Below are 60,948 nucleotides of genomic sequence, written 5' to 3' on the forward strand. Positions count from 1 at the left end.
ACCACCACAGGCACCTCAGCAGCCAGTCTGCACCCAGCATTGAAAATGTTTCTGTGGCATGGGTGGAAGCTTAATTTGTATAAAACTGATACTTTCTGTTGAAAGTTACATTTGTGTGATAAGGTTTGTAGCTCCACCCTCCTACTTTCATTAGAGCAAAATTTGAAAAGATATTTGCATTTGGCATAATGGTTCATCTGTTTGAACAAGCCACAGTAACGTCTTACTTTAAGTCATCTCTGTGTGCTGGGATGTCGGCACGACATGCAAGGTTAACAAGCACAGCAGTGATAACAGTCCCTTCAGATCTGCTATTAATTCTGCTGCAGATGCCTATTTACTTGAGGCATTTTTCTCAGGAAAAGCAGCCAGGTTGCACCAGTCAGGCACAAGTGGGGAGACTAATCAATATTACTTACCACTTAGAAAGCACCACAAAAATAAACGTTACTTTACAGAGTATGAACTCAAAAGTGTTGAACAGATGTGCAGGACAGACCCAGCTCCAAGCAACTCAAGTTTAAAAAAAAAAAAAAAAAAAAAAGGCATTCTATTGAAAAAGATGTCAATGTTCTCTATTGAATATATTTAATTGCTTAAGTTTTGCTTTGGCTTACTCCATCCTTTCAGAGCTCTCACTGTGCTTTATTCTTAAACATCTTTCTCAAATTAATTTAATTACTTTTTGAAACCATAGGAGCTTATAGTATCCACAGTACCCAGTGCCAATGAATTCTGTTTTAACATGTTGCTTGAAGTATCATCTCTGTTTATTTCCATGATCTTCCCCCTGAATTATTTCATTTGATGTCCCCTAATTCAAGTACTGCAAGAAACAATAATCAACTCATCCCCACATACCTTCTCCCTTCCATTGCCTTTATTCATTTCCATTTTTTTTCTCCCTCAGGTGTCTGTCCCAAGGCTCAGGGATCTTGGTCTATCTAAGAACTCCTGATACAAAATCTATTCCTTATCTTTGTGTGATATTTGTGGACCTTCGCTATACCTTGCATAATGTTACCATATCCTTTCTCAGAACAGCACACTGCATTCAGAATGTGGGTGTATTGTGGATTTATACAGTGGGATAGTTTTACTGTTACAGGCAATTTAGTATCTTCAATTGCTATTTCAATTAAATTTTAAAAACATGCAAAATAATGACAAAAATTAAATGTAAAGCTCTTTGTAACTTCAGTGATCTCACACGGATTCTGTGACTTTATATTCAAGCTTAAGTTTCTGAAGTTAATTTACTGATTTGAGGAATCTAATTGCATTACTTTGGCATATAACTCTATACACAATTCTGTATATAATTATGATGCTGTAAACTTAGATTTCTACATTCATCTTGCTAACTCCTCTCTGCTTGGAAAAAAATAAAAATAAAAATTTTCTTCTCCAGATTCCTGTGGGGGAATGGAGTGGGAATTTAAAACCTCTCATCTTAAAAGTTAAAACACTACAAATCACAAATCTCCTCCTCACCTCTCTTTCCCTACTGGTATTTCTCTGTTTGCTCCTAGAAGCTAAAGATATGACCTGTTGCTGTTATTTGCCAGACACAGAATCTTAAAAAACTATATTAAACAAATATATGTATATAATCTGAATGGTCATACAGTAAGAAAAGCTTTTTGCTCTATAAAACTGATTATAACATATTATAGCCTATATAAAAGTGTATATTGCATAGCTACTGCACTCCTTATCACAGAGCATTCAGGTACTTTGAACTAGATCTAAATCCACACAGGCTCCCTGAAGCTAGTGGAGACATACTGATCTAAATGAGTTGAAATACAGTGAAGCAACTGCCTGGCCACGGCTGAATCGCGAGAGCTCTTCTGTCGTTTTCCAAAGGACTTCCATGGGCCCAAACAGCATGATTTACCTCAGTAGAGGAGGTCCAGGCAAGCCTTAACGGTGCATTTGCAAAGGTTTTTTGGTTGCAGCCATATTGCTGACAAATGCGTTATTTACACAGGCTGGTGTGATAAGAGAGTGTAAACACCTTAAAAGTGCCATTCCTCTTGCACAATTAGCTCCTGGGTGCTGACTCAGCTCGCTGGGGACAGCGCTTCCCGCCCACCCCAGGCCTTGCTCACCGGCACCTGTCTGCATTGCCATCACACCACTGCTCTTCGGGGGGCTCCGCACCGGCCCCCCAGGCCTGCCAAAGCCTTCTACTGGTCAGCGCAAAATTGCCACACTCCTTTCCTAATCCTAGTGCTTCATAATCTAACAAATCACAAGATTAGCCACTTCTGACAGCGCTCCGTTTTATTAGGGCAGGAATAACTTGTGAGAATCCCTACAGTGCATGCAGGCTTTGTTCAGGTCATGTATAGTGTTCTTGAGATACCAAACCAACCCCCCGAGATGAAAAATATGAATACCAGTAAAAACCACTGACAGTTTAAAAATATTTTTTGCTTAAATTTACAGCTGCTTGCAAAAGCCCAAAGGCTCCAAGCACTAAAAAACTGTACTATTTGGATAGGGGCAGATATACTGTGTTTGCAAATCACATGGCACCTTCTGAAATCCTTCATCCATACTGGGTAAAAATCAATGGATTTGAACCATGGATAAAGGTTTACCTTTGATCATCTTGTAAGAGATAACAGCAGGGGTGATGATATGACCAGACAAGTGTTTGTGATCATATTATTGCATTTCATAAACTGCTGTTCCACACTGTCAGCACATCTCTGAACCACAGCTACTGTGCAGGCTGCAATGCAGTAACCTACAATATGTATGCTGTTTGCTTAATAAAAATAGGTACATCTAAATATAACCATGCATAAAAATATAAATGCATAATAAATAAAAAGTTATAGCTTGTATATCTACATATAACTTTAAACATATAAATATAAACATAAATGTCTTATATAATATATAAATATATTATATATAATATAAATATAAACATAAACGTAAATAATACATAAACACATCTAGTAGATGCATCACATGGTAAGTGCTCACTGCAATTATGTCATGGTGTCATGGGAAGGGACAGAGACAGGACAAGAAGCAACAGGCACCAGCTGGAACATGGAAAATTTCAACTGGATTCAAGGAAAACATTTTTGCTATGTGGGTGACCAAGCACCGAAGGATGTTGCCCAGAGAGGCTGTGGAGTCTCCACTCCAGCCTTGCAGATATTTGACACCCGACAGTTCGCAGCCTTAGCGAGCTGCTCCAGCTGACCTACTCGGAGCAGGGGCTTTGGACCACACGGTCTCCAGAGGCCCAACACAAATTATTCTGTGATCCTGTGAGTTCACGGCCATTTGTCATACTTCAGTTGAGGGATCAGCAGTTAACATGTGATGGGGACTTCCATATTGTTATAACTCTCAAGGGAAAGTTGCAATAAAGAATTAAAGAAAATTCTGAGAAAATAAAGCAACTATTATCAACAGAAAAAAAAAAAAAAAAAAAAAAAAAAAAAAAAACAACAGAAATTGAGAGGTTGGTGTGGTATCACCCAGCCAAATCATCAGCTGGAAGCACAGCTCCTCAGGAAATGGAGGTTGTTTAGGCCACAGGAAATTCCAACACTCCGGAGTCAGTTTTCAACCCAATTTGAGATGAAAAATGTAGATAATACATTTTGCAGAAGATATCCAAAGTATCTAGATTAATAAAAAAGTGTTAATACTGGTAAAAGATTATGACATTGATATACATGTGCACATACATACACACACAAATTAAAAAAGCTAACTGGACAAAGAATACCATTCAGGAAAAGTGATAGAGAAGAATCAAAAGTAAACAAGATGAGATTATTAAAATGGAATCTCCCATTTCAATTTTGAATTTCTTTGAAACATTCCCATTAAAAAGCCAGTTGTTTTCAGCATTCAAATTCATGAAATACATTTTGCACCCAGTGGAGTATCATTTTCCAGAGGGAAATTTCCATTTCAAAGTTTTGTATCAGTTCCCTCATCATTAGCTCAGCTATTATTCCAAGAATTGTTATCTTTGAGAAATATGTTTTTTCTTCATTGATACGCCTTCATTTTTCCTAAGCCAAGTTTTTCCTTTCCTTACAATAAAGGGAATTCTTCATTTTTTTACACATTCCTTTAGTTGTTTTTTTTTTTTTTTTATAAAAAGAGAACCACAAATTTTATTGCCCTGTTTCTTTCCAGACAACCCTTACAAACAACTTCTGCTTTATTTTTAGAGTTAGCCCTTCTTGATGGCTTTTATTTTCCTGTGCAGCTCTAAGATGATTTACTGTAATTCAAATTTAACTATCAGTTTGCTGCACCGTACACCTGACAACATGGCACAAATAATACCTACTTATACTCTCTAGCAAGGTACTTCATGTCCTTCCTCACTAGATTATGTGAGTACCCCAAATACTGATGAACAGAAAAACATAAATAAGTTTCTTACTTTAATGTGCAAAGAAGAAGTAATAAGATTAGTTTTCCAGCAATGCCAGCAATCAGTCCTCAATGACTATGAAAAACTGTGACACTATGCATTATGTTCTTGGGTGCAAGCATATAAAATTTATGGAGGTTAAGTTATGACCAAGGAAGGATGTTTGTACTTCTAGTGGTATAATACCTCTGAATGTCCTATTAGAAGAACCAAACAAAACTGTATTATAAATTTGTAAAGAACTTTGATGTTTCAAACTGATGGCAGTGAAATATTAGACCCTTTGGGGCCACCACATAGTTACTGCATGAGGCAGCTGCAGCCCTACACAGTCGGTCATGAAAAGGTTAAGATTTTCTGGAAGTGGTGTCTCCACAGATGGCAAATTCCTCTTTCTCTTCAAATGAGACTGTCAAAATCAAAACAACCTCTTTCCCAGAGAAAGAAAACTAATTTTCCACGAATTCAACCCTTCCTTCTTCCACCATTTCCTCAGCTGTTGGTCCACTGCCAGTTCAGTGCATCCTTCAGTTCCCTTTGGTTCTCAGAAAAGATTATGTTGGCTGTTTGCTGTTGTTTCCTAGCCCTAGTTACCGTACTCTTACAGCATATGTTACATCCCTCTTTCTCTGATATCATTCCTTCTTTTCTCTTTTGCCTTTACGACCCCATCCCAAGTTTGCAATATCACACACTGTTCGGAAGACACTACCTCTCCCTATAAAACCTGACTCATTCACACCTCTGAACTCTTAAAGCTAATTGCCTGAAGGGTTTTTTCATCTTGATGGCTTCAAGCTAAGCCTGGTGATTCAGTGTCAGATCTATGTACTACCACCTACTTTTTCAGATCTTCTCTTGTTTTTCTGTGATAATCTTCATTTGCTTTACTGGGATCTTCTTTAAATGTCTTTAACCTCAACAGATTTCAGGAACTGCAGCTGGTAGGTTTTTTGTTGTTTTTGTTTTCCCCCTTCAGCCTGTCTCCAAGACTGAAGGTTTCTTTTATACTCTCCCTATTTATTTTTTTTAATCATGTAAGAAGAATTAACCATATATCACAACTAGTAGGAGATCAACCATCATTGTCAAATGTCTTAACTAACCCCTGTATCCTTCTCTGAATACTTGTCCATGAGAACATGGATGTACAAATTTGCCATTTACATGTACTAGAAATCTTCTCATTATCAGGACTATTTCTCCATAAATATTCTAATCCAGTTCATAGTCTTCAGCTCTGTGACATCAAGATAGTCAAAAACTTATACATTACTGCACTTCTGGTCAAAGTTTCATATTTTCACATGGTTATAGGATTTTTTTACATATATTCTGATTTATATCAAAACCTACCTAAGAATATAAATAAGCTCTATTAGGAGAGCAAGCTATCAGGTAAACAAAATTTTGTTCACTGCAACTTGATGCAGAATAACACATTCATATAAGCAGGTCAAATTTTCGAGGAATTTCCATGAAATTCCTGAATCTCTGACTTTAGGTCTTGGTTGCATGTGCATGCAGATGGGCATTTAGCTTATATCTATACACATGAAACTGGGGCTGTAAGCTGTTATGGCAAAGGAGGGTATGCTATAGCATTTTCATCTTTTTTAAAGAAATACAACCTCATATAATTGCTTTGTTTTGAACACATAAAAAAAAAAAAAAATGAGGCAAAGCAGAGGAACATAATCCCCAGGCTCTGAACAGCCAAACTATTTGTGCAGCTGGATCACTCCTACTCCTGCAAAGGAGGCGTAGCAGACAGCCACCCACACAGCTTTTCAAACCACCTAATTTCAGTGCTGTGTTTATCCATTGGATATGCCACTTTCAAGCATTTATTCTGTCCATTCTCCCATGCACAACACACACAGGAACTCCTTTTCTAGTCTGTCTCTCTCTGCAGCTTAGTGCAGTCCAATACTAAAGTCAAGGCAAGTCTGTTATGTGAACTACACAATGGCAACAGATACGGTAACAGGACTTCCCAACAAATGAGCAACACTCTTAAATAGCAAATGCTTTTGGATTTGGGGAGAAGTACTGCTGAGAGAGATTTTCGTGTCTGTAGGTAAGTTGGATGTGCACACATGAAAGAGGGCCTTTGTTGTCTAGTGAGGTTAATGAAAAGTTCACCTTAAAGAAGAATTCAAATGCCAAAAAATAAAATAAAATACCCACAACATGAGTGTTACTAAGCACCGTTAGAAACAGAATAAAAGCAACAACAGCAAAAACACAAAGGTGATTGCAGGACTATGTATGTCATGATTTCAGGAAGAAACCCTAAGCTGCATGAGAGGAGTTCTAATCAGCCAAAGTAACCTCCCAGAGTGGCAAGGTGGCAGAGATGCAGGAAAATGCACAAAAACACTTCTCATTTGGTTTAGCTCCACATTGTACTTGCAGTAGTTCAGCTGATGAGGACCTGGGGAGGACATTTAGAGGTGAATTGAATAGGAGTCCATACTGTGAAGCATATTGTGCTTACAGTACTGGGAGGACCAGGGCCAGCTTTCGTCTTAGAGCACTTAAGGCATTTGTAACCAAAAGTGCCACTGCTGTGAAAAGATCCTGCACAAGATACCTACATCCAGGAAAAGACAGGTCTTTTCCATAGGAAAACTGTGAACCTCTTTAATGGTGAAATATCATCACATATGTTCTAAATATGTGGCAAATTAAAATGATTACTTCATCATCTTTTGCTGCTGTCTCTCAACGCTTTTAATTTCACTTTCACTTCCCTCCTAATTTTAAGCCTCCCTAATCAGCACTTCTCCCAAAATTGGTGATTTCTGTCACTACCTGACCACCAAAAGCTCTTTGCGTAATGTGCCTTAACCAACTGCCTCACGGGTATCTGTGGTGACTGCTCCTGATGAGGGAGGGCTTAGTGGGCAAAAGGAATGGAAAGTGATCTCATTTTCTTGATTATAAATCCAATTATGCAAACAGACCCACCATCATTTCTCTTATTCCTGTTTTCATGGTAGCAGACATAAATTTTCACAAAGTCTTTGAGAAAGCTGTGCTGGCTGGCTAAGTTCTTTCATGATAAATAATATTGTCTGTATCTTGGCTTTCTCTGCCAAATCAAGAGTGAAATCTAGCATGCTTAGTTTTAGCTAAGGAGCAACCTGTTTCCCTAACACTCAAACGAAGTCAAGCTAGTCAAGTTTTACATCAGGAAATCCTTACAAAACAGGACTTTAGTCATTCCAAGGAGTTTCTTGATTGTTAAATTGAACTGTGCCATGATAAATTGGCACTTTTAAACAAAATGCAGCCTCATAATTCTCACATTTCTTTAAATAAATGTCAAATGAGAACAGGGTGGCTAAATTCCAGGTAGCTTTCTGGAAAGCAGAAAGGTTAATTAATCCACTGTGTAGTTTCAATCTTCAAATACATATATATATGTATATATAAAGAGCTCCAGGATTTTGATTTCAGCAGAGGCTGCTATGCATGCAGCAAGACTACAACGTTCTTCATCAGTGTCTGGTGCTCCCCAGAGATTTTTCTGGATAAGGTCAAAAATTTAGGATTTGATTTTTGTTCACATAGTGGAGCTCAGGCTTAAGGATGTCTGGACATCCTTCTAGCTTCAGCTGTTCATTTTTTCCCTCTTTCCATGACCCTAGCCTGGCATATCTTCCCACCAGAGACCAAACTATGTGCTCCATGGTAGATATTTGCCTATTAAACATTGTTTTCAAAAGATATCTGTGACATGAAAAAGCCTTATGCACTTTTCTGTCGTGTTTTCCCATTCTAGGCACCATATTTTCCCCGAAGTATGACTTGTTCATTTATAGAGAAATGGAGCATTTTGCTCCTTATTGTAATTGGGTAATCATTTAGTGAGCAACTCTTCTAAGGAGACCACTGTAATTATAGTTAGGGTCTGATCTTTGGAGATCTCCAGAAGCCGCCTGGACGTGGTGCTGGGCACCCTGTTGTGGGTGTCCCTGCTGGAGCAGGGGCTGGAGCAGGTGCCTCCAGAGGGCCCTGCCAATTCAGCCATGCCATGATTCTGTGATTCAGTGATTCTGATCCTACATAAACTAGAGGTGCTTTTTCCCTTGACTTCGATGGGAATCAAACCAGATCCTAAATCACTTGGAAGATGCGTACAGAAAAATCCGTATCTAATGCTGTCTGTTCAGGAGTGAGGCACATGAAAAAGTCAGACCTGAAGCTGTGGTACCAAGGAGTTTTACACTGAGTATGCAATCCGATTACTTGTGCAGTGCGCATGACAAGCACGGTGACTTATATAACAATGCAGCCCGCCTAGTATCAATGTTTAAAGAGCAACGCTGCAGAAAACTGAAACCTAATCTGATACTTTTGCAGTATACTGGCAGAAGGACAGAGAGGTGAAGCATTATTAATATGTATTAGAAAGGAATAAAAATTCAAACTGTGAAACATTCATTCCTTCCAGGATAAAACTGTGAAACAGGCCACAGCCAAAACAGTAAGTCTGAGTTTCATATTTCTCTGCTGTGGGGATCTATAATTTCTGATACTACTGCACTTATATCCAGGGATTAGGACTTTGGATATGGATCCAATGTTCCCATCTTTTCAAAACAGTGTTCAGATTTGATTATAAATTCAGACCTCGAGCCAAAATCTCAGTTCCAGCTCAACTCCATTGAAAATGAGTTATCGAATTCACAACATTCAGATCCCAACTTGTCCAGCTTCTGAGGAGGTTCAACCTCAGCCAAGATGGTTCTGAAGTTCTATGGTGATATTGAGATCCAGATGCCTGCAAAGTCTGGGGAAATAGGTTACCTAGAGTAAGAGGAAAACACAAGGGTGGAAATCAGAAGCAAAATAGTGGGAGGACCAGCTGACTGACAAGAGAGGAAAGAAACACTTAGAAAAGGGAAAGATGCTGACATTGTTGCATAGCTCTTTTCGACACTTCTAGCAGGTAGGAGATAAAAAGCCAGTTCTAGTGTGGAAGCCATGGAGATATGTCAGTGTGTAATGCATCTATCCTAATAAATCTTGCTTTTCAGGTAGACTTACTGGAATGGGAACACTCCCATCCTAATCAGCTATGCAGCTCTGGGAATGGAGCTGACTTGCACTTCTTTCTGAAACAGCAGCATGACTGCTTCCACCTGTGAGCAGGTATCTGGTATTTCAGCTGGCTGACGCATTGACATGTCTGTGTGTACATGACACAAGCCTGGGGTAACAGGCCCGAGTGGAACTGACTTAAACCAGTACCCATGATATCTCCTAATCTTTTAAAGACCCTCCTATAAATATATATATATATATAGGTGTAAATGCTGTACTCCTTCCAAACCAAAACTGTAGCATCCTTACTCCAGCCCTCCATAAATGGAGCTGCATGTGGAATATTACTCTTCCAATTTTGCTATTCTTGATAAAGAAGGAAACCACACATCCTTGCTTGTTCTATACTACAGAAAGACGGAAAGAAAAACAAGTGGCAATGCTAAGTGACCACCTGCTGTGTAAGCAGTGCCTGAGAAGAATGTAAAAGCTGGTAAGAAACAAACCTGAAACAATTCTGTTCATTCTTAGTGAGACCAGACTCACAAACCTCTTCATGCACAGTGTCTCCTTGATGAGCAAGATCCACATGGGCTGTTAACACAAACTACTCCCTGTTACCCCTCTCTCTCTAATTTCTCATGTACTTACCACTTAAAGTAACTCCTTTAGGTGATGCACAGACCCATAAAGATATTCAAAAAATGAAGGTGCACTGAAAAAAAACATGCAAAAAACACCTTGACACTGCCCTTCTAAGGACATGGCAGAAATTCTGCAAAATTATCATGCCTAAACCAGTGGGGTTCTGTATTTTTTTTCTACTATCTATATATTTATTAACCTACTTATCATGTGTATGTGTGAAAACTGCACACAGAGCCACAGGTGCAATGGTTGCTAAATTGTGTTGCACACAACTCTGTGCATGTGATAACAGAAGCCAGAATGAGCATTTTACTCCTGTGGCTGGGTAAGAAAGGTCAGGTCTTAGAAATGCCACCACAAAAGAATCAGCAAAGCTTTAACACACGTGTGCCAAGGACAGATTCCAGTGAGGTCCACACAGAGAGCTGATGGTCACATTGCAGAAACAGTCTGGGGCAAGAGCAGGGCCATGAGAGGAAAGGGAACCCAGGCTATGTGTCAGAGATGCCTGACAGAGTAAGGAGTTTGAAAACTGCAGGTTGGATCTGAAATTCTTTGGAGATTTGCACAGAGCTGCAGTGAGCAAAAAACTGGACCAAATGTGTTCTCTTACATTCCTCTTTCCACGTAGAAGAAATCCTAGTGGTGTTTAAAATTTTTACATTTGCTGAGCTTAGAGATGAAAAAGGAGAAGCGGGAGTGGTATTTACAAAAGTGATTGAGATTGAAGGTGGAGATTTTTTTTAAGGTGGGAGAAACTAAAGCTTGCTTGTATTGTGGGGTAAAAAACGGCAGAGAAAAAGGAAATTAAAGAGGAAAGTAGAGAAGAGTAGACACAGGAGGGATTCAGCCAGAGATCAGACTCAAGTGGGGCTACATTCCCTGCTGCTCGCTTCATGCACCCCTACTACCAGCCTGCAGCTTGTACAGCACAAGCATGCTGTCTTGATAGCAGCTTGACTGCTACTTGACCACATTAACTATTAGTTAATATCTCATTAATTATTAGTTAATATCTCATTAACTATTCTGGGATGTGCTTTTGGGACCTGTTGACCTACCTCCATGACCTCGCTGCAGCAGGCTAAGGAGATGTAATGACAAACCTGAGCGTTGGCACAGATGGACCTCAGGCATGAGAGCAGGCCCAGGCCTGTGCTCCAAACACACTTTGATTTTTTCAAGCATTTATTCCGAAGTCACATAGGAAACTGATGGCATAGCCCAGGGAGTGAAAGTTGGTCTCCAAGGCATTACACTGGCATCTACAGCACATTTTGTCTTCCATGTTCCAGACATGGTCATTTGCGGATACATGTGCGATTGCTTATATGTTGAACTGCACGGTGACTTGACATTACACACACCACAAACACTGGGAAGCGTCTTCTCAGTTAAAACATTAACCAAATTCTTCAACAAGCTTGGAAAAAAATAAGTTAAGGTGAAGCTCTTTTTTATTTTTCAGTGAAACATTCAGCACTTGGCTCAGGTCCAATATTATGTTATAGGTACTTGGAGATCTTTTGGGTATAGAGAGCTTGAGATTACTGAGCATCCCTGAGGACTGGGGAACTCAGGTCTAAGGACTGACTTTTCTAGGGAATCATTTCAGGTTACCTTTAAAATTATAGGACAAATGGCAACAATAAAACAGGTAATAAATTACTATCACAATCAGAGCCCTATATCTCCTTGAAAGCAAACATCTGAACGAGACCAAACTACCGGCAGCGCAATAAAACACAAAGGGTGTGGAGTTTGTGCAATATGTAGACATAATTTCTGCTTCATGAATCTACTTATAGAAAGAGGAAAGATTTCTGGGAAGTAAGCAAGTGTGTTTAAACAGAAAATAAACTTCAAAGAATATCATAAAAAGAGGAGGGTAAATGCAGAGATGACTTTGTTTTGAACTCAATAAAATTGCTCAATAAAAATGTCTAACATGCAAATTTCATTTTTGTTTTAAACATTATAGTTTCTTTTGCTACTTTGGGCAACATGCTGTCCTTATCCTGGAGGCACTTCCCTTGCCGCTCTTTTCCTTAGACTCTGACCTTGAGGCTCTACAAGGACACCAGAGTTCATCCATATGGATTAGTTTGCAGGACTGGGGATTGCTTATTGCTTATCTGAGGGTGTGGAGTGATGGTTTTCAGATACGGTCTCCGAAGCTTTTCTGCTGAAGCAGTACAGGTTAGCTTAAGGTAGGAGAAACTGGATGTGCCACTACTGTAGTAAAAAAAGAAAAACCTTTCTCATGATTTCTTTTCAAACTACAGTATAATTTTCAACTATAAGGATCCTATTTCTGATTTTTAATTTAAAACTGCACACTTTTAGAGCAGTGGTGTGTGAGTTGGCATGTCAAGCCAGCCTCTGCTTTACTCTGCCTCCTGATCCCATTTCCTCTTTTAAAAAACTTCATAATCCTCTTCAGCATCACACATCAGATACTCACCAACCAAAAAGACTTAGAGGCAAGAGATACAGTTTCTATTAACTCACATGTTGCCTTTGAGAAGGAGAAGATAAGAATTTCTGGAAGGAAATATACTTCAGCTATATGTACTCATAAGTCCTCCTTCTTAACCTGATAGGATTTCAACTTTTATCAAATGACATAATCATATTTTACCCACAGTTTCCTTATTCTCCTGTGAGCTGAACCAGCTGACATTTATGACTTTAACTGTTAGCATGCTACACGTGATATATCTTAATTTATATACGCGCTCTGCTCACAGCGACAAGGATTGCCAGAAAAAAAAAAAAAAAAAAAGAAAAGAAAAAAAAGGCAAAAAAAAAGCTACTATTCTTCTGGCTTTTAGTGGACACAGCTCCTTGTGGACGGCTACCTCCCTTCCCTGCCTTTGAAAATCCAAACCATTATTATTGTCATTTAACAGTTTTTATAGCAACCTCTGTATCAGACATTTAATGTTTTGTAACCAGATTCAGAAATCAAACTTTCTAGTTTTGCATATAACAGATCCCAAGATCCCAAGAAGATAAAAATACCAGCTGAAGCCCACTGTAATCAGAAGACATATGGTGACACCAGGGACTTCAGGACCAAGGCTTCAGTCATTGTCTTCACTTGTCATTCCCCACACTGAGAGCTGGAAAAAAAAAAAAAAAGTTCCCTGTTTACTCACACCCTGTCCTTCCCTTGCAAAAATCAAACTCACTAGGAGCATGAAATGTTTCTGGAGACCGTGGCATTGTTTTGATCTGGTTAACATTTCATGCTGTCAATTTTTATGATGTTTTCCAAACAGTGTTAGAACCAAAATGACCTGCTACCTTTTATTTTTAAAGAAGTACGATTGGTCAGATTCCTAGGAATAGTTTTTAAAGCCAGATGGCATGTGGTACCAAAGATCAGCTACGCTTACAAAAAAGTACTTCTATAACATTTTGCTTCAAGCAGAGAAAATACAACAGATAAGGCACTGCTGAATCACATTACATTTTCCTCAAAGTAGTAAAAACAATTTTGAAGTTCCCAAAGGCGCCATCTCTGTAGGCCTGTAATAGAGGAAAAAGACAGAGGGGAAAAAAAAAAAAAGTAAGCATTGTTTTCCATTTCTTGAGAACTGCCAGGAACAGAAAGACAATGAATAAGCCTTTCTTGCATTATATATGATTTTTTTGCATCTTCATGAATGTTATACATACAAAGTACACATGCACACAAATACACACAGATGTCTAGAAAAAAAAAAAATGTCATTAATGCAACCACAGAGATGAGAAATCCAGCATTTCAAAGACAGAAAATGCAGCCCTAAAGTAAAATGTTCTCGCTGAACTTTGCCCTCCTGTATTTATTCTCAGATAGGGGTTTTGTCATAGAAAAGAATAGGAGAAATGGTAGTGATTCCAACAGCACAAACAACATAAAACCACTTTTTGCACAGCTCAGCACAATATCCTTTACTAAAAGCAATGTTTGGCCCTTCCAGATCTACAGGCTGGAGAACTTCAGCCAATTTTCTGCAACTTTGTTGTACTTGAATTGTGAAGGTCTATTAATTAATCTAGCTTTGCTTAAACTGCCCTATTGCAGATTTCCTATCTGGGAAAAAGTTATTTAATGCATTCAGAATGAAAATGCAGTTAATGCATTCTCCTTGCTGCAATGAGACAATGAAGTCCAATTAAATTTAACAAAGTTTTGCACAACTGAGACAAGGATTTAGAAATCCAAACTAAAGATCTCCCTTAAGTAAACAACATCATTAGTAATATTTTTTTACCCACCTGAATGCTAATGCTCTCATAAATTAGGCATCATAAATTCTGCTACATCCAATTTTCTCTTTGTTTTATGTGAAATAATAATAATGAATTAATTAATTCTTTGCATTGATATCAAGCACAGACATTTCCTGAAATGCTTTACAAATTCACCTATGAACAAAGTGTCACTGTAGGTTAAAAATTACATGAAATGAAATAACATTTAGTCCTGCATCTAGGGACTGGCAACAAGAATTTCTGTAGTGTGGCAGAAGTTATCAACTGGAAACACAGAAGAGAAAACTGAGGATACCAGGATCATAGGTTGCCTTTTAGATGCAAATGTAATTATGAGTTAAATAATGTGGTCCTGAGATATTTCAGCCAAAATGTTTCCATTAGAAATAGAATAATATTCACAGCAATGTACAAAGCACTGCTGCACCTTCATCTGAAATATTTTATATACAATTCTGATCGCCCATTGTTCAATGGTCCCGGTTGACTGGCGGCTAGCCAATGTGACGCCCATCTATAAGAAGGGCCGGAGGGCAGACCCGGGGAACTATAGGCCTGTCAGTTTGACCTCAGTGCCGGGGAAGCTCATGGAGCAGATTATCTTGAGGGTCATCACGCGGCACTTGCAGGGCAAGCAGGCGATCAGGCCCAGTCAGCATGGGTTTATGAAGGGCAGGTCCTGCTTGACGAACCTGATCTCCTTCTATGACCAAGTGACGCGCTTGGTGGATGAGGGAAAGGCTGTGGACGTGGTCTACCTTGACCTCAGTAAGGCTTTTGACACCGTTCCCCACAACATTCTCCTCAAGAAACTGGCTGCTCGGGGCTTGGACTGGCGTACGCTTCGCTGGGTTAGAAACTGGCTGGATGGCCGGGCCCAGAGAGTTGTGGTGAATGGAGTCAAATCTGGTTGGAGGCCGGTCACTAGTGGAGTCCCCCAGGGCTCGGTACTGGGGCCGGTCCTCTTTAATATCTTTATTGATGATCTGGATGAGGGCGTCCAGTGCACCCTCAGTAAGTTTGCAGATGACACCAAGCTAAGTGCGTGTGTCGATCTGCTCGAGGGCAGGAAGGCTCTGCAGGAGGATCTGGATAGGCTGGAGCGATGGGCTGAGGTCAACTGCATGAAGTTCAACAAGGCCAAGTGCCGGGTCCTGCACCTGGGGCGCAACAACCCCAAGCAGCGCTACAGGCTGGGAGATGAGTGGCTGGAAAGCTGCCTGGCCGAGAAGGACCTGGGAGTATTGGTGGATAGTCGGCTGAATATGAGCCAGCAGTGTGCTCAGGTGGCCAAGAAGGCCAACGGCATCCTGGCCTGTATAAGAAGCAGTGTGGCCAGCAGGTCGAGGGAAGTGATTGTGCCCCTGTACTCGGCTCTGGTGAGGCCGCACCTTGAGTACTGTGTTCAGTTTTGGGCCCCTCGCTACAGGAAGGACATGGACGTGCTTGAGCGAGTCCAGAGAAGGGCGACCAAGCTTGTGAGGGGTCTGGAGAACAAGTCTTACGAGGAGCGGCTGAGGGAGCTGGGCTTGTTCAGCCTGGAGAAGAGGAGGCTCAGGGGCGACCTCATCGCTCTCTACAGTTACCTGAAAGGAGGCTGTAGAGAGGTGGGGGTTGGTCTATTCTCCCACGTGCCTGGTGACAGGACGAGGGGGAATGGGCTAAAGTTGCGACAGGGGAGTTTTAGGTTGGATGTTAGGAAGTACTTCTTTACCGAAAGGGTTATTAAGCATTGGAACGGGCTGCCCAGGGAGGTGGTGGAGTCACCATCCCTGGAGGTCTTTAAAAGACGTTTAGATGTAGAGCTTAGGGATATGGTTTAGTGGAGTACTTAGTGTTAGGTCGGAGGTTGGACTCGATGATCTTGAGGTCTCTTCCAACCTAGAGAAATCTGTGAATCTGTGAAAGAGGGATGAATTCAGGTTGCAAAGATGGTGCTGATGACTCAGATCATCCAAAGAATGGACAGGCTACCATACATAAGAGTACAAAAGCCTTATTTTTTTAACCTAGTGAAATGAAGGTCAAATAGGGATAGAGTATAAACACCAGAAACCTAAAAAATCTTTTTCAGCTACACTGAAAATGCTAGCATTTGATAGACATTGGAATGAATAAATTTATGCCATAATTTATACTTTTAATCAGCAAAGAAATAGGGTTCTGAAACAGGCAATAGGATAAGTTGGAATAGAAACCTAACTGGTTTTACAGTGGAACTCAATTAACTTGTGGAAGGGACTGTATGACACAACTGTCTGCAACAGGAGAGACACAGACTTGGTGATCCAGAAGGTCCATTTGAGCTGTATCATCCTACCTGACAGATTTTCATCCTCCATGGATGGTATATACCCCATAGGTTTTCTGCGGATCAGCCACCCACAGAAGACCAGGCATAACCAATGTTTCAAGGATTGCAACAGACGATGGGAAGTAGCACCCCAACATCACACTTTGATTTAAATCAGGAGCTCTGAGGCAGTGCCTACTCAGGTTTACTTTTTTTCCAAAAAAAATAACACTCTGGGCCTCTATGGCTACATATGCATGGCCAATGCTAGTCGCTGCCAAAAGCACCTGGGGTCAAAAAGCACAGGGGAGCTCCTGTGGTTTCATCCTCGTCCCCAGGCAGTGCTCGGGGCTGCAGCCCTGCTGCAAGCTGCCACGCGCCCAGCACAAGCGCTCGGAGAGCTGCAAGCTCAGAGGACAGCCTTCAAGCAGCCAGGATTTGGAAATCCTGGCTCCCAGCAAGAGGACAGTTTGTTAACATGAGCTGTGGATCCTGCAGCTTTCCAAGCCCGACTCTTTGACTTCGGCCTGTTTTTGTCAAAGACCATCTTCTCTGATGATCCCACCCAGTGCCTGCTTTCTGGTCCATCTGCATCCTCGTGAGCACACATGATCTGGAAAACTGTGGCTATTGCACACGGAAAAAAAACCTTGCCCACCTGCAGCTTGCCAACGTTGCTTGCCGTTCCTTCTGCAATCTCGTTAAGCTTTGTTTTGCTTTGCTGACACCAATGCTGCCAAAGAGATCAGCTGGCGAAGGAGACTGCATTAGTAATGTGGCTGGCATTTTGCCTCCTGCAGTTGAGATCACTTCTGAGCACTGACTCTCTACTGGTCCACTTGGACAGACAGCCTAAAACTCTCTCCCTCGGTTCAACTTCCCAGTCACATAGTGTATTTGCCATCGAGCTATTGCACTGGCCTTGCTCCATACCAATGATAATATCTATAATTATTATTTTTCTTGCCTTGTATCTTCTCTTCTCTAGCCAGCCACCTGAGTTGTTGAAATACTTGGTGAGCCTGTGTTCTGTTCCTAAAGCTCCAAGTAGCCCTGTAGCCCTTTCATTGTAACTCACGGTGATGTCTCCACTTTGCTGGAAGATTTTACTTAAATCATTTATAATTTGGGCTAGAATCTTGCTTTTCCAGGTGTTCCCTTGGAAATACTCATCCCTCTCATTCATGCAAATCTTTTCATTTCAGAGATCAGAGATGTGAAGCACAAACTCTGTCTTCTTCGCACATAGTATAAACAGCCCTAAATGTAGCAACCAGGGTGGCATTCATCTCACTTCACCTTAGCCATCTGAAAGTCAGCCTAACTGAATCATCCAGATTCCCTCTATAATGATTGGAAAGGGGAAATTCTTTCCAGAAGGAAAATTTTTCTCCTTCTAATGCAGGGAGAGGTCTCACCATCTGGAGATGTCTCTCCACTGAACACAGAGCACTTCTAGGAAACCACCTAAGACTAACATTCAGAAAACTAAAGGTAGATGAGACATTTATGTTTTAATGTCTTGACAGTATGTTGAGAATAGCAAGTAATTATTTCTGGCTCTTATAAGCTAAGTAAAACTGTTTCTAGCCCATTTCAGAGAAGGCAAATAGAAGCCCATAAATAATATATCTATGGCCTGACAAAGGACGTACTGGCCATCACCGTCAAAGGCACAGGAAGAACGTGGGGGATCCTCAGTCCCAGTCCTGTGCTGAGACCATTAAACTATGCCTGTTTCAACAAATGTCCTCCTACTTGTTGCCAGCAAACATCTCAATAATAGTTTTACACAGGTTGTTAATTGTTTGCTGGGCCTTGCCTTTGACTAACAATAAAAAGTGGTCACACAGAAAGAATTCTCCAGAACTGGGCTGCCTGTTTGTTTCCCCTACCACCTTCAAGAAGAAATGGGCCAAGTGCAGCATCCAGAGTGGTTGAGAGTGATCATTCACTGCTCTGCAGGCAGTAAAACTCCAGTGGACACAGCTGTACCAGGAAAGGATGTTTTGTTGTTGTTGTTATTTGGTTCATCAGTTGTTTTTGTGTTGTTTGTTTGTTTGTTTGTTTTCCCCCAGGAAAGAAGGGATATGAACAAAAGCAATCTTTTCTCTGGTCACAGTTGTGGAAGGCTTGCCAGCTCCAAAAGCATTTTATAGTGTAGAGCAGACTTACAGCCTTCACAGGTATCATCTCCCACCCATAGAAGTCAGGCCAATGACCCTTCAAGTTCATAGGTTGCCCAGGCCACTGTGAACATGTATCTGTGTGTATATATTTATACACACACGTATGTATCTGTGAGTGTTTGCACATTCACTCACACAATTTTATAATTTCTGGAAACTAATTCTTGATAATTAAGCATTTGGTGTTACTAATAACGTATATGGCTCACCAGAAATTTGTGTGCACATCGAGCAGAGCCCTGGAGGGGTTTCATTTATTTATTTATTTCCCATTTTATGGAGCCTGATCCATCCTTCACGGCACAGAAGAGACCCACAAGACCAGGAAGGGAGAGGTATGGCTATAAAACCAGAGTAAATAATTAGTGGTGCAATGCAGCTGTAAAATCGCTGGACAAATACCTGCCGCGTCTCCAGTCCATCGAGCTGCTGAACTCCCTGGCCGCCGGGGGGGCATGCCGCCGAGCAGCTCAGCTGTGTCGGACCAGAGGCCGCATGGGAGTCTGAATTCCTGCTGCCAGCTTATCAGAAACAGTCGTAAGACAAAGGGAAAGCTTTGCTCGTTTTCAAACAATTCTGTAACTAAGAGCAGAAAATAGTGGGTTTGTTTGTGGTGGAGGTGGCAGTATATCCTGCGCTCTGCTACTGTGCAGAAAAAGAACGCATTCGAATGCAAAGCGATTGCATTTTAAGCTCAGATTGTAAAGGTTATACCCCGCTCTTCATGTCCTGTGCTTCACGCTGTGGAAAAGCTACAACATGCCAGAAAGGAGCTCTTTTTCAATATACAGAAACAAAACTGAGGAAACTGTAAACCTACGTTATTTACTGCATCTAAATCTCTTTCTTATGGTAAGCAACAGCTCTGGCCAACAAGCCACAAACCAAAAGACACCTTAGTGGTCCAGGAAGTTCAGAGTTCTTTGAGTTAAATATTGAGCAATGCAGGTGCAGGCTGCAGATGGGAGGCTTGGGTGCGAAAGCATGCCAAGTGCATAACAAAACTCGATTGAAGGAAGCCAATTTTAAGATCTCCATCTGAATTAGCTGCACATAGATGGCAGGAATTCCACACATACCCTGTTTGAGAAACAAGAGTTTTCAAGGTTCTTCAGTGTGCGAATCACTGGCATGAAAAGGGAACTTCTTTGCTTTGCTTTCTCACAATTAAAGTTACCACCAGGCACGCCCAAGTATATGTGGGGGCAAATAACTTCTTGCTGCAATTTAACTGAAGTTTGCAGGGCATTTTGTCTGTATTCACCAAATCAATGCTTTTTCAAGATTTGTGTCTAATTATTTTAGAATTAAGAACTGACGATTTTGCTGAAAGCAAGGAGGCAGACTATCAATATTTCCATTCTTTTCACTTTCCACTTTTCTTTCACTAATCTTTTGTGTATTTTGTGTTACCCTACCCACTGGGATATGTGAAGCATTTTTAAAACTGAGAGAAATTTTGTTTTGGTGTAGTTTTCTTACCTACCTATAGAGCTCTAGTCTGTAAAACTGATATAAGTTCAAGCAATAAATCAAATTATAAAGAAACAACAACAGCAAAGATATGCCAGGGTGGGAGGTACTTGCAAAGAAATCAGCTCAGCCTGAAAAATCTGAGTGCTGATGGGGTGGACAGACTTTACCACACTTTCAAATCTTGAATTCTCCCCATTTCTGCAAAGCAGCCCAATTAATAGTCCACTGTTTAGGGGGAGAAGATATCACGAAGAATATACAAAGGTGATGTAGCATCTTCTTAAAGCGAATGATCCTTGCTTGGCTACAGGGCAATGTTCAAGCAATGCCTACCACAAAGCTTAAAACAATGGCAGCCACCCAAGAGAGATCCACTCTGCATAACGCATTCCACTGGAGGCTCAATAGCCTTCTGGTGAACCTACTGGCTCATGGTTTCCTTTAATGGGACCTTTAAAGAACAAAAGGAGATCTGATAGGCATTTCGCTCTTTATTAGGCTCCCCAGCTGCATACTATATCCCTGTTTAGCATGAATTTTTAAGTGAGAAAGCTGTAACACCAGCTTACCTTACTAATACCTGGCTACATAGCTACACAATAAAGACTTGTTTGACTGCTTAAAGTGTTTTCTCTTAGCTTTGTTAAAATGTTTACTAACATTAAAAAAGCAAGTATCTGGCTCTTACCCCATCATTCTATTTCATCTGTAAAACTAAAGGGGATAATAACAGAAGTGACTGTGAGATGTGAAATTTGGTGAGTGGAATCTGTTCTGCAGCCCTACCATAGCAGCCCCTTGCATTTCCTTGGAACTATTGACATGAATATTGGCTTCTTGCATCTGGATCATTGCTCATACAGTGCTTTTAATATATAAAGCACTATGTGTATGCTAACTACTTCATTACTGTTGATGCATACTTGGAAAATAGATCTTATGATTTATTCTTCATGTCCTACATTACTTTGCTTAGGTCCCAACTTTACCTAATGTTTACAGCAAGCATTTCAAGTTTACACATTATCAGTCATAAACAGCAGAGAATCTGCAGTATATTAAGTTAGGTGCATACATAAGTCTTGGCAGAATGCAAGATACTTATTAATTAACAAAGAATGATATTCTTCTTTCTGCAGTATGCCTTCAAAATAACTCCTAAACATTAGTCCAACTTAGGGTGTAAGTGGGATTTATGTGGGAAATGGACTTTTGTTGGCTGTTTACACATGGGTGAATTTTGTCCAGTGGGTGTGTATGTTTACTTTCCACTCTAGAATTTTGGATCCTCCCAATTCTTTATTACTACCTGCCAAAAACACTGTTGTTAGTTTTGGGTTTTTGTACATTTGAAGCCAGATTTATGACCTTTGTGCTTGAAATATTCCACAATTGATCCTTTTTCTGTTCACCTCTTACTCTTGTCCCCAGGCCTGATCATGACTTCTAAAAGAGTTTAAACTGATCACTGACCACTTTATTAATTGCTCTTGTAACTAAACACTAGTTTGTGAACAAAGTTTTAGTTTCTGGAGTACTGTGGAAAAAAGTGTGTCACTGAGGACTTCTCTATGTTGATGGAGTCTGCATAAATATAAGAAACTAACTTTCTAAAGTGTTTTTTTTCTGAGAACTTCCAACTCCAAAGGACTGCTGTTTGCAACAAGTTTCTTCAGGAGAAAATTGAGAGTTTAAAGACTTGAGGTTTAGTGGCAGATTTTGCAGGAAGCATATAGCCCTTTTTGAGAGAAAATGTTCATTAGCATTCTTTATTATAAAATTATTTTTCCCAAAGCAAGAAAATTCAACTGCTTTTGAATTTGAATGCTATTTTACCTGTCATAACTTAAAAATATTTCCCTAAGCATCTTTTCTATTTTCATTTTATAACTGACACTTTTTATTATCATCTGTGAAACCCAAAAAGTAAAAAAATCTGATTTGAGATTTCCATCTTCTGAATTTATACTTCTTACCTGCAATAAGCACATTCCAAAAAGAGATGTAATTTTACACCAGAATATAATCCTACAATTATACATTTCATTTTCAAAAATCAAGCATTCAGATATGGCAGAATAAAACAAAATGTTGCAAATGGCATTATAAGTGAAAACCATTGGGGTTATCCAACGACAATATGTATTTTCTATGAAATATCAGAGGGTCCACAAGCCCAAAACTCTCCATTTCCAACTATTCATGGAATACATGGCTGACCAGCAGCAGTTTGTTCTGGCCTTTTATTAGAAGGATGCACAATGTGATATCCTCTCCTGATGTTCTCTGCAAATGCTTAAAAAACAAGAGAGATGGCAACAGACACAAGGGACTTTAAATCGAGCTTCAGACAGCTACAGTTGTTCTGTGGTGCTATGTCTCACTGAACTTCTGTGATGGTATCTCTAAATAACTGTTCACCAAATTCATGAACCAACTGTTCAGGAATTTCTCTACTGACTTGAATCTACTTTGACCATGTCTCAATAAAAGTTTAGCTGAGGGAGCTCTTTTGAGAACTGATCGCAATAGGAGTAGCTTTGCTGTTCGTAAAGGGATCCAAAGGAGCCTGAAGAGAGCATACCTTCAGTGTGGACAGACTGTAAAGCAACCTTCACGTTCTCCTAATCTTGGTCTTCTCAGTCCTATGTAATCCAGATATTGCAGACTCTCCACCTGGCACATGAGGAGCAGTGCCTCCAGCACCAATGTACTTTAAATTGCAGTCATTAACATGCCCATGGCTCTTTCTACTCCCATCCCTAGTAAAACCCTCTTACCAATTTTGTGAAAGCATCTTTGGAAAGCAGCCACTCTGCTGTCCTCCCCAGCTCCTGTTCCAACTCAGTTCGCTCCTCTCTGAAGACCTTTTCCTCTTTTCCATCTCTCTTCCATGCTGTGAAAGGAGACAAGAGGGGTAAAGATCTCATCTACAGTTTATATGGATACAGAAACCCCTTTTTTGTGCCGTATGTGTGACCCAGGAGAGGTAAGATCTCATTTCTGGACAATTTTCAGTAACTTTTTCCTGTTTTGGTAACTGTTTTATTTCTGTTTAAACGTTACTATAGATACTGGAATTCAGCCTCATGAAGTTATATAACTGAGCTTTGCAGAGGCGAGGGCAAGGATGTCAGGAGGGACAGTCACATTCTCCTCTGTGGACCATAGGCAGAAGAGAGCATGCAGTGAGAGCACTCAGAGAGAAGGGCACCCTCCGTACCTCCCTCCAGATCTGGGAGTCTGTGTGGCTTCCTCAGACCCATAAGGACTGAACGTGTCTGAGGCATGTGGGAATGATTGTGTGAAACTAGTCATCAGACACTCGTTAAAAAGTATTGAAAGGATAACAGCACATTTTGTTCAGATGTCGGGAGGTGGCAATGCATTCAAGCAGGCATTCCACAGTTTTGGGAAGGCCAGTGGTTATTCTGAGATAGCACGAATAGAAGCAGAAATGGGGTTTTAAAAACTGCTGAAGTAACTTAGGCACTTGTGTCCCACTGGCTTTCATGATTTTAGTCCTTATTTTTCTGTACTGTTCAGGATAAGGATGTGCAGAGAAACCAACCCAGCTTGGAAGAAGCTAACTCCAGGCCCAGAATGTGGTGGGTTGATCCAGCTGGGCAGCTGAACTCCACCACGACTTCTCTCTCACTCCCCCTCCTCAGAAGAAGAAAAGGGGAAGAAGAAAGTATGATGGAAGGAATAAAAGGCTCATGGGTTGAGTTAAGGATAATTTAATTGAAGGGAAGGGGAAGAGGGAAAAACAAGCAAAGGCCATGCAGAAGCACAGAGGTAGGAAATAAAATTATTGTCTACTTCCTGTCAACGAGCGATGTTTGGCTGTGTCCCAGGAAGCAGGGCCTCAATACGCGTAGCAGTTGTTTGGGAGGACAGATGTCTTCCTAATGAGAGCCACTCCTCTCCTTCCCCTCTCCCACCTTTTATTGCCTTTTATGTGACACCACATGGTGTGGAATATCCCTTTGGTCGGTTTAGGTCGGCTGCCCTGCTGGTGTCCCCTCCCCACCTCATGCCCACCCCCAGCCTACTGGCTCTGGGGGGTTTGGAGGGAGTTTGGTGCTGTGCCAGCACTGCTCAGCAATAGGCAAAACATTGGTGTGATACCAGCGCTGGTCTAACTACAAGGGCAGAGCACAGCACTGTATGGGCCACTGCAGGGAAAGTTAACTCCACCCCAGCCGGACCCAGCACACAGAAGCAGAGTGATGGTGTGCTCAGGTACCCCGGGTACCAGCCCCAAAGCAGAGCTAGTCAGCGTTTGTGGCAGCAGTCTGCTGGTACAGCTCCCCGTGCCTGAGACCTGAGGTTCAAAAGTCACCAGCTCGCTCAGAGCAAACTCTGAGCAAAATTACCTAACCATGGTGGTATGCTCTGTGTCCTCAGGCATTTTTCTATTACTCATGAATATTTCTCTATCACATGGCAGGGAAAAAGAAGTTTCTAAACCAACTTGTCAACACCAAAATACATTTGTTTCGCCACCACCACGTTCATAATTCTGGAAATGACTTACAAAAAGTTGATTGCCTCAAAACCTAACAATTCCCTATTGCTTCAGCAAATATAACTGGATTCGAATAAACACCTTCATGTAAGAAGGGGAAGGATGGTTCACTGATTTATGTGCAGTTTCCCAGTACTTCAAGAAAGCCGACTTCAACTCTTGACCCACTGAAACATAAAAGTCCAAGTCCGTATTTCAAAACCGAGATAGGCATTTGGAAGTCCACAGAGAACTTTCTGATGTAGACACTATAGTTTTCACCCTCTCTTGCTAATACTGCCTCAGTTTTCCATGAGTTAAATGGTGATGATGTTTCCCTATTTCACAAAAGTGCAGTGAAGAAAAATTCCCTTAGCATGTATGCAATGGTTTTCATCACAGTTTGAAGGAAAAGACAGAAGAATTAGAGATTAACTGCTTTGCAGGTATATAAAATGCCCACCTGTTTTTTATTTAAACTAGTGTCAGCAGTAATCTCATCTTTTTTGATGACTACTATAAATGCTCCTTTTGCAAGTAGCATAGCTGCTGCTGCTGCTTTGGTGAAGCAAGGAGAGTGCTCAACACGAGAGACATAGGGTACAGTCATTTAGGACTGGAAGTGTCTAAGAATTAATTAACATAACATGGCAATATAGGTAGGCAGATTTTGTGAACAGAAGACCTGTTTCACCATTCCTGTTTTTTTGCTCATGCCTGCCACCCCAGTTTTGTGTCTCAAAGCTCCTTGCATACCAAGTATACTGATATTGGAGCTTTAAACATGTGCAATTTTTAATCAAAAAAAGGCCATTTAGATATTCTTTAATGATTGAAATATTTGCAAGCTATGTGTGCAGTACTGTAGTTGAAATAGAGTCTCTAATATTATTTAGTACATTTGAAGTTAGTGTACTGTTAGTCCACTTTGGTTAGTAGTTTTCCCAAATTATGTAAATCAGGTCAGAGAAATTGAATTTGCATATTAAAAACACAGGTTTTGTGTAAATATAATGAGGGATATTACATGATCCAGTGCTGATAAGGCAAGTACGTGGCCATGACTCCACTGCTCGCAGTGGGTAGATAAATACACAGACATTTCATTTCTATTTCCTCCTTCAGTCATCAGCAGCAAAATTAAAATCAAAAAGGCCAGTTCACCCCATCTGAGAAATACCAACAGTCTGAGAAAACATTATCTAGACTGTACTGACTCCTCCCTTTTTGACAATCTGATTCCTTCAAAAGTGTCTCAAGATGCACATTGAAAAGCTGAGGATTTAAAAAGGACCTGGTCGTTTTTGAAAATATAACACTGACATTAACTGTTACAGGTAGATAGGGAGGCACAAGAAGGAACACAAACGTTTAGTCTTCCCTTAAAGCTTAGGCTGGGAAAGGTTTACCTGCTAGTAATCATGCTGGTTTTCAGGATTTCATTGAGGAATGCTGAGTGATATTAAAATGCTTGTGTTATCTGATTCATGAAAAATGATGAAGTTGTTTGGCGAAACACACTGTACAAATGCTTTTCTTATTGTATTGAAAAAACTATGAGCACAACTGGAAGACTTGCACATATTGTGAAATAGTTTCTTTGCTTTCACGTCATTTTAATATCACTCAATATTTCCCAATGAAATCCTGTACAATAAAATCAACTGCAGGCAAGATACTGATACAGTACCCCATGCCTTGTGATGTTCTGAATGCCATGTCCCTTGCTATCTCACTACCTTTTCTTTAACAGTCCCACAGACTGGGCTTGAATTCTAACTACTATCAGAGTATTTCAAAGAAATTCAGTCTACTTTAACCAACTAGTTGTCTCTAGTGTGGTTCCTAGCTCAGAAATGCCAGGGTGACCTTACCATTTGCTGAATCTGTAAATAAGTAATTATTTGGCTTACTTATTAAGGTAACACACCCTAGACAGGATGAAAAACCAGACCTACAAGATAATCCTCATCTCAAGTTTCTGCTGGCTGTACTGTCTCAAAGTATTTGCCCGTATTATAATAGTGAAATTTCATCTATGCTTCGTACTGCAGAATGAAATGTAAGGCACTTGTGGTCAAAGCAGTAGTCATACATGAGTATTCTCTCATATATATCTGAGCTTAGAATTTTGCTCTGCAGATAGAAAAATACATATTCCTCACTACAGAAACTGTATTGTTGAGTATGGAATTCAAATTTTCTGTCAAATCACTTTTCATTAAAGTAATTTTTCATTAAAGTAAGTAGATCAATAATGATATTACTAGGTGTCTGTGTAGTAGGCAAACGATTAGTGTATTTCACACTATAGCTGATTTCACCCTGAACATTACTTTTTGTTTATACAATGAAATTCTAAATAACATTGCTTACAAAGGTAACTTGGAAGTAGGAAAGGAAAATAGCAATGATGTTCAAAACTTTAGACATGTTAAGATGAGAAGAAATATTTTTGAAAGGTTGTGCTGCTGTACTTTCCCTAATGCTTTTTTGCTTTTCATACATACCATTTTCAACATACCATTCTTGCTGGAGTATATATTATGTGTATGGAGTACACAGGTATGAAATATGGTAGCCACTGGCTATTTCTTTACTTTGTTCTTAATGTCTGCAGTACAGTAATTTTAACTTGCAATTCATTTTCATTCAGCTTTAACAAGTACAATATTTTAAAGTTACCGGCTGCCATGTACAGCCTGATTTTGAAGAACCCAACGATCCTTATCTTCCCCTATAAGTGTTACTCAGTGTAGAATCACAGAATCACAGTGTCAGTCAGGTTGGAAGGGACCTCAGGAGGTTTTTTAGTCTGGTCTCCTGCACAGAGCAGGTTCAGCTCTGAATACGGAACAGATTTGTCTAGGGTTTGTCCAGTCGTGCCCTAAAAATCTCTTGAAAAGATTCAAGAGACTCTCTGGACAACCTGTTCCAAAGCTTCACAGTGAATGGCTTTTTTCTTATTTCAGCTGGAAACATTCAGTGTTCTTATGACTACTCTCTCATTCTCACACTGTGCTCCTCAGATTCGGTTTCAGCTTCTCAGTAACCTCAGTAACCTCCTCAGAGTAGCTGGGGGGCTGCTGTTAGGTCTCCCTGAAGCCATCTCCTCTCCAGGTGGAACAAGTTTCATTCCGTCAACCTTTCCTCACAGGTACTTGAGTGAGGCAGATTGCTTTGCCTCTATATATTCATAAGTCACAGCCTTTACTGATTCTTTTTTTTTTTTTTTAATATACCAACATATAAGGCATACAAAAATTAGTTGAAGCTAGAGCATTCCAGGGGTAAACTAGTCCAAACTGGACACATTCTGCAAAGTTTTTTCAAACAGCAAGGGAACAAACCAATATCATGCTAACTTTAGTACATTTCTTCTGACAAAGGAATTAAATTCCATGCTGTGTCTAGTAAGTCACTTCAGAACCTCACAGGTCTGCAGACAAACGTGCTAACTTTTCAGTAAGTATTTAAAAATACTAGAGTAAAAGAGAGACAACATTTTTAGTCCTACATTAACTTTTCAAATTCTGCCAGCATATAGTTTTCACGCAACAGCAGCTTTTGAAGAAAAAAAAAAAAATTGTTTCCCAAAATTGCATGCTTTTGGAGGCTGTTTTTGAATATTGGGCATTATGAGTCATTCATGACTGTGGAAATTCCAGTAAGTCGATGGAGTTATGTGAGACCTGAATTTGACTCTTAATTTCTGACTGTACGTCCTAAACGACACAAATAAACAAACTCCCCAAATGTGAAAGGAGAGAAAAAATGCAAAAATGGATGTTAGCTTCTTCCTTTTTTTTTTTTTTTTTTTTTTTTAACACATTTCGGTCACCCAAATTAGACCCAATTCCTTCAGTCTGGCAGAAGGACACCTAAAAACTATGATCTCTGGATATGAGACCTCCAAAGGTCAACTTGTGTCTTACTCGAGTTATGTAAAGCTGAAGCCATACATAATAAAAAATGACAAAATAGGAAAAGAAATGCTTTAGTCAAACCAAAAAATTAACAGAATATCTTAAAATTTATCTACTTTCACATCAGTCAGGCAAATAGATAATAACTGGTGACTGTAGGTATTGCAGCCTTAACTATAGGCTACTACAGTTTAAGTATACAGTTTATTATTTAATTTTATTAAATTTTTATATTATATATATTATATTATATATAAAATTTATATATTATATAATATGTATTTTTATATATATTATATTATATTATATTATATTATATATATAATTATATATATTATATAAATTATATATATATATAAATTAAATTAAAAAATAAAAATAAAATTAATAGTTAAGTATACAGTTTAAGTATACAGCTACTTAACTCTTTTTGTCCTGGAAGAACCAAGATATATTTTTCTGTTAGGAGGAATCACAGAATCATAGAATGGTTTGGGTTGGAAGGGACCTATAAAGAACATCTCGTCCAATCCCCCTGCTATGGGCAGGGACATCTCATTTGATCAGGTTACCCCGATCTGGCATTGCATCCTGAGTTGCTTGACTGAGCAAAGTCACAATGACTTTTACATGTTAAGGACCTTCAGCAGACATAAACTGGTAGGTCTGAATTACTTTTTGTCCAAGCACAGCCAACATTCATCAATAATTCGACTTTCTGTCTAACTGGAACACAAAAAGATTTTTTGAGAGTAGCAACAAGGAGCATTACTTCTCTGGACTTCCCATTGATTCAAGACTTTCACAGCATATTACAGAATGCAGAGCAGGTCTTTCTACAATGAAAGTCAACAGCTACACGCACAGACTGGTTTACATTATATGTACAGTGAATTAAGCTGAACAGAGTAACTCACTTCTGTCCACGTGTTTTCCATTGCTTTCTGTTGAGAAAGAATAGTGGACAGAGTCTGATAAGCAACAGAACAGAACTTTTATAACCAAACCTCTGACTGCATATATTTTTTGTGAGCAAATCACATCATCTCTCCGTTTCCTGTTTTACACACTGAGGAGAAATTCCAGACACAGTCTTCAGGACAATGTAATTGCTATAAATGCACAGAAGTAAAGCTCAAGACAAGTAAGAAGTAAGAGACAGAGGATCTACACAGACGGTAAGACTGTGATCTCAATTACATCACTATCCACACTCCTCTGAGCTCACATTAGGAATAAATTTGATGAGAATTTGGTCTCCAGACCCAACCGTTTTTACACATATATATCTACTATTACTAATATAATTGTTGCTATTCTTTCTGCTATGGAAATCTCAAGTCTCCCTCATCTACATCTTGGACATCAATACTTGCTACAACAGTCTTTCTACACATCAAATAATGAAATTGAACCCCAGCAGCCTTCAGTAAAAGTTACAACTGCAACAAAACCATGCTTGTTCTCAAAAATATCAACATGTATAAAGAAATTAAATCCCCCTTCTCTCCCCACCCCCAAACCTCATCTCTGTAATTTTGATTGCTGCCTGGACTTGAGGGCTGACCCTTACAGGGCAGTTTTTTTATTAAAGGCAGTCATGTGTGACTGGGTGGTTTTAACAAGAAGGAGCAGCCGTCCATCCCTTCCTTGTGTGAGGCAGCGAACACAAAAGAACCCTGTGTTGTGGTGGCTAAAATTTGTTTCTGCACAAGGTGAGAATTCATTTTAGGGGTGAGCAACAATGGCAATTGCCTTGGTCCTCAGGCGATGGGAAGGGGCAGGCAGGGAGGAGGAACCTCGGATGGGTCAGGCGGCAGCACCAGCCATGCCGGAGGAGGGAGGCCGGGAGGGGCTCAGGCGTCTGCCTCCACCCTAGGCCCCATCCACCTTACCACCAGCTCTGACCAAGCTCCTCGGGTGGTTTCCTCCCTCACGCACCTGCACGACAGACCCGGGGAGCCTGGCTGCTCGCCACCATCTTGCCCTTCCTTTAAGCAAACAGTAAGGTCCCAATTATGCAAACGCACGGGTTGACTCACATGCTACTCACGTGGCCAAGTGGCTACAAGATGAGGGGCTACCACGTCAACATGAGAAGCTTCCACACAGTGAAAGTGTGCCTTGCATTGTACTGTGAAGTTTTGAGTATCTACAAAAGCCTTTCATGGGGACCAGCGGGTTGACACTACCCACACAGCTCCCAGAACTGCACGAGCATCGTCAGCCAAGAGACAGGGCTGAGTCACACAATTCACAGGAGGGTATGTCTATTCTGCAGTCACAACTGATGTGACGGCAGTATGGTATAAACACAGCCGGGCAAGCTCTAAATTAGCCAGCTTGGGCACCGGTAGTAGTCTAGCCATGGAGCTCAGGCCAGCCTAACCACTCAGGTATTTACCCAGCTTTTTGGGCACGTTTTCCAGCCAGCTCTGAGTTCCACGCTGCCGCAGCTGGATTGCGCCCAGCTCCCAAGCTGAGTTGTTTAAAACCAGCTCAGGTATGTCTGTGACTGCAGTGTAGACATACCTAAGCTTCTAAATCATTTAAACTCATACTGTCTCAATTTCCACATTTCTGAAAACTTGGAATTACAACACTGAGCCGTATCATTACTGTGCTGCTGAGGTTAAACATTCGGTGTACAAGAAATATTAGTATACCGTTTTAAGTGTGAAATTTATGGTTCTTCCAAGAAGTGAACTGCATTTAAGAAAAATAATGAATTTTGCTGGATATATGATGACCTCTCTCTCATTCCATCCAGAGCTAGTTTAGTGAGTACCAGATGTAGAGGTGAATATCTGACTTGAAACTCTGCAGAACACGGTAGGTTTATACAAATGTACCTGAATACATCAAACATGTATAGATCTTATCCTGTATCTGTGGACTAAGGACTATTTATCTGTATAAATACCACTCATTGACTAGATAGTGCATTTTGTAACACAGACCGACTCAGAATAAATGCCAGAGTAACACTTGCATTGCTTGGGACTAGCAATCCACCCCAAGTTCATCCCATAACCCAAAGATGAATTAAGGATTGAAAAAGTACACAAAAAGTACAACAAATAAAAGTACACTTCTTTTATTTTAAACTGATTCAGGGGAAGCAGAATAAAAAGTTTTACCCTTAAAAGATGTAAATTTGTGTACAGTTTAAGTCACATTTATCACAGAGGTAATTTAGCTGATAGTAGCAAGGGTTCATTTCAGCATGGCAGGATTTGGTCCTCTTATAGACATCTGAACATCTTATACTTTTTAATTTAACATTTTATTACTGATTTCTTCATGTCAATGATGCACACCTTCACCTCCGCCCACTCTAAGTACCACCTCCTGTCTGCTTATACCAGAAACCTGAATGTGCCATGCTCTCCACCACGCTTCCGAATGTGAATCTTCCATCTCGTGACAAGGGTTCATGCCATGTGCTACAAAGCAAAGCAAAGGAGACCCGAGCAATATCCTTTATTCCTGTTGTACGAGGGACTTGCATGCCACTGGTCTTCCTCCTGAGAGAGAAGTCATTCAGCACGGCAACATCTGAAATGCTGCTGGGATGATGGGCAAAGCAGAGATGGAGGAGGTGTTGTGCTGGAAGATGTTAAGGGCTGCCATCAGCCAGTCCTTTGATCCAGAAACACTTCCAGACCTGGTTAAAACTGCTGGGTCTGCTAAACAGATGGCAAGGACTCTCCGCACACCCAGCTTCCCCCTCCTGGCTTTTCAATTCCTATTAAAATCAGTGAGATTCTGCTCCCTTTGGAATTGGAACATCTCTTCAAATTTTTGAATTGCTTAAGTACAAAAACCAAACACAGGAAGATAACGAAATGCTGACAGGTGCACAGTCCTGTTTTGCACCACAAAAGCATCACTCACAACCCCCTCTCTCTTGTTTGTTAATACAAATCCAGAGTGACTTCACAGAACACAGTAAAATTGCACTGGATTAAACTTGGTTCATCTGAGGCCAGAACAAGGTAATAGTTAACAGGAAAATCCAGTGATTTTACCAGGAGGAGCATGCTTGCTACTACTAAATATTTTCGCCTGTCTCACAATTGGACACCAAAACAACTCTGCCCCCTGACTTCAGAGTTCTAGCTAGCTGTGTAACCTGTGCTAGCTCCCAGAATAAAAGAGTGCAAATCTGGGACATAACTACTTTATCTTGAGCATGTTCATGCAAGAAAATTACAGCAGCTCCTTTTCACAGCCCTAACAAAATGTTTTGTGTCTGTGTGTATGTTCTAACACAACAATTCTGTTTATTTTATAGGCTTATAATAAAAAAAAAATCACACTTTATGAGCTACATGATAATATTTCAACAATACCTTGTTGTGACATGATACAGTGTAATTATCCAGGAGATACTACAATTTATTGTTATGTCATTGAGTCATACCCTTCGGGGTTTCAGACTGGTGTCTTAGTGTGCTTTTTAAAGCCATACGGACTATCAAGCTATGTCAGGGGACACATTAAAACATACTAGAACCAAAGATGTAAGCTGAACACGTGGCTGTGCACAGCGAAGCATGCATCTTGAAAACATTTCTCCCGATCCTTCTCCTTTCCTTCTGTTTTGCTTTTACAGCTTTATTGACTCGGTAATAACCAAAGAGAACAGAAATAACAACAACCCAAGCATCCAGAGGTGAGTTTCACGGGGGTCCCAGTCAGGGAGTTGAATACACAGGTTGATCCCAGGGAGCTGGACATGCCCAGCACCCACCACTGACATTACCCACAGGACCAAGCGTGTAATGAAGAGTCCCACAGGGCAACTTCTCCATCCTCTAAACGCTTTTCATCTGTCCACAGTTCACACTGCAGGACAGAGCCTTGCCAAGCGCAGCAGTTGCCTTTTCGTTGACGTGTTAGGTACCATTCATCAATCAGAAGAAGACAGGATGGTACACGGCACAACGAACATATAACACCTTATATACAATATATAGCTTGTTAGGGGCAGAACCTTTGCCTAAGCAACAGAGCTGAGACGGCAGGCCAGGATTTTATTTTACTTCATTAAAGCAAACACCGCTCCAAGTGAAATCCCTCGGTCCGCAGGCGGGCACGGAGACAAGCGGCTCCTGTTTCACGGACCGTACGTGCAAAACCCCAGCCTCCAGCAGCAAGCGCCGTCCCGGGCCGAGTCCTGCCTTCAGCCCAGCGGAGCCCCGAGGAGGGCCGAGCCGGGGCCGCCTCAGGCCGGTGCCCCCCGGCGGGCCTCGGCCCCCTCGGCGCGGAGCGTGAGGCGCCTCTCCCCGCCCGCTGCGCCCCGCGGGAGGTGGGAGCGCGGCCATAAAGCACACCCCGGCACGGGCCTCAGGCGGCCGGCAGCGGGCGAGCCGCCAAGCCGGGGCGGAGGCGGCCCCACACCTCTGCCCCACGCCGGCCGCCCGGCCTCGCCTCGCCTCGCCCCGCTCCCCTCTCCCAGCCCCCGCCGGCGAAGCCAACTCGGCGGCGGCAGCGCCCCAGAGCGAGCACCTCCCTCCTTCCCTCCCTCCTCCCTTCCTTCCCCCCGGGCCGTGACGGCTGCTGTGCCGCCGCAGGTCGGCCGGGGTGGGCAGGGAGGGAGGGGAAGGGGCGCGCTGCGGGGCCGGCCGCCAGGCAGGCGGGGAGGGGAGGGGAGGAGCGGCCGGCCGGGCAGGTTTGTCGGCGGTGGTTGTCCCGCTCCCCGCCCCTCCCGGGGCCGCTGGCGGATAATTAGTGTCTGCGCGAGGCCGGCTGCCCCCGGGAGGCAGGGCGGGCGGCGGGGAGTCACGGCGTGCCCGCCTGTTTGTGCGCCGCGACTCGCCCCGGCCCCTCGGCGGAGCCTCCACCCCGCGGGCGGGCGGGCGGGCGGGGAGCCGCCCTCCTGCCTCCTGCCTCCCTCCCTGCCTCCCTCCCCGCCCGGCCGCGCTCCCCTCCGTGACCCTCCCGGGGAGCCGGGCAGGGCGAGAGAGGCGGCGGCGTCATGTGACAGCGCGGCCCGGTGCCAGCAGCCCGGGGGGAAGGCGGGAGGCAGGCAGGCAGGGCGGGAGGGAGCGGGGCCGGCCCCTCCTCACACACACACGACACACACACACACACAGAGCCGGAGCCACGGCGCCTCCAGCCTCCAGCCTCGCCGCCCAGCGCCCCCGCGGCGCCCTCCGCACCTCCCGCCCAGCGTAAGTGTGTGTGTGTGTGTGTGTGTGCGCGGCAGCCTCCCCCGGAAAGTTTCCCGGAGCTGCCGGAGGGACGGGGTCGTGGGGACGGGTGGGCTCCGGGGGGGGCTCCGCGCACCTGCCCGGCCTCTGGGGGGGTCCCCGGCCTCCGCCCGCCCCCCCCGCTGGGACGCCCCCGGGGCCGCCCTCCCGGCTGCGGGCTGCGGGGGCTTTTTGGGGACGGGGGGACGCGGCAGCGGCCCGGGGAGATGTTCCCGGGGGGCCTCGGGTTTTGGGAAGGGGCCGGCCGAGCTCCCGGTTAAGCCAGGGGATGGTCGTGCCCCTCAAAACCATGTCACCCCCCCTCCCCGAGCTGGCAGGGGTCGAGGTGAAGTTCAACCACGCCGCGCCGCGGTTGGGCACGGCGGTAGGAATAACGACCGCAATTTGCTTCCCTTTTTCTGGATGCCGTTCATTTATTATTATTATTATTAATTTTTTTAAGCCTAAACGGGGACGGGAGCGTTTACTTTGGACTTTTGTCAGATGCGCGTCCCGCACGGCTCGGGGCAACCCTGGCACGGGACAGCCTGGTCCGGGGGGCGCAGGCGGAGAGAGGGGCTGGGAGCTGCTCAGGAGGGGCATGGAGGGGGCGAAATAAATAGGGACTTGCCTCGTGTCCTCCCCTGATAATTCACTTACTGTACCTGTATTGTCCGCTGTGTTTTATTTGCTTCCTAGCCTTTGAAAACGCAGGAAGTGCCACTGTTTGTAGAGCTGAACTCTGAAGGTTTTATTGTTATGAAAAGCTGAATTTGGGTGCCGGATACAAGAGCTTTGAAGGCTTGACTTTATTTAAACTAATATCCATAAATGCTCATTACCTGTATTGAAAACAAAGGCTCACATGGCTGCTCAGTAACGATTTTTTCCCATAGAATACTTTTAAGATGCACACTTCTGGTAATTGCATGAGGAACTTCTTGTGTGAGAGGAACTACATCTGGATTTGATAATCCTGCCTGACCCAGGAGAGATTTACTTCAAACTAACTTTCCTCTTGTATTTTTAAGAGCTTTTTGTCTAGTATAAATACAAAAACCTGAAGCTGGTGTGAGTGGCCTTTTTTTATTTCTGTCCAAGCAGGCAAAATACCTTTTTTCCCCTGCATGCGGTGTGGTGCAGACCACAAGGGGGACGGGGGCAAGGGCGGGGTGTGTGTGAGGAGGGAGAAGATATGAAGGGGTCTTTGCCTTCCATGGGAAACTGAACAAAATTTCCTCTCAGTAACAGAGCCGTGAGACAGCCCCGATGTGCTGCGAGGATTTGAGCCATGCAGTCGATACCTGGTCAGCCAAAAGCAAAAGCCTTCAGATAAAAAATGATGTAAACGTGAGTGAGATCAGTCAAAGGCTCTAAGGTACTAGAGACAGGAGTTGTACAGCCACCAAAGTTGCTTAGTTCCAGATACTCAGTATGAGGAAAGTAAGGAGCTGATATCATCAGCATAAAGCCTGCACCCACACATCGCTGTGCAGATGCTCTGCTGGCCAGCGCGCTCTTAAACACCAGCCATGGAAAGCCTGCAGCAGTTGTTAGTGCTGCTGTAGTGCCAGTCCACATAATTTGCTGTAACACGTTCTCACATTGGATAGCATTAGATGTCCCACCCCTGGTGTATAAATAACCGATGCAAAGCATGTAAGGGAAAAGAGTGCAATGAAACCACAGCTTTGAAGGAAAGCAAGTGTTGAAGTTACTCTAGTATATGACATCTCGACAAAATGCACCTTTCCTCTGCCTCCACCTTGAGGAAGGAGTTCATTTATCTGGCTGGGTATTAGGGTGTTTCGAAAATAAAAGCGCTTTATCCACAGAAAGTCAGGTCCTGAGGCAAAGTCTCTGCATATGGCAGAGGGATGCCAAAAGCCAAGCGTGCGGTGCTTTGGACAGATGCGCTAGGTGCGCTGAGCTGTGCAGGTCCTCAACCACTGAGCAGTGCTGGCCCAAAGAAGCGAGATGCTGCCTGCAGCAGCCCCTTCCTCTACAGCTGCTCCTGTGGCGGGCTGATTCCCTTGGTCCTGCTCGTGTAGGTCCTCGCTTCTGGGCTAGGAGCTGACTGCTTGGAGAAACGAAGCTCTGCTTCTGTTTAGCTACTGGCGTTCTGTCAGTCCTGTAATAAATCAATCAATCCCAGGGAAAGGCTTCGGTTAATCATCATGACCCGTGGTGTCTAAAAAATCTCGTGCTCCCTCGTGTTGTTAAGGGTGCCTGTTTGTAAATAGGGCAGGTCCCCAGCATAAAGACAGTGTTTTTCTTCACACCCAATGAACAAACACCTCCACCCACTGTTGTTGTTTTAAAAGACTCCAGCTGCTCATGAATATAGGGTCAGGGAGGGCCGCCTAAATGTTTCTCTGTGCTTTCTCCCCAGCGCAGCCAGCAGAGCTGTTTCCTGTTCTTTGTTTCAAGGCTGGGGTTTGCGTCACACATTCCAAGTGGCATATGTGGTGCTCTTTCCTGTTTCAGGCTGTTTTCTGGTAGATCGGTAGCCTCGTCCAGGCCCCTTGTCACTGCCCCTCGACTCCCAATCCCCACCCAGTGAGTTATCATGTCCCTACACACTCACGATTGCTTAAGATGCCTGTGTTATGTCATCATGAGATTTCCGAGTTAACCTTTAACGCGCACCCGCGACTCCCAATGTGCTTATGGGGGTGACCTGGAGAGCTTCGCTCCCTTTGCCGAGAACGGGTACTCAAGGCTCCAGAGAACTGGGATCCAGTTTTCTCCTCTGGCTTGCAACACCAGCCAGGCTGGAATAGCTCCATTAAAGCTGCGGAGTTACGCTGGTGTAAAAAGAGTGCGAGAAGAGAGCCCACACCTTGCAGATGCACCTTTCTAAGGGAGCTTTGGCTTCTGCCCGTACCCAACCTGGATGGCCCAACGCGAGCACTTCGTAGTTCCAGTTCATGAAAGGAATAAACATTTTCTCGTCATCCAAACTAGAAGATTCTCTGTCTCATGGATGTAATACAGAAAATGAGACTGCTGGCTAATTTTTCTTTGGAATCAATAGGCATAGCTGTCCTGTGTTTTGCGTTTCTGAAGGTGCAAAAGTAGTCTTTTTAGTCCTGTTCTTAGATTTGTCTTCTCCCCACAGCCTGTTACAGGCAAACATGGAGAAACATCAAGAGGAAATCCAAAAAGAGACACAAATCTTGCTGTTGCTTTGGGTCTGACTGATGAAGAGCTAAAGGACCCAAGCCAAAGCTCATTGAAATCAAGAGAAAGACTTGCATTAACTTCACTGGGCTTTTGAATCAGGCCCCTGGATGAAAATGCAAGATGGACTGTTTATTCCTCTCTGTCATTTCTGTGCTGGAATATGCATGTTTCCTGTACACACTGAAATACTTCAACTCTTCTATTTTGCTACTTTTTTTATTTAATTTTTTTAAGTAGCCTTTTAATCTCTGCAGTTGCTCTTTAGGATGCTAAGGATCACTTGTTTGTGATCATTGCGGACGTTTTAAATGCTATTGTGTCTTTTAAGAAGTATCTGAAATACATGCTATGAACTTCCTCTTTCAGGGCTTAATTGTATGTGAAAAAAATACTTACTAAATAACATGCACATCCTTACGTAAACTTGTTTCTTGTCTATTCAGAAATCCAGATAACAAGAAGTATTTGGCCGCACAGTTTTGGTAAGTCGTTTACTGATTATTTTCACATTGGTTACTGCCACTTATTTCTACATAACTATTTTTACTTAATTTACTCAATTTGCACAGGATTTCAAACATTTCATCTTTTTTTTTCCCTGTGACAAAGGAAAACTGTTGTATTTAACTGCAGTTTGATATTGGAAACTAGCGTATAATAAACACAGTACATTTTGTGGTTCACACCTTTTTGTATTCAGAAGTCTTACAAAATCCAAGACTGAGATTAAAATTATAATAGTTTTGTAAACCAACTTTTTAATATTAATTAGCACTGCTAACCGGAGGTCTTTTAAAGTTCCTTTATGCTGTCAGCATTGAAGCTTTGTGTTTTCATTCCAAGGCTAGTTGCTTCCAATCCAGAATATGAAGTTTGGCAGAGCTGGTTTTAGGAGAGATTTAACCCTTCCCTATTAAGTGTTGACTTGATGCCGAGCTTTCCTTTGAGGGCTTTGTAGCCACAATAGATGCCTCCCAGGGGAAAGAAGTGCAAGTGTACATCAGCCAAACTGAACGATAAAGCTCTAGTAGGTTTTTAGTAGTAAACTAAGTCAGAATGGAAAAAAAAAAAAAACAAGTGTGTTGTCAAGTCTGCCTATCATGGAGTCAGTACGTTACCAGCAAACTTGATCCATGAAGGCACGACAGAATTTCCGCTTTTAAAGAGTCTGAACTTCTTTGAGCACTGTCTCAATTGTACACCCTACGCTATCCAGCTCTTCTCCCTCTTGTTTTTTTCACTGCTGTAGATACACAGAAGTTCATCAGCATTTGCCCTGTATTCAAATCCTCACTCAAATTAGTCATTTAAACTATTATTTATAAATGTATACTTTCTTTCCTTAGGATTAGAATTCCTTTCTTCTCTCCCATACTATCAAGAATTTCTAATCTCTCTCAAGGTTCATGAAATAATAGAATCCTTTATGTTAGAAAGCAGTATCTTCTGTCATTCTTCCCTAGTAATATAAAAAGATAGGATTAATATTTGTCCTTTAAAATTATCTTCAAAATTAAGAAAAACACAATAAAGAAAACAAAGTTCAGTTTGGAAGGGAAAGATTATCATACCATTCCACATACTTCACTTGTTTTCAAAAGTCTGATCTTTTATCCTTACTAGACTGTTTCTCCTTGTAAGCAGTAGCTTGAGACAGGAAACCAGACAGTAGTCTGCCCTGATAAGGGAGAATATTGTCTAATGGAGGTGCCTCAAGAGCTTTTCTTTCTCTTTCCCTTGGGTTCAGTAGATGTAGAACCAAAGGTTGAACTGGACTCCATTTTTCTTTGGCAGAAAAGACACTTTTTAGTGAGCAGTGCAAAAACTTTTTTTGCCCGAAATTTTTACGTTCAAGAAATCCATTTTCTGACATGTGGCTTCAAACAGCCTGTAACAGTAATTATCAAATCTAATTGAAATACTGATTAGTCTGCTACACAGCTGATAAATGATTATGACAAAACAGTTCTAGGTCAAAGTTAGGATGTACAAGCTGCACAAAATACCAGATTTTTCAGCCTGCTTGCACTTCTGAATTAACGTAAGAGATATTCATGTCAATAAAAAGTCAAAATAGTTCGAAATTCTTTGCTATGCGAAAGGAAATAATAAAATGTGCTGTTACATAAAAATCAGAATATTTGATTGTAGTGGATTTTAAAAAACTAGTTGTTTTGATTGAAATCATTCAAGCATCTAGTTGAAGAGGCATATTAATCTTAGAATAATGAAGGCTGGAGGAGAGCTCTTGAGGCCATTTGGTCCAGCCCGTGCACTAGGGTGCATGGCATTTTTGGAGAGCTTTTTATTGTTAAGTGACACAACTTAATGAAATCTAAACAAAATATTGCCATTTATCTTAATATTCTTTTTATGCCTAACAAGTAAAGCATTCAGCTGAAAATTTTTGTCCAGGTACCGCTTTCTTTTTAAACAGTATCCTACATTTTTGAACACTTACTGCCATTTCCCAGAGGAAATCCAGTGAATAAGCAAATGCAGGGGGCTGCTGACCAACAACAGGTTTTCTTGGTGTGCTGCTTCTTCATGATTTTCCCCCTGCTGTCCTTCGTGGGGTGGCTGCTCTGTTCCCTTCCCCCAGCTCCATCTCGAGGCCTTTGCTCCTTCCTCTGCTCATGCTGTCTGGGGCTGAATCTGAGTGCTGTGCTCTGCTGAGCTGGGGAGTTTCTTTGCCTGCTGCTATTTTGGGGCCCGGCGCAGTTCAGCGCTCGCTTACTTCCCATTAAAGTTAATGGAACTTCAGAAATACTTTTTTTTTTGCTGACACAGGTCTTGATGAGCAGCCAGTACTGTCAGTGCAAACACATCTTGCTAGGAGCTCTGGAAAACCCTTTTTCAGCCCTTTCCAGGGACTCCTGCTGTCAGATGCTGTTTTTTTCTGTCAGACTATCTTCCAGGCTTCCACTGAAGGAGGCTTCTCAGCCCAGCCCAGGAAGCCTCCCCTCCCTTTGGATTTCATCAGTGGAGAGTCTTCTGATATTATCACTTCTCCTTAATAACAGGGGAAGTTTGACTTGAGGCTCACAGAAGAAGTACCACTTTCAGGGCAACAGCGTAAGTCCCAAAGGGCTTGGGCCGAAGAGCTGCGGCCACAAGACGTGCGGTGGCGGCCAGATACCAGCAGTGCTGCAAAAGCTGCCCTGTCTTTGGGGAGGCCGCTCAGGCAGTGCTAATTTAGCAGATACCATTACATTATTCTGTAATTATACCAACAGTAACAATAATACCTTGATGCTTCTAGACAAAGCCTCACTGTACCACAGGGCAGCATTCCTTGCTTCCCCAGGCAGAAAGATTGAGAAAGCAAACACTCGCGCATAGTTTTATGCAGAGTGAAGAGAGGCAGGATTTATGGCCCCCACCCTGCTCTCCGCAGCTGTGCTATCTTTCAGGTCACTGCCTGCGCTCCCAGGTCTGGAGCAAGGGCTCTGCGCTGCAGAGAGGATCTGTAGTTGCTGGATGTGCAGAGTCAGAACTGGACATCCCACCCCACCCTTTCCTAGCAGGTCTGTGGGGTTGGCGGACCTTGAAGGTGGGGTACAGAGCTGTGGCAGGAGCACGATTGCTCTTCAGCAGCTGTTGTGTGGTGCAGATGTGCAGGCTGGGTGTGTTCTTCAACTGCTTTGCTCCTTTCGGCCACTGCAAATAATCTATACAAATCCTTACTGCCAGAATACAGGCTAAGTAACTTTAAGCTCTCATTTACTAATTATGTCCCTGAAACAGCAAACCGTACTTTCTTATTCACAAGTTAATCGCAAGAAGTACCCAATCCTGACAGGGACACGAACCCTCCTTCTGGAGGGGATACTTCTGTTCTTGTTGGATCGTAAGTGCAGATTTTGTGATTTTTCTCATTTGCTCTTTTCACTGGACTTCACACGTGAAAATACAGAGGAACTTTGCCTGGACTTTACCTTGCACCTGTCCTTATTTGCATACAAAACCCAATTGCTTCATTTGTCTTTCTGAAGTACAGGGTGTGAGCAAAATCTTATCAAAAGCCATGTCCTGTTTGGACAAGTTGGACTGACTTGGCAGAGATCCACAGGGTGGAGTGAATGGGAGGAGGCAAGAAAGTAAAACTGGGTGGCTTGTTAGCAAAAAAAGAGAAGGAGAGAAAAAAAAAAAGAAGAGGGTGGAACGTTTGCCTACCGGATTGCAGTTAATTATTTAGTTTCAGATTACATGCATTTTAAATTCTTTTAGCCCACGTGAAGAAAAAAAAAACTTTTAATGTAAAATAATTTATCTAATAGGTGAACACTAAAAGCCCTTATTTTTTAATACATTTAATGTAAATATATTGTTGTTTCTTCACTGTTATTTTAAGGGTACCTCAGAAAATAGGAACAGTATTTTGATTTTCCAGAAATTAGTTTTATTTACTAAACAGTTTGTGGGCTTTCAAACAAGCATATTATGAAATCAGTGTGTAAAGTAGAACCCAACTGTTTTTTTCATTCCTCTGTAATAGAAACAAGTAAGATTGTTTACTTTCCCTGTTGGCCCCTTCTCACATGTTTAGGGGAAAGACATAGTAAGGTTTTGACTTGGTAGGCATAATTTTACAAATAACCTAAGAAAAACTACTGTTACTTCTTACTTGAAGTAGCATGGTGTATTTGTGTGTTTATTAGCGTGTCTGTAGCCGTATTTCCTTGTGAAGGTGGGCCAAGCAATCTCTTTGGAGCACTGTTTCTAAACACAAAGAGCATGGTTTTATGAGTTTGTTTGCAGTCTTAGGAAAGTGTAACTCTGAGCTGAATTTTAAATGACAGACCCAAAGCTGGTTTATATTGACTCTCTAGCAGCTCTATCAATTTCCACAAAGTAAGAATCAAGCTTTCTAATCTGGACCAACAAGACCAAGTGTTATACATTCATTGGTTTTCCTTTCTTGAAAATTTTTCTACTTGCTATCAAACTGGGAAAGAAAAGCTATCTCTTAAGAGTAACACGTGATGAAGGAGTACTCAATTTCTGCACTACGATGCAGCAATAAAAGTAATGTTTTCTGCTACTGTTCTTAGATGACTGCATCTGAGAAAGACTGAGAATTACTTTTCACTTTTACTTGGTGCAGTACACTTTCTGTTGTCAATGGCACTCTAATTCCTGCACAGTAATTTCGAGTCCTTTCAAGAAACACTCAGATGTGTAGCATGAAGTGAAATGTGAAACAGAAGTCTTTCATGCACTTTCTTGGAGCAAAAGGAGGAAAGGACTAATTCTTAAATTGAAGAAAATCCAGTTTTAAAACTGCAAAATGACAAAATGAATAGCCTGGGGAGCCTGACTGGTTTCTTAGAACAAACTGCTTCTCTTCTCTTCTCTTCTCTTCTCTTCTCTTCTCTTCTCTTCTCTTCTCTTCTCTTCTCTTCTCTTCTCTTCTCTTCTCTTCTCTTCTCTTCTCTTCTCTTCTCTTCTCTTCTCTTCTCTTCTCTTCTCTTCTCTTCTCTTCTCTTCTCTTCTCTTCTCTTCTCTTCTCTTCTCTTCTCTTCTCTTCTCTTCTCTTCTCTTCTCTTCTCTTCTCTCTCTCTTCTCTTCTCTTCTCTTCTCTTCTCTTCTCTTCTCTTCTCTTCTCTTCTCTTCTTCCTCTCTTCACTAAAGTACAAGTTGTTGTGTCACTGTCAATGCCCATTCAAACTAAAAACTGAAAGTTTCTGGAAACTTGAAAGCGAGTTTTTCCAAAATCTTCTGCATGAAGTCTGAAGTGGTGCATTTTTCTGTAAATACTCTTCATGTCTAAAAGTACCTCTTTCTTCTGTTTTCACAATGCATATGTGTGTCAGTGGACATGCGTAAGTGATGCATAGATACATGTGTGTACTCAGTGCATAGATATGTGGATATATTTCTGGGGAAACAGTCTTCTGAAATGTTAGTTCTGTCCGGGAAATATTAAAAACCTGAAAAAAATAACCATTCAAAGAAAAGAAGTATGGTTGATAACCTTCTTGCAAGCATGATTAAAGTGTTAACAAAATTATCACAACTTTTAGTAAGTTGAGTCATCTTAACAGAACTGCTCCTAAACTAAAAGTACGTTTTAAGTTTAAACTTGAAATTGCATTGAGATGTTCTGTTTAACTTTCTCCTTTTTTTCTTCAGTTTGCTTTTATCAGGCCTATGATTTTTCTAAGAAAAGTTATGAAGATACATTAATTCATTTTTGATCCTAATTTGATTCTGTTAATCGGCAGATATAATTTATATAATACAAATATACAAATTTCATGTTTATATTTTATTACAAATATATTGTAATATTTTTCCATAACTCTTAAAACTTTATTCATATACCTGAATAATTAATGATAGACTTGTAACAGCTCATGCCATCTTTCTCTGGAAGCATTTACCAGTTTCTTATTTACAAACACATGTGGCAGTTAATTGCAAGATTGTTCATTAGCATAGGCTCATTAGCTTTAACATGAAGCAGGTATATCTTAATATTTCGTTTACATTTTTGGGGAAATTTTCCAGCAACAACTACAAATCTGTTGTTGAGCCTTCAGCCTACTTCCTTGGAGTGAAATTGTCTAGATGGTGTCGTCTGGCTGTATTCGTTTATTTCCAGTGCCATCTACTGGTCAAAAGTAAATGCAAGTTTTTTGTCAACATCTTAGAGACGTCAGACCACTTCCCTGCAGGGCTGTGCAGTGTACTTGTATGTGATCAGAACATCCTCACTGAACATCAGTCATATATATCATCTCAACTAGTATATAAATGCTTACCAACATCTACGTGTCACTGAGAACAATATTACTTTGCTTCTCTTAGTTTTACTTTTTTGCTTTACTTTATGGCCCACTCCAGCAGAGATATCTATTCTTTTCCTGCACAGTATCTTTCCAAACTGACCAAAGATATCTAATACAATAGTTAAGTGATGACATGCTTTATGCTAAATACTTTTTTTTTTCAGGCAGTTCAAGATAAGCTAGAATTGGAAAAGTAAGGTTGAACATTGTAGAAAAAACTGAAGCTGCACAGAATACAGCCAGATTTTTTGGAGTGCTTTTCCTTTGCATAGTTAGCAGAAATTATTGTTGAATTGTCAGCAAATCTATTCTCTTGAGAAAATAGCTTAGGTTTTTTTTAATGTTAAGTTATTGTAGCACGTTGAATGTACCTCTCCAAATTAGTCCTGATTTTTAATCATCTTTCCTTTGTGTTGATTTCTGTGTCATTGCATATGAAGGTTTTGGCTTTTCTGTGAGGACTTTTAGGAAAGAGATTCTCTCCAGACTCAGTTCACTATATTGTCAGCTATACAAGATTATTCTAAAGTTAAAATCATGATGAGAAGTGTATGGTCTAAACAGTGATGTGTTTACACACTGACAGCTAATGAAGGTTGATATACAGACATGAACAATAAAAATTCACATCAACTTTCATTAAAGTGAGCAGATGTCCCTTTATTTCAGTGGTGAGTGGGGAAGAATAAACTTAAGATAAATTATTTTTTTTAATGAAGCTCTGTCAAATATTTAAGAAACTGTATTAGAGATGGATAAATACAGACATTTACCTGGCGAATAGTAAGTTCTCTACAATTCAGAAAGTTAAATTGGGGCTTTCCTGCAGCTTTCTAACACATTGTCTTTCATGTGTAGGCCGGGACATCGCAGGCATCAGAAGAGGTGAATAAAAAAGATGCTAATGTTTGACCCAGTCCCTATCAAGCAAGAAGCCATGGACCCTATTTCAGTGGTAAGACTTCTAAAAATATTTTAGCCATTGTAATGACTCTGTAGTTTTTCCATCTATAAATTTATACCAAGATTTCTCCAAGCTTTAGACTAGTCTAGGAAAGGCTGTGAATCTGTATTTTGATATTAGGGCAATAAGACTTGTAGTGTAAGAAGACTTTTTCTGTACTTCATGAATTTGTTGTCCATAAATGACCTGCAGCTTTACTTCTGCTGGTGTTCCCATCCACAGAGCAGAAGAGAGAACATCCAAGAACTCCTCACCCACACACTGCAAATACGATCTCTTTAGGTCATGCTGCTGATGGAAGTAGGTTGAAATTAAGCTGCCAGACTTCACAGTGAATTGGCAAGAGCCTGTGGTTTCAGTGTTACACCTTTGAACTAAATGAACAGCTTCTCCCCATCCCCTTTCTCTTTCTCTCCTGGTCTTGACCACATGTGCCTAGGGCTAACTCAGTGCTCTAACCAGCAGAAAATTAATCCTGACAAAAAAAGTAATGCCTTTTTTCCTGGGTATGCTGGATTAATTATCTTACTGTGTAATCAGATGAGAAACAGTGTAGGAGAACTGGAGAAAAAGAAGTGGAGACTTGGCTTTTTGATCGGGTTAATTTTCTGTCAACTTGGTATATAGGGTCAGCTCTGCAAAATGTTTGATAAGCAAGAGCAACAGGAACGTGTAGCTGGGAAGGGGACACTGAACTATGATGATTTAGGGTGCCAGGGAAATACAACCTTAGGAAGCAGTTTCATCTATACCTCACCTATTCAACTTCAGGCTGCTGCTGCTGCTGAAAGGAAAGATTGTTTTTTTTTTATCCCTCTTTTTCAGCTTTTTGCTCCCACTGTCTTCTTTGTATGACATGAGGCTATTGTGTGACACAGAATAACTTGGATTCTTTGGATCAGCCCATTGAATGGTCAGAATTGCTAACCCACCAAAATACCCCCCTTTTTTTTTTTTTTTTGTCAGATCAGGAAACTAATCTGATTCACTCTGCAGCTGCTCAATGCTAGAGCAAGGGGAGGGGGAAGGAGGAGGGAACAGGACCTCCTCTTTCAGCAGTAGCCTGCAATAAGATCAGATTAAGTGTGACATGAAACCACACCCTTAGAAAGGCTGATCAATTAAAAGTGTGAAGTCAGTGTGCATAAATTAGGGTGCATTAAACTCATTAAACTCATGCTCTGACTGGCATCTGTCAGTGAAAAGTTTGTTTCCTGTTTTATTTAAAATGTAGAATAATCGCCATTAAATTAAATACATCTGTGAGCACTCTGATTTCTTTGGTGCTACTAATGACAGTTCTTGAGAGTTAAGTTTTATATTCATTTTAAAATTAAAACTTGACTTCCATGGGGCTTATTTACTTCTGAGCAATGATAGAAAAATAATTGGCCTATTACTGAGGGTGTAAGCATATTGACAAATTCCAATATTGGGGTCAAGAAAGAACTTTAGTATTGATCAGTCTGTCTGTGACTTCAATCACAGTTATTGCATGTCCTTAGTAAGATTAGTGGTGATTATCTGTGATTATCTAAGGATGTTTTATGGTGTCTATCAAAGGCAGAAAGTGGGCCACCTGTACAATAAAAATGTTAATACATGAGTAACAGAAAATCACTATAGAGACACCATGAGCTGTCTTTTGTACACATTTGCCTTCATCTCCCAAAAAAGGTTCTGTAGTGGCTTGGGATGATGCACGTGAGAGGCGGGAGATCCTGCCCCAGCATCCTGGGCAGGGTCAGTCCCTCAGAAGGCTGACCAGGAGAGGAGTGAGCCTTCTCTCCCCCAGAACAGCGGTAGAGGGAGAACCTGCAATGGGAAGAACAAGGGCACGTTCCCAACCATGATGCACTTCAGGACTGTAGTTCCAGATGTTGTGTATTCTATGCCGCGTGCTGCTTACACATCAAAGGTGTGGTTGGACCTCTGGTGTCATCTTGGGCATCCTCTTAACTCAGTGCTGTCACTCTCAGCTGCTCCTAGAGGCTATTTGGAGCATTTTACCAAATGCGTATATTTTCAGTTACTGCATAATACAAAATAAAAGCAGGAAAGGAAGATTTGGGGGATTTTGGGAGCCTTTCCTGAGAAAGTTCAGATGAAAGGACATTATTTGGGTGACGTTTCCCTCATGGAGATCACTCAGGTTTGCCTCGAGCTGAGGAGTGAGTTTGTTCCAGGTTCTGTACAGACGCAGGCTGTTGAGCCCAAGCCCTTGAGGTCTTCCTGGCTTCCCCAGCACTTCTTGGTCGTGTAGCTTCCCTGGTGCCCTCCTGCCAAGGCTGCCCAGCAGGAACAGCCTTTAAAGGCATGGCACGGAGAGAACATAGGAAGGGCTAGCAGCCATAGCCAAGTACGTTAGTGTTGTTGACCTTCTTTTGAGGAGGTAGAAGGAAAGACAAACTATTCGTGTCGTTTTTTGGAGGTGTTGAGCATAGGATTCAGTTTAACAGGGGCTGACATAACTCAGTTTCAAAATCAGGATTTGTATTGTATCTGTCATTCCAACAGTATCATTAGAGGTCAGACTAAATGAAGCCCTTTCGGAATGATTGGTTATTTTACCCGAGCATCCACTGTCTGTAGGTATAAAGTCTGTCTTTAAAAAAATCCCATTAGTTGGGGTGGGAGAGGGAAACAAATTATAGTCTTGACTCCGCTGTATTTCAGGGCGTGTGGCTGAAAGGATTAACTATACTTCTCAGATGACTGCAGCTCGCACCCACGGCATTTCATCACTCTACCAACAACGCATGCTATTTATTGAATTGAATTATTGAATTATTAAACACATTTTATGATAATTCGTAGTGAACTAGTGTCAGAGTCATCTGAATCCTACCTAAACATTTTCTGTGAGGACTTTTTGAACATTTGGACAAGCACCAGTGACCATTTAGTGAAAGAAGTTCCTTTTCTATGTGTGACCATCTTTCTTTGAATTGAAATAAACGGTTTTCTCTGCTCCTCCATCAGTAAAAAAGAAAAACAAAAAACTTGTTTCACCCCTTTTTAAGGCAAAGTGCAATGTGCTACATGAGGGATTGTGGTCTTAACTTGTCTACTAGCATGCTTTTTCATTTATTAGCTACTCTGGACTAAATCCTGTTCATTCTCTTCCGTGATACTGATTTGACAGCTCGTGTAAGTATGTAAGCAGGTTCTTCATCTGTTCCTAGTTTTGTAAAAGTCTGGCTAGACTACAGTTAAATTCATGGGGTCATGTAGTTTGAAAAAGACTTGATGACTTTCTTTGAAATCTGTTACCCTGTACAACAAACGATATGTTTCACTGTGGCAGTTCAACAGAGTTTAGCAAATGCTATCAGAGTAGTGCTTCGTAATGTCCCCTTGTGAAAGCAGCAGTCTTCTGGGGGCTGATAGGTGCTTTTGACACGTTCGGCTGGTCTTTTTTGATAGCTCGTCAAGAAGAGAAGCATGGTGATTCTTCCTCGTTTTCGGATTACCGATTTAAATGTATCAACCATATGGATACTTTTGAATGATAACTACAATATCAGAAGTTCCTTGAACAGCAAGAAAAGGGAAATGAACTGCTTAGAAAGGTCCAAGAGGGATAGTATCATACCAAACAAAAAAGATCTGGATGGAGACTGTGAAGGAATATCAGTTGAAATACAACCCTGCATCTTAGTAGTGAGCTACTGTGGGGTTACACTGTTCTGCACAGGGATGTTTCATCAAAGCAGAACTTAAAGGAAAGTGAGAATTTGTGGGTTCTTTGTGTGTTGTTTTTTTTTTTCTTCTTTTAATCCAAGTCAGACTGAACTCCTGCAGGCACTCTTAATTCCCACAATGGAAATCCAATAAAGTGTATCAGCTTAAATATTTTGGGCAGACAGAGCAATAATATCCAGTTTTACGTTGTTCCAACAGCATACTTTGCATCAATGCTGAGCATTTAGTATTTCCAACATAGGATACTTAGTACGGCTGCAGATTTGGTAGAGATCTGGTCAGGATGGAACAGGCTGCAGTCCCCAGGGGAAGGTCTAGGATTGGTGAGAAAAGACTGCTCTTGCGGGCTATGGAATACACTCCTGCTTACTGCAGTTGGTGGCATTTTGAAGGCCAAGCAGTGGCAGTCAGGCTTTTTTGTTTGCTATTCTTAATGCTCCCGATTTACAGAAGGGCACTGTGAAGTCTGTGAAGAATACATTTCAACAAAAACGTATTACAAGTAGGCTTTGACTGATAGCAGATATCCCACTTTTGGTTGTTCAAGCATCCTTCTTGTCTTTTCCACCCTTCCTGTACCCAACACAGATTTGGAAAGCCTCACATACCGCAAAAAATTAGGTACACAAATAAATTCAAGAAATTCCCCCTTTTTTTCTTCTCTTTGTTGAAATGCGAGAGGCATAAGGAGGCATTTTTCTGCTTCTTTAGATGATGAAAATCTCTCTTGCCATAAAGAAAATAATTTGTTGCACCTCATTTTTCTTTCACAACTTTATCTGCTGTTCAGATAGAAACATGACAATTACATTCATGAAAGGAAGAAAAGTTTAGAAAAATGATCCAGCTTCCCCAAACTGCCATAAGTAGCTGATGCCATCTGTGCCAGATTAATGACAACAATGAAAACCTTTTATGAAAAATACTGCAAGGCATGAGAGGTAATACCAAGTCCCTAAAATAAAGTCACTTTTTAAAAATAAAATTATTTGCTCCCTAGTTTTTAGAAAGTATTTCTTGCTTGTGTAAATATATGTTACTTAACTTTTTCAGTTTACAAGTCTCAGTACAACATCTTAATAGTTCGGTAGTTTTTCAACACACACTGAGTGTTACTTGAAGAATTGGGTACAGCTTGGAGATGCTTCATTCTTTGACTCAATGACCAAAGCCATTCCCTAAGATTTAAAGGGCACGGTCTTTTTGCTTTGTGGTATTCTTGCAGTCTTCCTAAGCTGTAGGGTTCAGACGAGTGCACTTGTGCAAGATGCACAAGGCTCTGCTATGCGTGAATTCATGCGCGCTGTGGTACGCAGAGAACTGTACAGATCACAGGAGTTTGTTATTTTCATGTAACTGATAACTAAATATTAAACTCTATCAATATTCAGAGCCCTTCATCACTTGGAATTCAAATAAATTCATTATCAATTGGCTCAGCAATGGTGGCATACCCACAGAACTTGTTTTACCCCACAATGCATGCAATAATGGCATATTTATAGAATTGTGCGGAACCAGTTACCACAAAAGATGAACATTTTTATAAACTGAATTTTTAAGTCATAAAAAGATTAATTAAATAAAGTTTCAGAGTTTTTCAATGTGATACTTACTGTTTGAATATTAAACACAATTTTTATATGCTGCTTTATTTGAAAATAACATTAGTTAAGAGTATTTTATAGACTCAGATTTGTTGTTTCTCATCATGGTAGTATGAAGGCATCAGGAAAATACAATATTTTCTAAACTCACTGTTTCAAAAAAAATGAGGAAAATTATGTTTGTGTCATTTTGCAATAATACTTCTGGTTATCATCAACATTTACAGTCAAATGTCATTTACAGGGAAGACAAAGGTAAGAAACCAGGAAGACTCACTGCTAGAAGTTTTCCTCCAAGAAGAAACATTCTGAAATGTTACGGAAATGATTGTTAATACCTTATGGTTTACAAAAAATATTTTTACTGAAATGTGGACATCATCGCGTAGGTTAAGATTAACTTTGGGTTTTATGCGATCCTGTAATGAGAACTGCTATCTACCACTAACTGACAGGAATCTTCTTCCAACGCTCCAAATATTTATGCCTTGTACTAGTTTTCCAAAATCAGACTGGCTAGTTAGCTGCTTTTTTTTTTTTTTTTTTACCCTGAAGAAAAAAAGAAAACAGAGGTTTAGAATTTACCTGTTTCACTCTTGAGTTTATCACCCATAGGTTATATAGCTCAATTGTATATTTTTTTATCACTCACAGGCTGCAAATAGTTGATTCCTTGTTCTTGTGACAATTGTGAGGTATTGTTTTCCAGTTACTTAAGCAGTTGATTGGGATCCATCATATGACTTCGTGTTCCTCATTTTATACTTAAGTAGTGGGCATAGCACCATGTGTCTGCTGGGCCAGTTAAGTAATGTGCAACTTAGTATATGAAAAGCAGTTTTTGAGGGAGAAAAAACATTGAATGAGCTTTGAGGATTTATTTTTCACCATCTGTCTTGCATTGCTTCTGAAACAGTTAGTGAATCAGTACGTGAGTAACTTCCTCTGAGTGAAGTCTTAGGCTTTAATTCACTTTTGTTTAGAAAGTACATTAAAATGTTTTCTTGAATCTTTTTCATTTTGCCTCAGTTTTATTAGCTGTCATTCTTTTTCAGCTGTAGTTTTATGCACATCGATTCATGATTTGATCTTTATTTTTTCTGCTCTTTCTGACAGTCATACCCGTCCAATTACATGGACCAAATGAAGCCAAACAAGTACAGCGTCATTTATTCTACACCGAGCATGTTGCACAATAAATTCTACTCAAACGCTGACGGACTATCGAATGGAATCCAGATGGAGCCAGTAGACCTTACGGTGAACAAACGAAGCTCACCACCTTCCACTGGAAGTTCTCCTTCCCCCTTGAAATTTCAGACTGTGCACAGGAGAACTTCACCCGGATTGACTCTGTCCTCACCCAGCTCACCTATCAGTAAATTCACGCCATCACCCCCAGGAGTACAGCCTTTATCTATGCCCATAACAATCCCACCTGTAATGGCTGCTGCTCTTTCACGCCATGGACTGAGAAGCCCTGGAATACTCCCAGTTATCCAGCCTGTTGTGGTCCAGCCCGTTCCTTTTATGTATGCTCCCCATCTCCAGCAGCCCATCATGGTGTCCACAGTTCTTACAGATGAGATGGAAAGTCCAAGTAGCATGCAAGGTTTGTGTTGTCAGTTTCTTTTTTATATCCTCTCATCCTGGGAAAATATACCCAGGCACTTCTTCATGTGTTTTTCATGTTTGAGGAAATGGAGACATAATTTCTGTTCTTCTAAAATATGCAGGCAAAGAGTTTACTATGTAAATATTTTACCAAACTTACCATTCTGTTCTATTTTATACCTGCATAAAGCTGTTTATCTTAGTAGGCCTGTTGAGATTTGAATTGATGAAAATGTGAATTGAAATTTTTTGAATCATAGTTCATCATTAGATAGACTAAAACCAGAAGATTTTATATGTTTGTATAAATTGCTGCACTAAATATAAAGCTTGGGGAGGGGTTCTTTTGCTTTAACTGTAGATTTTTATGTATATCTGTTTATGTAGCTGCCTATATTTTTGATATGTTGCCTTCCTCCTCTGACCCTTCCCCATACAGTGCCTGTCATTGAGTCTTTCGAGAAGCCTACACTGAAGAAAACAATTAAAGTAGAACCAGGAAGCGAACCATCGAAGACTGACTTCTATCCTGAACGAATGTCACCTCCAATGACCTCGTTGTCTCCCCAGCAAGTGATGCTGCAAGAGTAAGTAGCTAACGGTAGTCCCAAGATCAGCAGGGTAACAAAATGCAGTTCATTGCAGTAGTTACTAATTTGGAGGAGTGAGGGAGAGTCGCTGTGTTTGACATGTGGTAAAATACAGAAAAACATCCTTCCCCGCAGCTGCCACAGTGAGATGTGATTGCAACTTTTTTCTTTTCCTCTTTGACAACATAGGAGTAGATAACATATTTCTACATAGCAACCATGTAGATCTGTCATATTTATATAACGCATTTCTGAAGTAATGCTGCTTCCAATCCTACAATTCGCTGACAGTAGGACTGCCAGTAAGTCAGTGATACATCTTTATGTAAAACCAGCATCAAGCTCGAAAAATACATTGAAGACATTCCATACTGATTTCTGTATTTATATGACCTAAAATACCTTTCCTTAAAAATACTCTTTCGACTTTCTTTTCTTGGAGTACCTCTTTGTCTTTTAAAAAAATTTGGCTACCCAGTGGAAAGAAACCCCTCAGGCCTACAAGTTCTTTGTATACCCAGTGAAGTTCCATGTTTACCTGAGGCCATTGTTCCACAAATGTTTTTTTTGGCAGCTTAAGTAATTCCGGAAGCTCTGTCTCCTCCCCTGCCACTTGTTTGCACCCAAGTACCAACTCATTTTGTGCTGTTACAGCTGTTACTGGGACCAGTCTGTGAACTGGATCACAGATCTGATCAGGTTTAAAGCAGTCCTATTTGCAGAAAGCAGAGCAAGGGCTAGAAAGAAGAAGCCGGTCTGGGGCAGAAATTTTTTGATTGGAAATGTTAAAAATTTCTCAGCAAGTACCTGAGCAACCATGGCCACACTTTCTTTTACAATTTCCCTACAAAAAAAAAAAAAACACTTCCAACTTAACAAACCCATGGAATTGTCCAGAATTCAGCTTCAGCAGGCACTGCTCTGGGTGGACACACAGGCTGGTGGTGTGGCTCTGGCAGGACGTGAAGTTGGGAACTGAGCTAGTTTCATGGTACATGACCTTGGAATCCATTTCTTCCCTTCCTTCCTCCTTGCCATCACCCTCTGAGCCATTGTACAAGGCCTCACCTCCTCGAGTGGGGAAGAAGGACTCCGAGCCAGACTCCCAAAAACAGTGTGTGAGTGCAGGAACACCGGGTGAATCAGAGAATGGTTTGGGTTGGAAGGGACCTTAAAGATCATATAATTCTAACCAGAGAAAGCATGGGACTGGCAGTCTTCTGCATGTCCTTCAGAGCAAAGGCGTGCTGTTGTTCCAGAGCTGGCTGCACCCTACACAAGCTTCTTCCAGGCACCCCTCCTCATTTTCAAGTCTCTCAGCACCTTAGGTGTGGGTTTCAGGCTGCAGGTTATTTGCAATTAACTCTGATTAGCATTTAATTTGGTACTTGCACCATTTCTGCCTTTTTGGGCGCAATGACAGTTAACTGGTTGCCAGCTAGCTTTCCTAAGCAGGATGCTGTTTATTTAAAAGTAAGCTTGTGTGTTCTGTTACAATGGAATAGAAAACTTCCGTGGTTACTAGGTGGTGACTTGTCTTCCGCAGTGGACCCAACACACGCGGTAGTCAGGTCTGTATGTACTTGGAACTAACTTCTGCGGGGTCAGGGGTATCAAACGCTGCACGTCTGTTCTGTGTTTGGTATCTTTAAGAGGAGCAGACCAGTAAGCGCTGTTCCTGGCTGATACCACACCCTTCCTCCAGGGCTGAGACTTCTGTAGGCTTGTCACCTGCATTAGTGATTTGCATTAACTATTTCCCAGTGAGTCCAGTTTCCACAGGAAACCCATCCGCCAAGCAAGGAACGTAAAATTTGCTGCAAGATACGAGCAGCATTGTTACATGGGAGTGGTCTGTTCCCAAAGCATCTCATCCATTTGTCCATGCAGAGGCATTGTGTTCGTGGAGACCCAGTACTCATATTCCTTCCTTAAATTGCTTCCTAGCTGACCTGTAGTGCTGTGGTTCATGCTCATTCCTAAAGCGAGCCCTTCCGAGTTCAAATTCTGCTGTATCTGCAGCAAGCAGTTTGTATATGGTAGTTTCTACCTTTCATCATTTTAAAAAATAGACAAATCACAGAAGTTACAAGATGAGAGAATTAAACCTTTACAGAATTCCCTGTTGTCTCACAGCTTCATCATCCCCTCTCTCAGCAATATGAGCTGTAGTTACACGTTAGGTTTTTTTTGTCATTTTTCATAGGTTCCAACTGCCCAAAGTTTTGACACACATTCAGACACATGGGGAAGTTACGTTACAGGGGTGTAGGCTCAGTCTCACTTTTAAGTGACTGATTTTGAATTAGCATTAGTTTTTGGCAGATGAATTATGTATATAATGTTGGTGGCATTTCTGTAGGGATTGTTGGACTTCCTAGACTGTCTGATAGTTGATGTAACTATGCAGTGATTTCTAAAATCAAACTTCAGGTAAAAATCTCTGACGAGTATAAGAAGCCTCGTTAATGTTATATTCTCTTGCGAGCATAAGTGTCCAAGTCTAACTCAAGCTAGCAATATAGTGTGGTCTGTTGGTAAAGAAGTAGAAAAAGATGCTGAAATTACAACATGCTTTTTGGAAGATACTCTTAACTATTACAGAACCATGCCTACATGGTTAGCCTTGCATGAATTTGTATCTTGTGTAAGAAGGGACGGAAGAAGGCTGTGCGTTTATTATTAACAATTAATTCTTACCTCTGATTTTTGACACCGTCTTAACCATTTTTTTTAGAACTGCCATCCCCTATCTGAATGTTAATAACATTCTGTAGTCTTAACCAGCCTGCTTTCCTCCAAATGGAAAATGAGACAAATATGCAGCATTTTATGTATGCACTCTTACACCATGAACAATCACAAATGGCATACAGTCAGTATCCTCTTTCTCGGTTTTTCCAGCTGTGACAGTATCCAAGAGTACCCTCCACACATAGATACTTAAACCAAGTTTGGTTGCTGGGCTAAGCCAGAGCTTCTCCAGAAAGAGTAGTATGCTACAGCAGTAAAACTGAACATTACTTTAAAGCATTTCTCCAGAAGCTAAAAGCCTGTCTCTTATTTAAGAGTATGTACATCTGTGTCTAAAATCATTGCCTTGGGTTTTCTGCCATTATGGTACTTTTAGCTGGATTTAATGTGTGCTTGAAGAGTGCATCACTCAACAGTCACAGAAACACCCAAGTCTCAAGCTGGTAACTCTGTAATAACAGAATGGTTACTAGAATGAAACTTTTCTCACTTCAGTAATTTCCATCCTGCTGCTGTGGAGACTAATAGAAACTATTTTTCTTGTTAAACCATGCGCAAACTTTTCTTTGCTGTGCCTGATGAGTGTTTTTTCTTCTTCCCTTTTTTTTTCACCAATGGACCTTTAGCACGTGTCCATGATTTTGCTGTGAGAAGTAGTCATTCAGCATTTCTGAATATTAGGCCCTAAAGGAACTTGGTTTAAGTAACTCTCCATATAAACCTAGTGATATTAAATGTAAATCAGCTTGTAAAGAAACAAGAAATACAGTCACTGAGAAAGGACTGGAGTTGTAGAAAGCTTATATCTATCAGATGCAGGGGCTGGTCTTAGAACAAGGAATACTAATATCTGCACATTATATACTAAGTTTCAGTTACAAGCTAAAAAATAAATAAAAAAGAACCAATACGGACCTGCTGATCAGCTGAAAAATACAGCTTTGTGAGGCTGCAAGGTTCATAATGCCACTTACATTTCTGACAAACATACTTCCTCTTTTAACACTGACATGGAAGAAAGAACCAAGGTTCTGCCCAATGGTGCAGTCAGGTTGTTGTTCAAACATAAATACCTGTAGTGAATGACACCTTTTGAGAACCTCGATGTATTTTCAGAGGTGCGAATGTTTATGTTTTTATTTGTTATGGAAGGGTGTATGCAGTTAGTACATGTCCTACCTGCACTGTACCTGTGGGCTTCAAAGCAAAAAAATGTTTATGAAGGTGGAGAGCCAGCTTTAGACATCCTGTGGGTGTGTTGCACAGGCTAAACTCTACTTTTAGGAATTGACGTCAGTGGTATAGGGAGGCCGCACCCGCCTGCCAGCACCAAACAGGAAATTCTTAATTACTCTCTAAAGGAGTGGCTGGAACAATAAAGATTGAGTTCTGCTTTGAAAGCCTAAAGATACAATTTCTTTAATAGTATGGAATAGCCATTTCTAATTACAAGCAAATTAGCAGCGTTTTAAGGCAGAAGAAAAGCTGCAAATAAATACAACAAAAGTTCACTACGAAGTCATAGTTTGAAAAATCTGAGTTTGACTGAAAAACGGGAATTTGAAGGGGTTCTTTTCTTTGTAAGTTTTAAAAAAGCTACTTAGTAGTAAAAATGGCTACATCATGCTGCAAAGTGAGTAAACATTCAAAAACATTACTGCTAGATTACATGAAATTTGCTAAACCCTCTTGAATTTTTCGACATGCATGTAATGTTGTTCTTTCTGCCAAGAGACAGCGTGGTAGTGAATAAAGGACTCTGTTATGAATCATATTAACTGACGTTTGCTGTGCTAAATGTTCTTCATTTTTAACATGGAACTTAACTTCACAGGAATCACCCTTCGGTTATAGTTCAGCCTGGAAAGAGACCTTTACCTGTGGAATCACCAGACACGCAAAGAAAACGCAGAATACATCGGTGTGATTATGAAGGCTGCAACAAGGTCTACACTAAAAGCTCCCACCTGAAAGCTCACAGAAGAACCCATACAGGTTTGAGCATTGCTATGCTTTTCTTTCATCAAGCCTCTGGTAAAACAGTAGATTAAGCTTTTAGTTTGTACTAATTGCCAGATTACCACAGGTGTAAACAACAAAATAACATAGATTAGATCTGGCAGTGTTCTGAATATAATTATGGGCTGAGCGAAAGAGAGGATGTAGCAGGAAAAACCCGCGAGACTGTAAGCCAGAGCAGGATCATGCTGTATGCTTTACATTCACTGGCTCTTTGCTCATTTTCTCTCCAGTTGCTTGCAGATTACTCACTCTGCACACCCTGTAAACACCAAATCAGTTCAAATTGCCCTACCATACCTCTTACATCACTGCTAAATTTGACTGAGACTTCCATGGGAGTAGCCGGTTTACAAAAGTCTGGACTGTGTGCCAAAGACAAACAGGTCTGGTTCATGGGGACATGCTAACCACTGGTCCAATAGTGCTCTTTTCTGAGCGTTCCAATATCCCCATCACTCTTCTCCACAGAAAGGTTCATCTTGACATGCTGAATGTACATCCAAGATCTTTGCAAACAAGACACTTTTAAGTGAAATGGAGCCCAGTTTATGTCTGTCTTACATCTCTACACAAGTCAGCCCTTCCTTCACCTGTTTGGCTGCACAGTGGTGTGAAAGAGAGTGAGGATCACGTATTAGAAATAGTTATTGAGAAAGATTTTAAGTTGAGCTGCTAGTGACAGAGGTGCCTGTCGTGCATACTATAGAAACTGTAAGAGGTCACAGCGAGATTTCTACCAGCTGTGTTGAAAGATAGCACCAATCCTTTCCCCAACTAATCTACCCCATGAGGTCCTGTTTTTGAAAATACTTGAACAAATGCTTAAACTTTCACACTTCTGGGCTTGATGAGACAAAACAAGTGCTGATATGGCAGAGGGAGGAACAGAGAGACAATAACAAAAATAAGTTGTGGCAGGAAACAATTTTTGATCTGTTAACTTTGCACGATTTCCAGTGCAGAATACTCTGCAGCCCAGTGCTGGTGGGAGGCTTTTTGAATAAGCTTGAAAGTTCTTGCTGAAATTTGACAAGGCCAGAGGGTAAGTCTGTCAAATAACTGATGTTTTTGTATCTTAAATCACCACTTCTGTGTTTCTTTTTCCAGGTGAAAAACCGTACAAATGCACTTGGGAGGGATGCACGTGGAAGTTTGCTCGTTCTGATGAACTAACGCGGCATTTCCGCAAGCATACAGGAATCAAACCCTTTCAGTGCCCAGACTGTGACCGTAGCTTTTCACGTTCGGACCATCTTGCTCTTCACAGAAAACGTCACATGCTAGTCTGAGTGTCTTCTGTCCCTGACTCCTGTCAACACTTTTTTTTTACACATGCATTTTAATTTGGGTTCAGCTGGTCTGAATCTCTGAGTTTATACCATTAAAGGCTTACATATGGTCAGTAATAGATGTTATCTAACCCTTCTATGTCCTTGCCACGGGTCAGACCTAAAGAATGTGAACACTTTTTTTTTTTCTTTCTCCTGGGGATGCTAAGCAAACCCTTTCTGCAGAGAGTATGTTTAATGTATTCCATTGTGAATAAGGGAATTTGTAAGCAAACGGCTTTTGTTGGTTTCTTCGTATAATCAACCCAGCATATACTGATAAAGTAGTAAATGTTACTGAATATGCAAAATGCTAGTCCTTGCCAGAGACTTTATTTATGTGCCCTCTAAGGGATACACTCTCATTTTATGCTCAACAATGCAATGAATGGATTTCCCAACCTTACTGATTTTTGCAATATGGTTAATACAGCAGTTTTAGAAAGACACCTGATTTAGAAATCCCCTCTGCCCAAACAGTGAATAACACCGTAGGAATAAATCTAAGCAATATACTTGACAGAAAGACTGAGTCATAGTACCACTCACCCGAGTTAAGAAGAAAAATTAGCAGGAATTGGGCTTCACATAATATTCTGTATCTAAACCAATGTCATCTGTCCTCTGTATTATAGTGTAGTATACAGTCCTGTTCTTACTGCATAAAGCCCTGGTGGATTTGTTAAATGAAGACCTTGCGTGACACTGTATGTCTGTTTTCTGTGCACCTGTATGGATGGAACACATACGGTACTCTCCTGTAACACGGCATTAAAAGATACTCATAGAAACCTACCACACCTCATTTCAGGGATGTAGACTATCCCTCTGTAATCACTCCCCTACATTTCCTTTACTTTAGATATTTTTTTCTTTCTGCTGTACCTCAGAAAATAGAAATTGTCATGTCAAAAATGCTCCAAACTGTATTGTTGTGAGTTCCACTTTAATACGCTACAGTATTTTAAGATATTAATTCACAATATTTTTATGACAAGATGGCATCAAATACGAAGCACTTCTGATGATAAATTGAGTCATGTATCTGTTTTGGATAAAAATGTATACCAAACCATCCACTTGACAATTCTGGTCTGTGACTCCAGTAGTCTCTCAATGCTAGGTAGACTAAGCTTTCCTGTGGATATGTCTATTGCATTAAAATGTCCTATCAGCAACTCCTCACTCCCAGGTCAGTTAGCAAACACACCTCCATAGTAGAATACAAAGAGAACAAGCTGAATTCAAACAACCTACAGCTGACCCTAGAAACATTCTGGTATGTGGAATGCCACTGAAAGGAAGGTTTACATCTTTATTAGCTGGCAGATTGTGGCACTACAAGGAAACAGGATGTATTTGTCTAGACTCTAGCACACCATGGAGTTTTTGTTCTTT

General features: G+C 41.1%; 1 protein-coding gene across 2 annotated transcripts; it reads left to right on the top strand.

The window, feature by feature from the left end:
• Positions 1-34,683: 34,683 nt before the first annotated feature.
• KLF3 (KLF transcription factor 3) lies at positions 34,684-60,625 on the top strand. 2 transcript variants are annotated; one of them, XM_066995762.1, is made up of 7 exons: positions 34,684-34,968; positions 38,616-38,654; positions 45,825-45,921; positions 52,359-52,854; positions 53,296-53,443; positions 58,035-58,195; positions 59,330-60,625. In XM_066995762.1, the coding sequence occupies exons 3-7, from the start codon at positions 45,865-45,867 to the stop codon at positions 59,509-59,511; spliced, it is 1,044 nt and encodes a 347-aa protein (XP_066851863.1). In that variant the 5' UTR covers positions 34,684-34,968; positions 38,616-38,654; positions 45,825-45,864; the 3' UTR covers positions 59,512-60,625. The 2 variants fall into 2 exon arrangements, with proteins under 2 accessions (XP_066851863.1, XP_066851864.1); XM_066995763.1 differs by lacking the exon at positions 34,684-34,968 and adding an exon at positions 36,391-37,545.
• Positions 60,626-60,948: the final 323 nt, after the last annotated feature.

The sequence above is a fragment of the Anser cygnoides genome, chromosome 4 (genome assembly GCF_040182565.1).
Source record: "Anser cygnoides isolate HZ-2024a breed goose chromosome 4, Taihu_goose_T2T_genome, whole genome shotgun sequence".
Classification (NCBI taxonomy): domain Eukaryota; kingdom Metazoa; phylum Chordata; class Aves; order Anseriformes; family Anatidae; genus Anser; species Anser cygnoides.

Excerpts from the sequence above, each read along its gene's own strand:
- KLF3 (XM_066995762.1), top strand. The coding sequence starts at position 45,865 with ATGCTAATGTTTGACCCAGTCCCTATCAAGCAAGAAGCCATGGACCCT. Across the intron at positions 52,855-53,295 it reads AAGTCCAAGTAGCATGCAAG|TGCCTGTCATTGAGTCTTTC; the intron begins GTTTGTGTTGTC and ends TTCCCCATACAG. Across the intron at positions 53,444-58,034 it reads CAGCAAGTGATGCTGCAAGA|GAATCACCCTTCGGTTATAG; the intron begins GTAAGTAGCTAA and ends TTAACTTCACAG.